We start from the raw sequence: 72089 nt of genomic DNA, 5'->3' as shown, positions 1-72089 counted from the left end.
GCAGTATCACAACGGAAGTAACACTTAAAAATCGTTTGACCGTTAACACATCAATCCAGCTCATAGGGACACGGTATCTGCCACAAACTGGCAATAAAAATGCAGCGCGAGGCAGGTTATGAAACACCTCTGCCATAACAATTCCATCAATGTTCCCCATCCAGTTACCTTGTTGTCTTGAAAGTGAAAGTGATGCTTCAGAATAACCATTGAAAACAAATGCAAACCTCAACTTGATACAGTACTGTAATGTACAGACACATATACCTTGAACATGAGCGATCCGAAACATGTCATTATAGGAAAGTGTTCATATCACAATTTTAACCATGTGATTGTGTTTGAGGATCCGTCATACGTTAAAAGCAAAGGTAATGTTCTTTCGACCGCTTATTAGCTTTAACAACTTATGAGTGGAAGCTGTTATGAGGAAATTCTACTCAAATGTCAGCTATATTTAGTCAGAATACACATACTCTAACACTGACATCACACTGAGGTGCCAAAAGTGTTGGACTCCTTTTGCCAGCATAGTGCAGCAGCTCTATGTGAGATGGAGTCAAGAAGTTGTGGAAGTCCCCTGCAGAAATATTGAGCCATGCTGCCTCTTTAACTGTCCATAATTGAGAAAGTGTTGCCAGTAAAGAATTTTGTGCATGAACGGACCTGACGACTGTTGTTGTTGTTGTGGTCTTTAGTCCTGAGACTGGTTTGATGCAGCTCTCCATGCTACTCTATCCTGTGCAAGGTTCTTCATCTCCCAGTACCTACTGCAACCTACATCCTTCTGAATCTGCTTAGCGTATTCATCTCTTGGTCTCCCTCTACCATTTTTACCCTCCACGCTGCCCTCCAATACTAAATTGGTGATCCCCTGATGCCTCAGAACATGTCCTACCAACCGATCCCTTCTTCCGGTCAAGTTGTGCCACAAACTCCTCTTCTTCCCAATCCTATTCAGTACCTCCTCATTAGTTATGTGATCTACCCATCTAATCTTCAGCATTCTCCTGTAGCACCACATTTCGAAAGCTTCTATTCTCTTCTTGTCCAAACTATTTACCGTCCATGTTTCACTTCCATACATGGCTACACTCCATACAAATACTTTCAGAAATGACTTCCTGACACTTAAATCTATACTCGATGTTAACAAATTTCTCTTCTTCAGAAACGCTTTCCTTGCCATTGCCAGTCTACATTTTATATCCTCTCTACTTCGAACATCATCAGTTATTTTGCTCCCCAAATAGCAAAACTCCTTTACTACTTTAAGTGTCTCATTTCCTAGTCTAATACCCTCAGCATCACCCGACTTAATTCGACTACATTCCATTATCCTCGTTTTGCTTTTGTTGATGTTCATCTTATATCCTCCCTTCAAGACACCATCCATTCCGTTCAACTGCTCTTCCAAGTCCTTTGCTGTCTCTGACAGAATTACAATGTCATCGGCGAACCTCAAAGTTTTTATTTCTTCTCCATGGATTTTAATACCTACTCCGAATTTTTCTTTTGTTTCCTTTACTGCTTGCTCAATATACAGATTGAATAACATCGGGGAGAGGCTACAACCCTGTCTCACTCCTTTCCCAACCACTGCTTCCCTTTCATGCCCCTCGACTCTTATAACTGCCATCTGGTTTCTGTACAAATTGTAAATAGCCTTTCGCTCCCTGTATTTTACCCCTGCCACCTTTAGAATTTGAAAGAGCGTATTCCAGTCAACATTGTCAAAAGCTTTCTCTAAGTCTACAAATGCTAGAAACGTAGGTTTGCCTTTCCTTAATCTTTCTTCTAAGATAAGTCGTAAGGTCAGTATTGCCTCACGTGTTCCACCTGACGACTATGTCCCAAAAATGTTTGACATGATCCATGTTGGGCGATCTGTGTGGCCGAATCATTAACTCGAATTGTCCAGAATGTTCCCCAAACCAATCATGAACAACTGTGGCCCGGTGACATGGTGCATTGTCATCCATCAAAAATTCCGTCTCTCTTTTGGAACATAACGTCCCTGAATGGCTAAAAATGATCTCCAGGTAACCAAACATACCCATTTTCAATCAATGACCCGTACAGTTGGACCAGAGGACCCACTCCATTCCACATGAACAGGGACTGCACCGTTAGGGAGCCACCATAAGTTTGCTCAGTGTCTTGTTGACACTTGAGTCCATGGTTTCGTGGGCTCTGCGCCACATTCACACCCAACCAACAGCTCCTACGAATTGAAATCGGATCTGTTCTGACCAGGTCATGGTTTTCCAGTCGTCCAACTGATACAGTCACGAGTGCAGGAGAGGCACTGCAGCTGATGTCGTGCAAAGGTACTAGCATTGGTCGTCTGTTGCCATACCCCATTGTCACATTTTATCGCACTATGCTACCGGATAAGTTGGTCGTAAATCCCACACTGATTTCTGCATTGTTGCTCTTTTGTTAGTACTGATAACTCTACGCAAACGCCGCCGCTCTCGGTCGCTAAGTGAAAGCCATCAGCATTGTCCCTGGTGAGAGGTAATGCCAGAAATTTGGTGTTCACGACACACTCTTGCCACTGTGGAGCATTGAATCCGCTAACGATTTCCGAAGTGGAATGCCCCATGCGTCTAGCTCCAACTAACAATTTGTGTTCTAACGTCTGTTAACTCCCGCTGTGCAGCCATAATTACATTGGGAACCTTTTCACATGAATCACTTGAGTACAATAGATAGCTCCATCAATCCACTTCCCTTTTATACATTCTGTATTTGATACTACCAAAAATGGCTCTGAGCACTATGGGACTCAACTGCTGAGGTCATTAGTCCCCTAGAACTTAGAACTAGTTAAACCTAACTAACCTAAGGACATCACAAACATCCATGCCCGAGGCAGGATTCGAACCTGCGACCGTAGCGGTCTTGCGGTTCCAGACTGCAGCGCCTTTAACCGCACGGCCACTTCGGCCGGCTGATGATACTACCACTAACTGTATATGTCCATATTGCTATCCCATGACTTATCTCACCTCTGTGTACAATACGTCACCTCTGTGTACAAAATCATGGTGTGTGGCAGTGATTTCGTACATTGTGTGAAATTATTTAATAATAAATAAAATATAAGTATGCAAGAGGATAGTTTTAAAAACCTGATATATTCTAGCTATACTATCCAGAAGAAATTAAATCAAGAAAATACCTGTCAATCTTACAGTAACAGTATGTATCAAAAGTTACTATCAAATATGATGGAAGCAGCATGGCATGAATTTCAGCTGACTAAAGAATCAACGTGTAGGCATAAAAACAGCTGTCATGTATCTATACATCATAATGTCCAAGAATCAAACGTAGACGACACTGGAACTGAATAGAAATCTTATTTAAAACACTCATTTACCTAGCTATATGTAAAAGACTTTGGAATAAACAGTAGTGAGCCGTGTGTCGGCTCTCAATATATATCGCGCTGTAGAGATTGTTCTGAGTCCTTCCATTCCATCGTTAATTGATTCTTTCATATTTATCGTTATGCTGCGTACGATCGTGTTGAGATTCCCCTCTGGCGGCGTGTCTGGTCTTATCGATCTTCGAGTCGTTGCTTCCTGTTAGCCTTGTGTAAGGGAATAAGATCTTTTGGGGGACGGCCGGTTGGTTGCCTAGCGGTGACGAGTCGTTCGGTCGGTTTTTAAAATCGGGAATTAGAGAATGTCGTACGATGAGACCGCGGCGTGGCGTGGCGGTGGAGAGTTGGCTGTTGTTCCGAGAAGCCGCGTGGTCTATCCTGGCGGTGCGAGACGAGTGGGACGAGTTGACGGGACAAGGCTGTAAGCTCTTGCTGTGAGCACCCGGGGGCCACAGCTGTGGTTCCGATTCACTTCTTGGTGGGAGCGGCAACGGATGTCTTTCAATTTTCCGTCTGGAGGCAGGAATGATGGACTAATAACTCGCCTAACCTGAGGAGTGGTATTTCGCCGACGTGGGTGCAGAGAAGACTGAGGGCTCCGGCGACAGAGCGCGTGGCTGCGTGACTATGCCCAGTTGGGTACACTGGCGACGTGTACACGGTCGGGTGTGAGGAACCTTTGCATCGGAGTTCACCTGCTGTTTCTCTGATAAACTGCAAGTTAAATTGGTTAAAGGTTTAGATGTTAATTGAAGAATTTTGGTTTGTGCAACCAGCGTCTTTTCTGCCTTGTGGCCTCCTGCGTTCGGGTTTCCTGTCCCTGTCGCCGGTGTATTTATAGACAGTGATCTTTTCCGCTTCTTATTAATACTTCCCGGTAGGAAGTGTATTTTTGAGCAGTGATTATTGTTATAGATTACATATTTTCTGCCTCGTGGCCTCCTGCGTTCGGAATTCCTGTCCCTGTCGCCGGTGTAATTATACACAGTGATCTTTTGGATTCTTATTAGTACTGCCTGGGAGGAAGTGTATTTTTGGGCAGGGATTATGGTTCCTGATTTGGTTCCTCCTCCTCCCCAGGCCTCGCGTGAGGCCGATGTGATTGCTGAATGTGAGGCGTTGTGGGTCTGTTAGTCCGCTTCTAGCCTGAGACAATTGTGGCCGCCCTTACATCCGGTCGGTTAATTATTTCTATCCCAGGACATTTTGGTGGCAGGACATGGTATTAAAGTTGTTAGTTGTTGTAAAATGTTAAATGGTTGTATTTTACTCTGTTTTTGCCCACTGTTTACAAAGGTTAAGTTTGTCTTTCATTGGTGGGTTTTTAAAATTACGTGGCTTTAAAATTGTTAGTTATTGTAAAAAGTGAATGACTGTATCTTTACCTTGATTGTTTTAATCTACTTGGCATCCTTTGAAAATGCTATTTCTGCCTCCCTGTTAGCGAGCCCTTGTAATATCTTGTTGTGCCAAAGTTTAAAAGAAGTTGGCTCCCTACATGTTCGGTTGCGAAATTGTATGCAAATTGGTGGTTTTTTGTTTCATTACTTGGAAGGTTTTTATTTTGCTATTAAATGCTTTATCAAAGTCTGTTTTAAGTAAAATGGCTTGGCTATTAACGGTAAAGTATTTAATTTCATTACTTGGAAAATTTTGATTTGTTATCAAATGTTTTATCAAAGTCGGTTTTAAGTAAAATGGCTTGGCCATTAACTGTAAAGTAAATTGTTTTGAGAAGGCACTCATGCCTACTAGCTTTTTGGATCTGTTCCTGGTCAAATGATAAAGAAATGACTTTAATGGTTGAGTAATCAATAAAGAAATACTAAATTGCAACTCGACAGTAACCAATTAACTTTGGCCCTGTTTCCCAACTGGGGGTTTTCCTTGAGGAATCGTAACACCCGTCTCAAGTAGTTTAAGCGATGTGTATTTTTTGTTCTATCTCTATAGAACCTCTTACAAAGTAATATCAGCATGGATTCTGAAAAATGTCGAAGTGGGTGAAACATCCTCTCCGTAAGGAGCTTATTATAAACTACTGGGCATGTGATCAACTAAAAAAGATGTCAAATAGATATAGTACTCTCCCACCAAGCAATATTCTTTCAGTAATTACAGACATAGAAAACAGATGATGCCTTCTTTTCTCAGAGGTTTCCCATCCTACCCTGAAGCCAACTGACATAAGCGAAGTTGTCCTCTGGATCTTGGCGCCTCCTTGAAGAAGAAGAAGAAGCAGCATTTCATATTCCCACAAGATTCTAAGAGTTGTCGCTATTTTAGAGAAGCTGATAAATAGTCTTCTGCTGAATATATTATAGATCAAATTCCCTGATACTGCTCTACAGTACCGTGCGGCTGGTCCCGGCGGAGATCCGAGTCCCCCCTCGGGCGTGGGTGTGTGTGTTTGTCCTTAGGATAATTTAGGTTAAGTAGTGTGTAAGCTTAGGGACTGATGACCTTAGCAGTTAAGTCCCAATATTTCACACACAATTGAACATTTTTTGCTCTACAGTACGTAAGAAATCTGGCTATGATTGTAACCTTACTCACCGATTTCCTTAGACGAAAACTGCATGAAAAATTATACAGAAATCGAAATAAAATTGTGGTACACCAAAGTGTTGGTTGTAATGTGAGGATAAATATTTCATAGGAATATAATTTTCAAATTAATTGACGTGCACAGAAGCACAAGGCCCTAAAGCACAGTCATCAATTCTGAGACTTTAGGATGTCTGTATGTATGCTCCTGAAGTCTGTTGATATTATGGTGAACCGTCTTGCTTTATATCTATAGCCTCACTCTGCATATACAACATTCACGAAAATCCCTCTCACCAATTTCTCGTATATTCATTTCAGTGTGGGCCCAAAGCACAAAGTATAGTTTTGTTGCTCTGCATTGTTCAATTGTTATCTAGGGTACACAAAAAAATGTAGTTCAAATGGCTCTGAGCACTATGGGACTTAACATCTGAGGTCATCAGTCCCCTAGAACTTAGAACTACTTAAACCTAAGTAACCTAAGGACATCACACTAATCCATGCCCGAAGCAGGATTCGAACCTGCGACCGTAGCAGTCACGCGGTTCCGGACTGAAGCGCCTAGAACCGCTCGGCCACCGCGGCCTTCGTAAAAATTTAGTGTCTACATCATGTTCATAATCGCAGGTGTATCGGAAGCTTTAGTTGAAGTTCAAGTCACGAAGGTGCTTAATGAAAGTTATGATAAGGAGGCCCATGAAGTGTTGGAATAGGTCACACTTGACAACACTGGCTTGTATTGCAATGTCACTAAATGTCATAAAAAAATTTAACCTCAGTGTCATTCGCTTACTTTAAACATTTACTACTAATGTTCGTTCTTTCCTAAATTATTTTAGAGTTTCGTATGGCTTTAAACTGAAGGCAACAGCTCACATTGCACTGTTTCTTCATATGACTTTATTTACCTAAAGCGACTTCTTTGTTTCTTTATAAAGTTTCAGTATGTATCCCATATTACTATGTAGTCCCAAAAATTTGTCCCTGTTCTTTTCAGATCTTCTGAGTTTAGATAGTAAAAGATCAATAAAAGAATGGCATCTAATCATACTGAGATACCAGCAAGGTTGTGTGTCGATTATGTGAAAGAACTTGTTAGTAGTAGGGCAACAAGGACACGACCCCACTCTGCATTGTTGCCAAATTTATTCAAGATGGTGGATCAAAAAGACAGCCATAGATGTGGCAACATCACACTGACATCATGGCAGGGAGTTCAAATTTTGGCAGTAAAATAGGTCATTGGGCTACCTCCACTGACTTAACCACACCACCTCGCCTCACCTCCCCCAAATGGAAATTGGAAGTAAAAGGACTCAGTCTGTACTGGGCTGCTGGGCAGGACAGATGCAAGCTTTATTTTGTATGTAGTGCAGTATATTGTTTATTTAAATAATTTGAGGTGTCATAGACAGTAGCTCCACCCAGTGTGTGCACCTTGAGGTCCGGAGTCCAACTGACCTAGTTCACAACACCACTACCAGAGGCTGCTGTTGGGCCTCCTCCCTTCTCTCCCCCTCCTACCCATGATGTAATTCAAGATGGCGACCCAAGGACAAAATCGCAGAAAATTCGCTCAGTCTGTGCTGAGCTTCCCAATAGGGAAAACGTAATTGTTTACTGTGTACTATTTGTCCAATGGGTGATAGGTCTGCTGGAGGAGGAGTTTAATGGGTATATTACCTGTAACCATGCAGCTGAGGACCGTGTCTGTAGCCACCTGCATGATACTTGGAAAGTAATGATGTTCTGTGAATGTATGAAGAAGATGAATAGGCTTCATCAAATAATGAATATACAGCAGGACTGGGGTAAGTTACACTTTTGCAGCTCATGCTGATAAATGCGTGTGCTGTAACTGTAGATCATTCGATAAAAGTCCAGTCAGTCTTACGAAGCACAAGATGCAAAAAGTTCACCCACTCAGGTGTGCGCACTCCCTGCCCCTGAGTCTCCGCACCCACTGGAAGAAGCCACGCATCGGGCTTACAGCGCCGGAACGCGGCGGCCACACGTGGCTGCGTTAAGTACTTTCTGTCACACTGGAAATACCAAAAGCCTCCCACCTCACATCTGATGCACCAACTCTAAAAAAAGATCGCGGCACACTTGTGAAACCAGCCCTGAAACACTTCACGCGCTTTTGTGGAAAATATCACATCCTTCCCTCGTCTTTGAGCACAAGCTGCTTCAGGAATTACTAAATCCACTTGAATATGTCTCTACATACTCTTTAAAAAAGATCGCTGCATTGTAGTTTGCTTTCATTTTGCGATGTATTCCGCCACTCTTGAACACACTCAAAAATGATCGCGCAACACATATGAAACCTCTATCTTCATCCCTGAGACACTTCTGTCGCTTTCGTGGGAAACAGATCCATAAACCGATATCAACTGCAATATCCTGGTTTTCATGACAAAACGATGATATCTGGAAGTTGAAAAAGTTATCTCTGTAACTCTAAACAGGGTGCTCACCACTTTTCGAGTTTTAACTGCTTGTTTGAAGGCACTGTCAGAGACAGACAAAAATATCTATGTTCTACATCTGCAGTGGTGTTCATCACTTTTCTGAAACGCTGAGTGGGTTTAGTTTATATTTGCTGCTGGAGTCAGGACATTAAGGCTCTTATTTTTTTATCTTCCTCACTTCTCGAAGCACACTAGTGTCTAAGCACACATGGGAAATCAGAACAATTAAAAGTTCATAACGTTTCGAATCCCACAACATGTTATGAAAAAAATATAAACAGAATTCGATGCACTGTCCTACAGACGACAAAAATTGGCTGGAATTTTCGGCGAATTTTCGATGTGCTACAACTGCTGCACTGTAGATGCTTTGAAGCCACAATGGTGGGTGGGGAACAGCAACCTGCCTGTCCAAAACAGAGGAGGGTGGTGTGCTTGGACTTGTCTCTGAACACTTCAACAATGAAGACATCATGTGACTCTCAGACGTCACGGAACTTTCCGTAGGTTCTTTGCCTCCTGACTTGTTTGAACCGGTCTTTAGAGGCTCCTATACACCGCAGAAAGGAAGTCTTGTGACCGTCTGATGTCATGAAATTTCTTATGAACGGAGTGTTCTGATTGGTTCTCACTGATTTTACCCGCCAAACTGCTATTGCTGCCAATGTGGGAGCACTGTCCGCCAGTTTCTGCAGGCGTACAAATTACGACACTTTAAGCAGCAAAACTATTTTTTACAGATCGAAAAACATACAGCAGTCATTATTGCACTGAAAGTTAAAACCTGAAAAAGTGCTCTGCAGGTTATGAAATACAGAAACTACCGCCAAAGACGCTTCCTCAATTACGCTGCTCTGGTACTGTCGAGGAAAGCTTAAATTTATCTCTGTGAAACTTGTCTCCGATGAAGCTATTACATCACAAACGATTCTATCACCATACCATATCGATGTAGTAAACACAATTGGTATCTTACAACATACAAAATCATCTCTTCGGCATCCTGCATATAGCTATCGACCACCAGATACTTGTACATATACCACGACAACAGACAGATCTCAGCACTAGATATTTCCCATGAGATCGGTCGGTCATCCACCATGACCAACGCTCATAAGTCAACTGCCCACCACATACGCTGGTCTGATAAGCGATCAGAGCATCCTCCACAGATAGTGGTCACTCTCCGAACTGGTGTACAGAGGCTAGGCAGGTTCCCAGGCACAAAGGCGTTACTGTTTCTGGCCCTGTCCTGATTGCTTGTTGCCATGCTTCCTAAAGCCTTCTCCAGAGTCTGGGATTACAAGAATATATGTATTTTCACAAGGTTTGCCAGAATATCATACCATGTACGTGATACTTCTCGACATCAGCCACGTAGCAGTATGATAGCTGTGGCCTGCACAGTATAATTTCGAAGATAAAGAGTGGAAATTCTATCTCTAGAACTCCAAAACTTCAGCGAGGTCATAATGTGGGATGTGCTGCAAATCACTGAGTAATAGAAACTTATCTCGTCTTTGAAGATCTTTACACGAATATAGAGGAAACTGGTAGTTCCATTCGTGTTTTTTGACGAATATCGATATCAATGACACAAAAGATTCCAAATCATCCTTGTACTTTACAAAATCAACCAAGGTGTTTCTCATGTCTATAGAACCTTCAAATGTCTCCTCCACCCATTTTTCACCACCTAGATGCACACAACACACATCGCAACAGATGTTCTCTCAATAGACGGGAACATTGGCAACCAGTCAATTTACTTGGGAAGAAATAATTGTCCAGCACAAATACACGTCCATATTGAATCTTCCCAAATTTCCACACACACCATTCCCATCACACGCGATCACGAAGGCTGTTCAACACACACTAAATGTTAGTTTGCTATTCAGCCACCTAGAGGGTGACATGGTTAACTGCATGTTGTACCCCAGCCTCTCCAGTTCGGGCGGCTCCCGCGGTAAGTCGGAAATGTTAGTTGCTCCAGCCACAGTCTAACTCCTCCACGAGCTCCCTGCACGCCAGGCAGAACTGTCCTAGGAAACTAGTCAGGAGTTTACTTACAATTAAATATTACGATTGCTACCTCAGTCTGATGACATTCAACAATAAACGAAGTATCTGAAATACGCCCTCCTGACGACTGTGGCTCTGGAAATATCAAAATCTGTGGCATTTTTATGACTCAACGTAATTTTCCACAAAAAACAATCTTTCATTCCCCTTACGGCTGTCGATGGGGTGACATCACAATTTTCCACGTGAAATCCATACCTTCCTTACGGCAGGACATAGTCATTTTCTTTGTGCATGCCGGAACAATTACCACAGAAAACACGTACTTTGTAAGTCTGCTGATCACAGTGAATCTATCCCACATTCCCTACTAAGTATAATACTTTACCAATATCTGAATGATGGTGATAACGAACAATATTGAGCGGAAATCCGCGATGATGGATATGTCTCATTTGTTTTTCTTGCAAGTGGTATCAGTGGATCTTAGGAGAGAGATGAAATGGTCTTATAAGCGACCAGGTATTAAAAAATACGATCACAACGACAATGTTACTATCACACTGTGTAAAATGCGGTCTTGGTTCTACAGGTGCACAGAATCATCGCTAACGACATCCATGTTAAAAACTATGCAAGCTTTATAAATCGAGATATGGTATTGCTTATGAATGAAGTTGTCTTCTCCACAAATACCGCGACTTTGAATATAGACCGTAATCGTTGGGGTGTGTATTAACAGACTTAAAGCGCGGGTGCACGTCGCTAGCGGTGTAAGGTCGTAATAAAATCACCATTCCCACCGAATTTGGAAAGTGATTCGGATAAGGGAAGTGGTATTATGATGATATTTACAACTTCCTCATGCCACCGCTAGATATTTCTCACGCTAACAAACAGTATTTATTATGCATTCTGTCTCCATGCTATTTCAGAGGTTCTGCAATATATCCACTGCATTATTAGGTTAGGGAGAATAATGATTGATTGAGAATCATCACATATAGTAGATGGTGTGCTATGTGACGAATCACTTAAAAAAATGCAATGCTAGATTGAAGACATAGGAAATGTAGACTGGCTTTTCAGATGTACAGTGTTGCGCTTTTTGGTAGATATGCTGTCTGCGATTTGACATTAAGTCTTTCCTTTCAACCATATACCTCTATTGGATACTATGGGGATGTCCTTTAATGATTAAAGCCACTAGTGAATCACATTTTTGACATTCTCATACCTCGAAATGAGTCACAGTCACCCTTTCTGAGCCTGTCTGCCAAGAAACCCATATTGTAAAACTCCAAAATAGTTTTACACAGTCCCTCTGTGTGTTGTAAACGTTCCTCAGACTCTGCCCCATCCACTTTGCAGCTTTGTCCATGTGATCGGCCAAATTTAAGTTGGAACAGAGCAGAAGTCGAAGAGTGTTGTATCTACCACCTTCTGCATTCTGCAGAGAAGCAGGGCGAGCTGCGTTAATGCGACAGGGCAATGTTTTATAACCACGTGGTGTAAATGATAACATGATGTCATAGTTCCGCCAACCCTGTACAATGTGTAGGGCCAGCACAAAGTGAAGTTATCTCCTGCAACGCAAGGTAGTGGAAAAGACAGTACAAGCAATCAGGGGAACAAGGATTTTGCTGCTGCATTGTAGTGTCTCTCTGCACATACATGTACTACATTCTGAAGGAGATCTGCATCCCTCATAGTGCATTCACTTCTGTCACCGAAACAGTCTCTCTATCATCATTATGTTTCACCATCCGACATAAAAAGAAATACGATCTAAACAGCTCTACTATCATCTTCTGATAGAAAACACGATAAGGTACCAGATCTGTCTCTTCCGATGCATCAGGAAACAAATACCGTCTGTGTGCTAGTATCGAGCATCTGAGGTGATCCTATTACATATTCATGTACTGATCCGTTGGAGCAGGAGGCCAGTGATCGAAGCTGCGTGCACAGTCCAGTGTAAATTTTCATTGCCTGTACTGTAGGAGGACCATATCCCACCGAGAGGGTCCCTTTGTTGTTGTTTGATACATTGCTTTTTCTGCTGTAATACACTCCTGGAAATGGAAAAAAGAACACATTGACACCGGTGTGTCAGACCCACCATACTTGCTACGGACACTGCGAGAGGGCTGTACAAGCAATGATCACACGCACGGCACAGCGGACACACCAGGAACCGCGGTGTTGGCCGTCGAATGGCGCTAGCTGCGCAGCATTTGTGCACCGCCGCCGTCAGTGTCAGCCAGTTTGCCGTGGCATACGGAGCTCCATCGCAGTCTTTAACACTGGTAGCATGCCGCGACAGCGTGGACGTGAACCGTATGTGCAGTTGACGGACTTTGAGCGAGGGCGTATAGTGGGCATGCGGGAGGCCGGGTGGACGTACCGCCGAATTGCTCAACACGTGGGGCGTGAGGTCTCCACAGTACATCGATGTTGTCGCCAGTGGTCGGCGGAAGGTGCACGTGCCCGTCGACCTGGGACCGGACCGCAGCGACGCACGGATGCACGCCAAGACCGTAGGATCCTACGCAGTGCTGTAGGGGACCGCACCGCCACTTCCCAGCAAATTAGGGACACTGTTGCTCCTGGGGTATCGGCGAGGACCATTCGCAACCGTCTCCATGAAGCTGGGCTACGGTCCCGCACACCGTTAGGCCGTCTTCCGCTCACGCCCCAACATCGTGCAGCCCGCCTCCAGTGGTGTCGCGACAGGCGTGAATGGAGGGACGAATGGAGACGTGTCGTCTTCAGCGATGAGAGTCGCTTCTGCCTTGGTGCCAATGATGGTCGTATGCGTGTTTGGCGCCGTGCAGGTGAGCGCCACAATCAGGACTGCATACGACCGAGGCACACAGGGCCAACACCCGGCATCATGGTGTGGGGAGCGATCTCCTACACTGGCCGTACACCACTGGTGATCGTCGAGGGGACACTGAATAGTGCACGGTACATCCAAACCGTCATCGAACCCATCGTTCTACCATTCCTAGACCGGCAAGGGAACTTGCTGTTCCAACAGGACAATGCACGTCCGCATGTATCCCGTGCCACCCAACGTGCTCTAGAAGGTGTAAGTCAACTACCCTGGCCAGCAAGATCTCCGGATCTGTCCCCCATTGAGCATGTTTGGGACTGTATGAAGCGTCGTCTCACGCGGTCTGCACGTCCAGCACGAACGCTGGTCCAACTGAGGCGCCAGGTGGAAATGGCATGGCAAGCCGTTCCACAGGACTACATCCAGCATCTCTACGATCGTCTCCATGGGAGAATAGCAGCCTGCATTGCTGCGAAAGGTGGATATACACTGTACTAGTGCCGACATTGTGCATGCTCTGTTGCCTGTGTCTATGTGCCTGTGGTTCTGTCAGTGTGATCGTGTGATGTATCTGACCCCAGGAATGTGTCAATAAAGTTTCCCCTTCCTGGGACAATGAATTCACGGTGTTCTTATTTCAATTTCCAGGAGTGTATATCAAAGCAGTGCTGTGAATTTTTTCCCACCAAGACTCCGGCGTTTGTGTCAGGTTCTAAACTGACATTAACACATTACAATCCATTGGCTCTCGCAGAAAAGCTGGACATTGCACGTTGTAAATTATGATTGAAATAAATGGCAGAGGTCGTGTTTATAATCACATTGTGTAAGACATCACAACACATCGAACCTGGAAGGGTTTTATGGCACTGTGGAGCACTGCCAAACAGCTGTCCGAAGGTGACTGACGACCTCTACATTTAAACTCATCTTTAGCAGTGATGGGGTAGCAGACGGCTCACTGTTCCATTTCGACTGATTCCTCGTATTGCAGTGATGTACACGATCACTATTTCGGTGCTGGCCATCACCAGAAGGTGTTGATTCCTCAAAGACTCTCTCCCCACCCCAAACAAGTGATGTCACTAAATCATTATCTGGTAATCAACAGTGTACCATTGGATGGATTGGATGGAAAAGACCCCATCGATGTACTGTAATAAGCATTACAGTTGATAGCGTGATCAATTTTGGCAATTTTACCAGTTTTTCCATAATTTAGACGCTGACCAGTGACGTGACAGCACGCTTCCCAATCTGTATCATTGGTAAACCACCCCTCCATTACCTTACGAGTGTCATATACTAGATTGCAAATGTAAATAGATGATTGTGCGGTACATACATTCATTGTTCATTCTCGAACATATATATACCATAGTATACCTGACAGTGTACTATACCAATCTACATATTTCTAGCACTTTGATCATAGTGTGTAATTTATGATTGCGATTGCCCATCTTTCCCTCTGTGGATGGGAGTCACAGAGCATTCTTGCATTCTTAGGATGAAGTTAGAGATTGAAAGATCTCCCCACATTGTCTCTGACCAACCCTCCGTGCAACAGCACCACTGATTTAATTTGCAGCTGACCAGAATTAGAGCACTCTATTACATGTCTTGTGAAGGAGCAAAGAGAGCGAATCCATGACTGCTGTTCTGCACCAATCCTACTCAAAGGACCCATGCAAGTGCACAACATCTCTCCAGATGCCTGCATTTCGAGGAGGTTAGCAGCCGTTATTGATGTGTAGTAGATATAAAGTGATGTGACAATATAACAGTTGGTTAAGAAGAAAAATGTAGTTTTATGCATGACGGAGCTCCAGACGGACGAGTTTGTACCATTTTACATAAATCAACTGCGCTATTGTTCTAAAGTATTTTTCTACTTCTGGGATCAGTACCAAGAAGGTATTGATAATAGAGAAATGATCATAGAACATAAACACTTGCATTCTAATGCAGCACATAAGTGTCCAACAGCTGACATATATTCACCTGCAAGATTTCTTTCCCACTCATTACAAATTTTAAGGTGACAAAACTACTTCCTTTTACACCAAAGAAAAAACATACAGTCTTTGTGATACATGCCCAAACTAGTTTTCCAGAGATGTTTAGTGCCCACCTTTCACATCTGACCATGGTTCAGAGATTATACTGTGCTCATATCAATTCTATAATGAGATCGTCAGCAACGGAGAATGCCTCTTACAAGGAAACAAACACATAGCAGCGGTATTTGACACGTGAACTTACACATCATGCCACCACTAACTCTATAAACACGACGTCTGTCAAGCAGATGTATATACGGGAACTGCAGTACCTCACAATCCCCTGCCAGTAACTTAGAATCAACGCAGTTATGAAACTGAAGATCCGATTTTATGCCCCAAGGTGCGACAGGGGAATGGAGTACATCGCATAAATGTTCATTTGTCTAGAGGAGGGTGCTGAAGCAGGATGGAGATGTTTCATCATCATCATCATCATCATCATCATCATCATCATCATCACCACACATGAGTTGGAAGTCCTCTGATGACTATGACGTGGAGAGGTGTGCCATTAACGATAGCAAGTAGATGGTGCTCTAAGTCACACACAGAACGACTCAGTACGAGTCGAACGCAGGCTGTACCACACAACTGATACACCCTGAGAGAGCATTGGAAAAAATGGTTAAATCCGTGATAAATGACCTGCAGAAACGGCTCCCTCTCTCTAGAATGCATCAGTCTACTGTTAAATCATACCTTGTTACAACTCTATCTCAACTGATCATTTCAGTCACTATCTGTCATCCTTTGAGGCAGACGCAAGTCAATTTAGAGACAGGTGGTTCTTTTGTTTCCAGGAAAGCGTCGAAGATAGCAGTCAACTATTATCTCAATGGACATAAAGAACGATGTTGTTAAAAAAAGCATACAGCGAGTGTTTGTGAGGTACTTGTTAGCTGACACCGCAAGGTTGTGACTGGTGTAGAGTACAGGGTAGCACATTGTAAATACTGTTTGTTAGGGTTTAAAGTGCCTAAACAGTTTTGCACATGGTCGAACAAGCGATCCATTCTGTAGTTGTGTAGTGCTGTCTCACAGCTGGAAGTACATTGCTCTGTACCTACGGACAGATAGTGTCCTGCTGTTCACCAGCCTGCAACTTGCGTCCTTTGCAGGACGCAGAGCTGGAGCAGTGAACTCGGGCTTGAGCTAATCCCTCCCTGAACAAAGCACAGTTCCTACTTCACGGGAAACACCCCAGCCTTCTTGCTTTGTGGAACACTGATAGCACCAAGTGAAGCTGGCAGCAGACTTGAAACCACACTGCCTTCCGGCCTGAACCATCTGCGACACATGCACAGACACACAGAAATACAGGGGAGAGGCAAAATAATGTGAATATCTGTACTTACTTGGGAATGGTTTATTAATAAGGGGTTGGACCCCCATTTTCCTGTAATACAGCTACGGTTCTTCTTTGAATACTGGCATGTGATGATTGTATAGTCTCCAGTGCAATGTTATGCGACTCTTCTTTCAGAACCTCTTCTAACTCATGTAGTGACGAGGGAGGCTGAAATCTGCTCCGGAGTCTGCGGTCCAGTATCGCCCACAAGGGTTCGATAATGTTCAAGTCCGGGGGCTGTGCTGGCCAGGGAAGACGTTGCAGTTCAGTTTCATGCACCTCATATCACGATTATACTGTCCTGGCTGCGTGAATGGGTGCATTATCGTCCTGAAATATGCCATCATTGTTGGGGAGCAACAGTTGAATCATGGGGTGCACCTGCTCACCTAAAATGTTCACATAATTGTTGGCTGTAACACGGCCTTTGACAGCAATGATGAGACCAGCAGAATATCATTGTACGGCTGCCCACACCATCACACTTCCACCTCCATGCTTAACCGTTGGAATCAAGTAATCAGGATTGTAGGCTTCTTTTGGCGTTCTCCAGAAATAAACCTAGCCCGATTTTGGAAATAACGAAAACGTTTTCAGACCATATGACATGCTCCCACTGATCAGCCGTCCTGCATTTATGATCCTGATACCATGTTTTAAGCTTCTTTGCATTGGTTGTCGTCACTAATGGTTTCGGTATAGCAGCTCGTCCATAAATATTCGCTTTATGGAGTTCTCGGTGGACAGTGTCGATTGTGCGGGGTCTCAAAGATGGCTATTCACCTCTGCAATCATTTTAGCCGCCGTAGTTTTGTGTTGTTTTGACACAATTCGGTTTAGCGCACACCGATCTCTGTCATTTAGTTTTGATTTGCACCCACTATTATGTTTATACGATGATGTCTTTCCATGTTTTGTGTAGGCTGTCATGACTGTTGAAACAGTTGCTCTTGAAACATTCAATAAGATGGCTGTCTTGGTTGCTGATTATCCAGGTAATGGGCGCCCACAATCTGCCCTCTTTGGAACACTGTTAGGTCTTTCATTGCACGTCGACCTTACCTCTGAACGCAAATACGAAGTGTGCACTAGTCATGAACAACCTGCATTGATGCCTAGTCCATGCTGGGCACGCACAGTTCAGGGCGACAACTCCCTTACCTGCGTTGTTGACCGCCAGACACAACCATCCAATTACTACCACTGTTCACATTATTTTGCCTATCTCCTGTACAGAAATCAGAGCAAATATACTGCAACTGTAGAATATGCGGTAGGATACATTCGAATCATCATAGACGTACTGCATTTGCGCTACGTGTTGACGATTGTACTACATTTACCAGCAATTTTAGACCACATGACGAGAAGTGGTGTCATGATCCTATGGGCAGAAGCGATATAAAATCGATAAAATTACGTAAATTGGCGGAAAACATGTATAGTTGGAAAATGGGGGGAAATTGAGGGAGTACTAGCATGTCTTCTGCTTGGTACAGGAAAATGCTTGTGTATGGGAACGAGTATGTGACAGTAAGAAGAATACGAGGAAAAGTTGACATGGATGCACTGAGAACCAGGGAAACAATCTTTTTTTTTGTTGACAGTGATAAGACCGCTGGAATAGAATGTTTAACGTAGATAAGCACCAAATGTAGAGCAATAAATTTATATATATCGGATCACAAGCTCAGGTGTGACCCAAAAGTTACTGGCAACCACCTTACACATTATTTTTTCTTAAGTGTCCGTAGCTAATGAGCCTTGTATTAACAGCTGTGAGACTGCAATATACGACTACAGGCCTGTTTGACCCTGTAAATGACTGTTTAGGTAATTTAAACCCTTACAAACAGTATTTACAGGTATCCTTATTACTCACACATTCTCGTTCCCATGTACAAGAATTGCCCTCCTCCAAGCACAAGAGACGCAAGTACTCCCTCGTTTTCCCCGCATTTTGACGTATTTTCCCTCAATTTATATGCATTTTATGTCATTTACGTATTTTTTTTTTATTTTATGTCACTTCTGCCCATACGATCATGACATCACATTTCACCAAGTATTATAAAATTGCTTGTAAATGTGGTACACTCATGAACACCTAGCGCAAACGCACTATTTGTTTGGCAGGACAATATAGTATAGTTCTATACTCGAATGCAGCCAACCACATATTCTACAGTTGCAGAGAATTTGCTCTGCTTTCTGTATGTCTGAGTGTCTGTGCATGTGTCGTGGATGGTTCAGGGAGGAAGGCAGCGTGGATTCAGGACTGCTGCTGGCTTCATACTGTGTGATCTACCAGCTGTGGGACTGTAGTATACAGCTACAGATGGATCACGTGTTTGACCCTGTGTAGGATTGTTTAAGTGTTTTAAACATTAACAAACAGTATATATAATGCGCTTCTCTGTACTCTCCATTAGTCACAACCTTGCGGTGTCAGCTAACAAATACCTCACAAACAGTTGCTGTATGGTTTTTTGTAAACATATTCTAGTGTATGTCTATTAAGGTAATAGTGCCAGATGGAAATTGACTGCTATCTTTGATGCTTTCCTGGAAAAAAAGAGGACCATCTTCTCGAAATTGAATTGACTTGCATCTGCCATATAGAATGACAGAAACTGGGTGGAGTGGTCGGGTGAGATAGGGTTGTAACGAGGTATGATTTAATGGCAGATAGATGATGCATTCTAGAGGGAGAGAGGTGTTTCTGCAGCTCATTTATCACGCATTTAACCATTTTTTCCAATGCTCTCTCAGGGTGCATCAGTTGTGTGGTACAGCCTACGTTCGACTCGTATAAAGTTCCATGTTCTGTGTATGACTTAGAGCACTATCTACTTGCTATCGTTAATGGCAAACCTCTCCATGCCATAGTCATCAGAGGACTTCCAACTCATGTGTGATGATGAAACATCTCCATCCTGCTTTGGCACGCTCCTATAGACGATTGAAGATTTATGCGATGTACTCCATTCCCCTGTCGCACCTTGGGTCATAAAATTCGATCTTCAGTTTTATAACTACGGTGATTCTAAGTTAGTGGCAGGGGTTTGTGAGGTACTACAATTCCCGTGTACACATCTGCTTGACAGATGTCGTGTTTATGGAGTTAGTGGTAGCATACTGTGTAATTTCATATGTCATACACCACTGCTATGCGTTTGTCTCTCTTTGTAAGGGGCATTCTACATTACTAACAATCACTTTATAGGACTGATAAGAGCATAATATAATTTCTGAACCATGATGAGATGTGAGCAGTGGGCACTATACACCTCTGGAAAATTAGTTTGTGCATGTATCACAAAGACTGTATGTTTTTTCTTTGGTGTAAAAGAAAGTGGTTTTGTCAGCTTAAAATTTGTAATGAGTGGGAAAGAAATCTTGCAGGTGGATATATGTCAGATGTTGGGCATTTATGTCCTGCATTAGAGTGCCAGTGTTTATGTTCTATGATCGTTTCTCTATTACCAATACCTTCTTGGTACTGAGCCCAGCACTAGAAAATACTTTAGAATGATAGCGCAGTTGATTTATGTACGAGGGCTATCCACAAAGTACATTACGTTTTGGAATTAAAAATAAATAAAGTATTGGAAAAGTTTTTTATTATATACAGATGAAAGCCAAACTTAAATACTACTTTTATACATAGTTGCCATTTAAATTAAGGCACTTATCGTAGCGATGGACGAGCTTGGAAATTCCTTCGTCGTAAAATTCGGCCGCCTGCGCCTTCAACCACGTGGTTACCTCTTCTTGAAGCTGTGCGTCGTCATCAAAACGCTGCATAGCCAACCTCTTCTTCATTGCTGGATTGGTTCAAATGGCTCTGAGCACTATGGGACTTAACTTCTGAGGTCATCAGTCCCCTAGAACTTAGAACTACTTAAACCTAACTAACCTAAGGACATCACACACATCCATGCCCAGGGCAGGATTCGCATCTGCGACCGTAGCGGTCGCGCGGTTCCAGACTGTAGCGCCTAGAACCCCTCGGCCACACCGGCCGGCTTCATTGCTGGGAATAAGTGGAAGTCGCTCGGTGCCAGGTAGGGACTGTACGGCGGATGAGGAAACAACTCTCACTTAAAAGATTCGAAAACTTCACGAGTGGCATTTGCCGTGTTGGCCCGGGTGTTGTCGTGAATCAGCAAGATCTTTGAGCCCAACTTTCCCCTGCACTTGTTTTGTATTGCTCTTCTCAGGTTGTGAAGAGTTTGGCAATGCCTTTGAGAGTTTATTGTAGTGCCTCTTTCCAGGAAATCCACAAAAATCACACCTTTTCTGTCCCAAAGACAGTCGCCATCACCTTCCTTGCCGACATTGTCTGCATGCATTTCTTGGATTTTTGGGGGGAATTTGTGTGCCCCCACTGCATTGACTGCAATTTTGTCTCGCAGTTCACATGCTTAACCCATGTTTCGTCACCAGTAACGATGCGATCGAGTAATGAGTCGCCATCTTTCTCGTAAGCGTCCAAAAACGTTAACGCTGCAGCCATTCGCTGATTTTTGCGAATCTCTGTCATGAGTTTGGGTATTCATCTTGCACAAAACTTGTGGTAACCAAGCTTTTCGGTAATGATTTCGTGCAACAAACTTCGTGAAATTTGTGGAAAACTCATAGAGAGTTCCGTTATTGTGAAATTACGGTTTTCACGGACCGCGGCATCGGCTTTTTCGACAAGTTCGGCAGTCACTATGCTGGGTCTTCCACTTCGATCTTTGTCGTAACGTTAGTTCGGCCATTTTTAAATTTTGTGACCCATTGACGCACTCCACCTTCAGTGATTATGTTGTCCCCATACACTTCACAAAGCTGCCGATAGATTTCTATCGGTGTACAGTTTTTTGCAGTCAGAAACCTTATTACAGAACGCACTTCACACTTCGCGGCATTTTCAATTAACGCTGACATTTCAAACTGTCACAGTAACTCAACGGAGCACAGCACGAACCTCTCACTAGCACGGCAGGATGCCGACTGAGCGGCGGAATGCCATGACACCAAGATGGCCGCGCTAGCCCCGCCCCTAACGGACACAAACGAAAACGTAATGTACTTTGTGGATAGCCCTCGTAAAATGGTACAAACTCTATCCGTCTGGAGTTCCGTCATGCATAAAACTACATTTTTCTTCTTAACCATCTGTTATATTGTCACAACACTTGATATCTACTATACACCAATAACGGGTGCTAACCTCCTCGACATGCAGGCATCTGGAGAGATGTTGTGCACTTGCATGGGTCCTCTGAGTAAGACTGGTGCAGAGCAGCAGTCACAGATTCGGCTCTCTCTGCTCCTTCACAAGACATGGAAAATAGTGGTCCAATTCTCATCAGCTGCAAATTAAATCAGTGGTGCTGTTGCACGGAGGGTTGGTCAAAGACAATGCAGGGAGATGTTTCAATCTCTAACTTCATCCTAAGAATGTGAGAATACTCTGTGACTCCCATTCACATAGGGAAAGATGGGCAATCGTAATCGTAAATTACACACTATGATCGAAGTGTTAGAAATATGTAGATCAGCAAAGAACACTGTCTGATATACTTTGGTATATATATATGTTTGAGAATGAACAAGGAATGGATGTACTGCACAATCATCTATCTACATTTGCAATGTAATATATTGTACTCGCAAAGTAGGGGAAGAGTGGTGTACCAATGATACAGAAATTGGGAAGAATGCTGCTGTGTCACTGGTCAGCGTCGAAATTATGGAAAAACTGGCCAAAGTGTCAAAACCGATCTCACTATCAACCTTGGTACTTATTACAGTACATAGACAGTGTCTTTTACATCCCCCATGTCCACAGGTACATTGTTAATTACGACATAATGACTGACTAATATCACTTGTTTGAGGCGGAGAGAGAGTCTTGACGGATTCAACACCTTCTGGGGATGACCAGCACCAAAATAGTGATATAGTGATCGTGAACATCACTACAATATGAGGTATCAATTGAAATGGGACAGTGGGACATCTGCTACCCCATCACTGTGAAAGATTTTAATTGTAGACATCATCAGTCACAGTCACCTTCAGACAGCTGTTTGGCAATGCAACACAATGCCACAGAACTCTTCTAGCTCCATATGCTGTGATGTCTTGAACTTTTTTTTTTTTTTTTTTGGCGATAAGTAACACCACCTCTGTTGTTTATTTTGATCATCGTGTGTGTGTATGTCGTGGGAGAAGCAGCAACATAACCATGCGATGTGCAATTTTTCTGTGAACGCAAATGGTTTGTAACGTGTTGATGTCAGTTTAGAACCTGACACAAATCACAAATCTTGAAGTTTTGGTGGAAAAAAACAAAATGTATAGGAGTGTACAAAGGTGTAGCCATACACTGCTTGGATATATTACAGCAGAAAAGAAAGTCTCAAACAACAACATAGGGACCCTTTCTTGAGACTGAGAGTCTGTGGGATATGATCCTTCTACAGTACAGGTGGTGAAACTGTACAGTGGACTGTGCAAGGACTTCGATCACTGACCACCTGCTCCAATTGATCAGTACCTGTGTATTTAACTCTGCGGTGGGTGGGTGGCAGCATACAGTATCGCCAATTCAGTTTTCTTCCTGTAATTAAGTTAGCACACCAGGCACATAACAATGGTGCTAGATGTGCTTCGATGACATCGTCAAGTGAAAAGTTTTAGTATGTTCATTTTATAAGAACCTCCATAATAGCCATGACTGATCTGTGAAATGTGCAACTACACACCGTGCATACCGCATGCACACCGTGATGTAAGTAAATGCGGCATAATCTCTGCTGGACGTTTTGAAGAGCAGAAGTTATATTTTACAAAAACACTTCGAGTGAATGATTATTTAGTTAATGAAAATTAGTATTATACTCTTTCTATTGTTTTACACATAGGAAAGGATTGACACCAGACGAAATTGAGTGCCATCTTCGAGAATCATCTGATGAAAAGGATTATGCTGATTTCGTTGACAGTGATGATGAAGCAGAAACAAGCGAGGCTGCAGATTATTCCAGCGAATCTGTACAATCTTACAATGGAGGGAATGAAGTGAATGAACTACGAAGTGGTGAGTGCCATTTTTATATTTGTAAGGACCAGGAAACTTTATGGATAAATAATCTGTTAGTGGCGTCAAAAAAATGGTTCAAATGGCTCTGAGCACTATGGGACTCAACTGCTGTGGTCATAAGTCCCCTAGAACTTAGAACTACTTAAACCTAACTAACCTAAGGACAGCACACAACACCCAGCCATCACGAGGCAGAGAAAATCCCTGACCCCGCCGGGAATCGAACCCGGGAACCCGGGCGTGGGAAGCGAGAACGCTACCGCACGACCACGAGATGCGGGCAATGTTAGTGGCGTCAGGTAAAGCAAAATACAAGAATATAATTAAAGTCTTACATGGCCCGAAACGCAATGTTACAGGAACTAAAACTAAAATTCAAAGTTTTCTCTAATTTTTTGATGCTGATATAATTGATTGTGTTGTTGCAAACACCAATAGATATATAAATATCAAGATTTCATCTGTGAATGACGCGACGGACAGAGACTGCAGAAATACTTCTGCCTTTGAAATAATCGCTCCCTTAGGAGCATTGTTTCTCATTCAATGAGGTCACACAATCATATTAGAGCTCTGGGCATCAAAGGGCACAGGAATGGTTATTCTCAGGGCAGCATTCAGTTGCAAGCGCTTTCTATTCTTGCTCCAGTCACTGAGGTTTGATGATCCTTGAACGAAAAAAGAGCGACTTGCAATTGACAAAATTCCTCCCTCCCACGTTCTCCACCCTGCATTTTTGAACAACTGAAGAAATAACTATAGCCCAGGGGAGTTTACAGCCATAGACGAAATGCTTGTTTGTTTTCGTGGACGTTGTAATTTTGTGCAGTACATGCCCAAGCATGGTTTGAAGTTGTACGCATTGTGCAATAGCAAGACATTTCACACTTGTAAGTATACTGCACCAGACAGATTCCTGGACCAAATCTTGCCTCTTACTAGCCTATGGGTATTGCGAAGAGATTAGTTGAACCAGTCAAGGGCACTCACAGGAATGTAACTAAGGACAACTATTACAGAAGTTATCCTGTAGGACAGTATCTTCTATAAAATGGGCTAACCTTCATAAGAACATTGAAAAAGAACAAGAAGGAAATTCCTCAGAAATTTTTGCCAAACGGGTCGCGAGAAACTGGAAACTGTCTTTTCAGATTTCAAAATGACTTCTGTCTTGTTTTGTGCCAAACGAATATAAACAAGGCTGTGCTTTTTCTGTCACCGGTGCATGAAACATACGAAACAGACACTTCTACGGTAAAGTCTGTTGTAAATCTGGACTACAATGCAACCAAAGGTGGTGTACGTACTGTTGATTACATGTGTACATCCTACTGCACTCAGAGGATAACAAGAAGATGGCACCTGCCCTTGTTTTCACGGTATCTAGATATAGCTGGAATTAATTTCCAAGTGCTGTTCTTCGCAAATAATCCAGATAAAAGGTTCAGAAGAAGAACTTACCTCACAAACCTTGCCTTCGCTCTAATGGAGAGCCAGTTGAAAGAAAGGGCTCAACTCTTTACTTTACCAAAGGACATCCTAGGATTCCTGACACTATATCGATCAATCACCGTAAGTAACGAAGAGCTTGTTAGAAGGTGTGGAAGGTGCTATATTCGTGGTGGTAAAAAGAAAAACCAGAATTACTGTGACTTGCGATAGCTGCAAAAGATATGTTTGCAAGTTATGCAGCCACAACATTGTAAATTGTAATGACTGCAGAGCTTCTCCTGAAGAACAAAGTGTGTGATTCTTGATATATGTTTACGACAATTTTTTTCTTAATTGGATGTCTTGCCCTTTATTATGACTATACAGTATTTCCGTTTCTCATCAATATACATTTTTGTAAAACTTGCTTTAAAGAAGTCCTATAATACCACTGAAACCTGCGTTTCTAACGATGTTATTTGTAACTCAAAGCCCCTTCTATAAATTCTACCGGAAAACTAAAGAAATTGTCAGTTAAATGGTATTTGTTGTTAGGCGGCACTGGATGCCGCACACGCCCGCTGGCATATTTATCTTCAGCGCGCCTGCTGCAGGGTCAATAGGATCGCTGCATATGCTCGATGCCAGCAAACAGACGATATTTGTTTCCTGATACATTGGAAGAGACAGATGCGGCACTATCTTATCGAGTTCTATATCGGATGGTGTTAGCGGGGCTTTTATAGTTCGTAATTCTTTCTCAGTTGGATGGTACAAAATAACGGTGACAGAGAGAATGTTTCGGTGAAAGACGTGAATGCACACTGAGGGAGCAGATCTTCTTCGGACTGTAATACTTGTATGTAGTTTGGAGATGCACTGCAATGCAGTAGCAAAATAATCGTCCTTCTTCCAGTTCCCGTACCTGCTCGTACTGTCTCTTCTACTACCTCGCGTTACAGGAGAAAACTTCGCTTGACGCTGGCCTTAGACATTGTATCATGTTGGCAGAACTACAACTTGTCCTCATTTCCACCGAGTAGTTCTAAAATATGGTCCTGTCGAATTTACTCAGCTGACCCTCTTTCTCCACGTAATCAAGAAGGTGGTAGGTACAGCGCTCTCTGACTGCTGCTCAGTTCCGACTTAAATTGGTCCGATTACATAGACAAAGTTGCAGAGATGCCGGGGCAGAGACTGAGGAACAGTTACAAGATGCAGAGGAACTGCCTAAACCCATGTTGGTGTTTTACTGTATGGGATCCTTAACAGACAGACTCGAAAAAAGTTACTCGTTTCGAGATATGAGAGTGCAACAGATATGATTCACTAGTGGTGGTAATCATTAAAAGACATATCCCCAGGATCCAACGCAGGTACATGGTTGAATTTTTTTGAAAGACTTGATTCCAGACAGCAATCAGCATATACTGGAAAGCGTAAAGCTATAGACCTGAAAAGCCACTGTACATTTCTTACGACTTCATTCCAGCGTTGCATTTTTTCAAAGTGATTTATCACATAGCACACCATCTACTGTATGTGATCATTCTCAAACAATCATTATCCTCCCTCGCCTATAACCCAGTGGATATATTGCAGAACCTCTGACATGGCATCGAGATAGAATGCGTTAGAAAAACTATTTGTTAGGGTGAGAAATATCTAGCGGTGGCACGAGGAAGTTACAAATATCGTTTTAATACCACGTTCCTTAGCCGAATCACTTTCTAAATTCCGTGGGGATGGTGATTTTATTACGAGCTTACATCGCCGGTGACGTGCATCCGCGCTTTCGGTCTATTAATACAGACCCCACCGATTACCTTCTATATTAAAAGTCACGGTATTCGTGTGGGAGGCCACTTCATTCGGAAGCAATATCATGTCTCGATTTATAAAGCTTGCACAGTTTTTAACATGGATATCGCTAGCGATACGTGTGTGCGCCTGTAGTACCAAGACCACTTTTTATTCAGGGTGACAGTAACATTGTCGTTGCGACCGTGTTTTTTAATAGTTGGTCGCTTACAAGACGATTACATCTCTCTCCTAAGACCCAATGGTACCACTCGCAAGAAAAACAAATGAGACATGGCCATCCATCGCTGATTTTCGCTCAACATTGGTCGGTATATTGTTCGGTATTACCAGCATTCAGTTGAAAGTATGTGTTTACCTTGGTCATTGTTCTCGAATGTGCAAAGAAAATGACACTCTACTGTCGTAAGGAAAGTATGGACTTCACGTGGAAAACTGTGATTTCAGCGCATCGATAGCCAGAAGAGTAATGAAAGATGTTTTTTACCTGGGTAATTGTTTCAGTCACACGAATGGTACAGTTTATGATATTTCGAGAACCACAGGTGTCAACAGGGGATGTTTCCGATACTTCGCTCACTATTGAATGTCATCAGACTGAGGCTGAAATCTTAATATTTAATGTTAAGTACACTGATAAATATGTGGCTGGTATCCTAGGACGATTCTGTCAGGCGTGAGAGAAGCGAATGTGGGAGGTAGCCTGCAGCTGGAATAATTGATATTTCCCACTTACCGCGGCGCCGGCCGGTGTGACCGAGCGGTTCTCGGCACTTCAGTCTGGAACTGCGCGACCGCTACGGTCGCAGCCTTAGGTTAGTTAGGTTTAAGTAGTTCTAAGTTCTAGGGGACTGATGACCTCAGAAGTTAAGTCCCATAGTGCTCAGAGCCATTTGAACCATTTGAACTTACCGCGGCGGCCGCCCGAACTCGAGATGATGAGGTACAACAAACATGCAGGGAACAAAGTCGCCCTTTAGGCAGCTGAATAGCAAACTAATACTCAGTATATTTTGGACAGCCTTCGTGATCGAGTATGATGGGAATTGGTTGTGATGTACGTTGTGTGCATCTAGACGGCGAAAAACAGATGGAAGAAACATTTTCAGTTTCTCTATACATGAAAAATACCTTGGTTGACTTAGTAAAGTACAAGGATGGTTTGAAATCTATCATATCATTGACATTGGTATGCGTTAAAAAATATAAATGGAACTACCAGTTTCCTCCATTTTTCAGTATCCGCGTAAATATCTTCAAAGATGAGATAAGTTTCTAGTTACTCAGTGGTTTGCAGCACGCCCTACACAATGACCTCGCTGAAGTTTCCAGAGACATAATTTCCATTCTTTATCTTCTTAATTGTACTGTGCAAGCGATCGGCATCATACTGCTACGTGGGTGGTATCGAGAACTATCGCCTAAATAGTATGATATCATGGAAAACCATGTGAAAATACATACGTTCTTGTAATCTCAGAGTCTTTGATTCTAACTGTTGGCCACTGTGGATGAGCGATCGACCTCGTGCAAATATCTCGTGCTGCGACTATATACTGTGCATGTGCTTGTCGTTTTTGGGATGTGTCTGTCGTCGCGGTATATGGTCAAGTGTGTGGTGGTCGATAGCTATATGCTTGATGCAGATTTGATGATTTTAAGTGGTGCAGGATACGTGCTGTCTTTACTACGTTGATATGATGTGAAGGTAAAATCGTTTGTGATGATATAGCCTGTTTGAATATCGGTTTCACCCAGAAAAATTCAAGCTTTCCTCGACAATAGCAGAGCAATGTAATAATTGAGTAAGTGTCTTTGGCTGTAGTTTCTGTATTTCATAATATGTAGACTACTTTTTCAGGGTTTAACTGTCAGTGTAATGTGGCTGCTGTATGTTTTTCGATCTGTAGAAAACAGTTTAGCCACTGAAAGTCCCGTAATTGTCCACCTGCAGAAACTGGCACATGTGCTCCCACACCGGAAGCAACAGCAGTTTGGCGTGTACATTCCGTGAGAACTAATCAGAACAGTCCATTTACAAGGAGTTCTATGACATCAGAGAGTCACAAGATATCATTTGTGTGGAGCGCTGGAGCTTCTACAGACTGGTTTGAACAAGTTAGCGGCAAAGGTATCTATCGAAAGTTCCGTGATTGTTTGTTTTGTTTTGTTTTAGGACGCAAAAAACAACTGGGGTCATACGCGCCCAAGTCAAAAGTATAGAACACAAACACAGAGAGGAGGGAAACGACTATACGTCAGTCCCAATGGACAGAATAGGAGACAGCTAAAAACAGGCACGTGGAAAAAGGGCTAAGAAAACACCATACAAAAATGGAGGTCCAAAACTAAAAATTAAATGGCCTTCGCCATATTGCTTCGGCGGATAAAAAGTAAAACGCGGTCGACAGCCCGCGCGTCATTTGCTAAAACGGCTGATAAAACAGAAGGCAAACCCAAGCTGGAACGTAAATTGTTAAAAAAAGGCCATTCCAGCAGGAAGTGGCGGACTGTTAAAATTTGGGCGCAGTGCGTACAAACTGGCGGGGTAGCGCCACTGAGAAAATGACGATGGCTAAAAAGGCAGTGCACAATACACAGCAGAGTTAAATTAGTATCCTCCCCGCAGTAGGGCCGAGAGGAGATCGTCCGAGGCACCGGGAGAGGCTTAATAAGACGAAGCTTATTCCCGTGAAGGGAGGACCATTGGCGATGCCAAAGGGACAGATGGCAACGCAGAGGTCATCGGAGGGAATATAGGTACTCGCGGGCTGAAGTACGAAGACTGCAGCCTTGGCAGCAGCGTCAGCAGCCTCGTTTCCTGGCAGACCGACGAGACCAGGGACCCACAGAAACATGTCATTGGTTCCACCAAGAGTGGACAAGTGACAGAGATTCACGTGATGCCTTCTTTGTTCAAGTCGAAGCATACCATTCTCCTCTGTTTCGGACAGGTGGGATGATATGCCTCACCCACCATTGTGGCCTTAAAGCTTCTCCAGGACAGCAGTTGTAACACGTCGACAATTCACTGAAAATTTCACCCATTTTCCTCGTCTGTAGGACAGTGCATCGAATTCTGTTTATTTTTATTTTTTTCATGATCTGATGTGGGATTCGAAACGTCATGAACTTTTAATTGTCCTGATTTGCCATGTGTGCTTAGATACAGTGTGCTTCGAGAAGTGAGAAAGATAAAAAATAAGAGCCTTAACGTCCTGACTCTAAGCAGCAAATATAAACTAAGACGACTCAGCGTTTCAGAAAAGTGATGAACACCACTGCAGATGTGTTGTTGTTGTGGTCTTCAGTCCTGAGACTGGTTTGATGCAGCTCTCCATGCTACTCTATCCTGTGCAAGCTTCTTCATCTCCCAGTACCTACTGCAACCTACATCCTTCTGAATCTGCTTAGTGTATTGATCTCTTGGTCTCCCTCTACGATTTTTACCCTCCACGCTGCCCTCCAATGCTAAAGTTGTGATCCCTTGATGCCTCAAAACATGTCCTACCAACCGATCCCTTCTTTTAGTCAAGTTGTGCCACAAACTTCTCTTCTCCCCAATCCTATTCAATACCTCCTCATTAGTTACGTGATCTACCCACCTTATCTTCAGCATTCTTCTGTAGCACCACATTTCGAAAGCTTCTATTCTCTTCTTGTCCAAACTAGTTATCGTCCATGTCTCACTTCCATACATGGCTACACTCCATACAAATACTTTCAGAAACGACTTCCTGACACCTAAATCTATACTCGATGTTAACAAATTTCTCTTCTTGAGAAACGCTTTCCTTGCCATTGCCAGTCTACATTTTATATCCTCTCTACTTCGACCATCATCGGTTATTTTACTCCCTAAATAGCAAAACTCCTTTACTACTTTAAGTGTCTCATTTCCTAATCTAATTCCCTCAGCATCACCCGACTTAATTTGACTACATTCCATTATCCTCGTTTTGCTTTTGTTGATGTTCATCTTATATCCTCCTTTCAAGACACTGTCCATTCCGTTCAACTGCTCTTCCAAGTCCTTTGCTGTCTCTGACAGAATTACAATGTCATCGGCGAACCTCAAAGTTTTTACTTCTTCTCCATGAATTTTAATACCTACTCCGAACTTTTCTTTTGTTTCCTTTACTGCTTGCTCAATATACAGATTGAATAACATCGGGGAGAGGCTACAACCCTGTCTCACTCCTTTCCCAACCACCGCTTCCCTTTCATGCCCCTCGACTCTTATAACTGCCATCTGGTTTCTGTACAAATTGTAAATAGCCTTTCGCTCCCTGTATTTTACCCCTGCCACCTTCAGAATTTGAAAGAGAGTATTCCATTCAACATTGTCAAAAGCTTTCTCTAAGTCTACAAATGCTAGAAACGTAGGTTTGCCTTTTCTTAATCTTTCTTCCAAGATAAGTCGTAAGGTCAGTATTGCCTCACGTGTTCCAACATTTCTACGGAATCCAAACTGATCTTCCCCGAGGTCGGCTTCTACCAGTTTTTCCATTCGTCTGTAAAGAATTCGCGTTAGTATTTTGCAGCTGTGACTTATTAAACTGATAGTTCGGTAATTTTCACATCTGTCAACACCTGCTTTCTTTGGGATTGGAATTATTATATTCTTCTTGAAGTCTGAGGGTATTTCACCTGTCTCATACATCGTGCTCACTAGATGGTAGAGTTTTGTCATGACTGGCTCTCCCGAGGCCATCAGTAGTTCTAGTGGAATGTTGTCTACTCCCGGGGCCTTGTTTCGACTCAGGTCTTTCAGTGCTCTGTCAAACTCTTCACGCAGTATCTTATCTCCCATTTCGTCTTCATCTACATCCTCTTCCATTTCCATAATATTGTCCTCGAGTACATCTCCCTTGTATAAACCCTCTATATACTCCTTCCACCTTTCTGCCTTCCCTTCTTTGCTTAGAACTGGGTTTCCATCTGAGCTCTTGATATTCATACAAGTGGTTCTCTTCTCTCCAAAGGTCTCTTTAATTTTCCTGTAGGCAGTATCTATCTTACCCCTAGTGAGACAAGCCTCTACATCCTTACATTTGTCCTCTAGCCATCCCTGCTTAGCCATTTTGCACTTCCTGTCGATTTCATTTTTGAGACGTTTGTATTCCTTTTTGCCTGCTTCATTTACTGCATTTTTATATTTTCTCCTTTCATCAATTAAATTCAATATTTCTTCTGTTACCCAAGGATTTCTATTAGCCCTCGTCTTTTTACCTACTTGATCGTCTGCTGCCTTCACCACTTCATCCCTCAGAGCTACCCATTCTTCTTCTACTGTATTTCTTTCCCCCATTCCTGTCAATTGTCCCCTTATGCTCTCCCTGAAACTCTCTACAACCTCTGGTTCTTTCAGTTTATCCAGGTCCCATCTCCTTAAATTCCCACCTTTTTGCAGTTTCTTCAGTTTCAATCTGCAGTTCATAACCAATAGATTGTGGTCAGAATCCACATCTGCCCCAGGAAATGTCTTACAATTTAAAACCTGGTTCCTAAATCTCTGTCTTACCATTATATAATCTATCTGAAACCTGTCAGTATCACCTGGCTTCTTCCATGTATACAGCCTCCTTTCATGATTCTTGAACCAAGTGTTAGCTATGATTAAGTTATGCTCTGTGCAAAATTCTACAAGGCGGCTTCCTCTTTCATTCCTTCCCCCCAATCCATATTCACCTACTATGTTTCCTTCTCTCCCTTTTCCTACTGACGAATTCCAGTCACCCATGACTATTAAATTTTCGCCTCCCTTCACTACCTGAATAATTTCTTTTATCTCGTCATACATTTCATCTATTTCTTCATCATCTGCAGAGCTAGTTGGCATATAAACTTGTACTACTGTAGTAGGCATGGGCTTTGTGTCTATCTTGGCCACAATAATGCGTTCACTATGCTGTTTGTAGTAGCTAACCCGCACTCCTATTTTTTTATTCATTATTAAACCTACTCCTGCATTACCCCTATTTGATTTTGTATTTATAAGCCTGTAATCACCTGACCAAAAGTCTTGTTCCTCCTGCCACCGAACTTCACTAATTCCCACTATATCTAACTTTAACCTATCCATTTCCCTTTTCAAATTTTCTAACCTACCTGCCCGATTAAGTGATCTGACATTCCACGCTCCGATCCGTAGAACGCCAGTTTTCTTTCTCCTGATAACGACGTCCTCTTGAGTAGTCCCCGCCCGGAGATCCGAATGGGGGACTATTTTACCTCCGGAATATTTTACCCAAGAGGACGCCATCATCATTTAATCATACAGTAGAGCTGCATGTCCTCGGGAAAAATTACGGCTGTAGTTTCCCCTTGCTTTCAGCCGTTCGCAGTACCAGCACAGCAAGGCCGTTTTGGTTAATGTTACAAGGCCAGATCAGTCAAACTGCAGATGTAGGACATAGAAATTTTTCTCTGTCTCTGGCAGTGCCTTCGAACAAGGAGCTAATACTCGAAAAATGGTGAGCACCCTTTTTAGAGTTACAGAGATAACTTTTCCAACCTCCAGATATCGTCGTTTTGACATGTAAAATCGGATATTGGAGCTGATATCGGTTGCTGGATCTATTTCCCACGAAAGAGAGTCAAGTATCTCAAGTCTACCGCATCGTTTTTAGAGTCTGTGTTCATGTGTGGCGGCATACAACGCAAAATTAAAGCTAACAACGATGCAACGATCTTTTTGAAACTGTATTTAGAGACATATTCAATTGGATTTAGTAACTCCTGAAACATCTTGTGCTCAAAGACAAGGGAAGAATATGGTGTTTCCCACAAAAGTGAGTGAAGTGCCTTAGTGATGGTATCATAATTGTGCCGCCATCTTTTTTTAGAGTTCATGTTCAAGTGTAGTGGTGGTGGTATTCCTCGGAATAAAACATTTATTTGCATCACAAATTGTCTAAATATTCTTGCGTCATCTGCAAAGCTTTCTTCCTCACTGTTTGTGCAGCAGTATATTTACTTTCTGTGACATCTTCAATATATGTATGTGACAATATTCCGCACATTGCTTCAACTCCAGATGTAATAACTCCTGAGGCAGTTCATATTCAATGACAAGGGTTATCAACAGCGCCCTCTGGTGGGTGTTGTTGTTGTGAACTAGGTCAGTTGGATTCTGAACCTCAAGGTGAACAGACTGGATGGAGCTACTGTCTATGACAACTCAAATTATTTAAATTAACAATATACCACAATGCATACAAAATAAAGACTAAGGTTCATCCCATCCAGTAGCCTAGCACAGATTGAGCCCTTTTCCTGCCAATATCAATTTGGCAGAGGTCAGCGGAGGGGGTGCGAGGGGAGGGGGGAGATGGTAGGGGGGAGAGGAGAGAGGGAGGGGGGAAGGGAGTGGAGAAGGGTGGAGTTAGGCTAGTGAAGGTAGCCCAAATGACCTATTTTCCTGCCAGAATTTGAAATTCCCACCATGACATCAGTGCAAAACTGCCACATCTATGGCCGCCATCTTGAATAAATTTGGCAACAGTGCAGAGTGGGGCAGTGTCCTTGTTGCCCTATTACTCTTGTTCACCTCCTAGCAGCAGTTTATCATAGGTCGCTGGAGCAGCGGAGCATTCCAAGCGTTTGGGAAAAGACGCACGTTATTCCGATTTTGTATTAACGGTTGGCACACTTGCACGTAATTGCAATACTTTACCTCTGCTGTAAATCTGTTGTAAATTCGCGGAAAACTTTTCATGATCTTCGGGCAGAATGAAAATGTGCCTTTTTAGAATCAACCTGGAGTCCGCAAACAGAGATTTTCCGAAACTCGGTTGGTTTTGAGCATCCTTGAAAACCAGTGGATCGTACACAACAGCGACCAGATTGATGTCATGTTCCCTGATTTCTGCGAGGCGTTCAGGATAGTTACACACTGCTGTTTAGTGAAAGAAATATAAGGTTAAGGGATGTCGGCAGACAAAATAGTGATATATGAGCTTCAGGTGTAACCTAGGGGAGCTTATGGCGCCTTTGCTCTTCATGATATACAGGATGTGCAACCTAACTCTGTCACCTCACATATTATTTAAACATCACGAAATGAGAAAAACACTGTTGACCAAGGGTGCACCTGTGGCGGGGGCTCACTCGATGGGCAGGATGGATAATCCATAAAGGTCAACGAACATCACTTTCAACACAAAGTTTTTTTTAATGGTACGTGAACGATTTTTTCTACGGAAATGAGAAGTAATAGTACAATTAGAAATGACAGACATTCTAAAACATCAGACTTTAAAGAATGGCAACGGCGTCGTTGTTTCTGCCGTAAGTTGCAGGGCAAGGGTTGCCTGCAGTGTTCTGCAGCCTGATGTCAGCAATGCACAACTCATAAAATTAAACAAACATCACTTTCAACATGAATTTAAGTTTAGTTAAGTGTCACATGTATGATTTTTGACTTAAAAGGAACAATTTAGTGATAAGAGGTGGTTCTCATGTTCTGAACGTAATTGCTACTGGAATTTGGGTCACAGAAGCTTTAGAATGCAAAAGGCATTCACATATAACTAGTTACATCACTTCCGATGAACCCATATCACCTCAATGGATGTTCTAAGTGTCCACTGTTCGCATCAGTACATTTGCGGAGACAATGAAAACGTGAGCGTTGCACAGATTGTACTTTTTGCAAAGATACTGCCGCACTCGCAACGGTAATACATTGTTGCATATCCTCTGGTGTCGTTGGGTGTTCATGGTGCACGCACTCTTTCACTGCGCCCAAGAGAAAGAAGTCTAATGGCATCGCGTCGGGGGATCGTGTTGGCCAGCTCACAGGATCTATTCATCCTATCCACCTAATGGCAAACGTTGCATCCGAAACTTCCCTGGAAAAAAGTGCTTAGTGTACGAAGTATCCATCATTCTGGAAACACATTGATAGAAGCATTTCCAATCCCACATCCTCCATGAGAAGGGGCACAGTGTTGTGCAGGAATGATGAATATACCCATCCGGTTAAAGTTTCCTGACCTAAAATACGGGCACCAGTGATGCCGCATCAAACATTGGCATCCCACTGCCGTTGACGAGCAACCACGCGAAGCCAGTGGAGATATTGCAGGGGCCACTAGTGCGTGTCCTCCTGATTCACAAGACCATGATTTTTGAATGAAGCTTCATCTGTAAACAATGTACAACGTAGGAAGTCAGGATGACCTCGCAACCACTGAATTGCAAAACGACAGAATTCAATGTGGGATTCACAGTCATTGCCGTATAGTTCTTCGAGGAGTGAGATGTGATAGGGATGAAAAGTACGGCTATGCAAAATTCTCCATATAGTACCACAGCTTACTCCAGAACCATGCCGGCCGCGGTGGCCGTGCGGTTCTAGGCACTTCAGTCCGGAATCGCGTGACTGCTACGGTCGCAGGTTCGAATCCTGCCTCGGGCATGGATGTGTGTGATGTCCTTAGGTTAGTTAGGTTTAAGTAGTTCTAAGTTCTAGGGGACTGAAGACCTCAGATGTTGAGTCCCATAGTGCTCAGAGCCATTTGAACCATTTTAACTAGAACCATGTGCAATCTGTCTTAGTCACCTCAGGACTGTGCACTACAGTAGAGACAACAGAGTTTCGTTACTCTTTTTACTTGCTGTGTTTGTAAGTTCACACTCTATAGATGTCCAGTCGCCTGGTTCCATGAGACTTGAGCAGATGTTAATAATGTAACTGTCGTGGAACTAGGGCCTCCCATCGGGTAGACCGTTCGCCGGGTGCAAGTCTTTCGATTTGACTCTCTTAGGCGACTTGCGCGTCGATGGGAATGAAATGATGATGCCCGCATCTCGTGGTCGTGCGGTAGCGTTCTCGCTTCGCACGCCCGGGTTCCCGGGTTCGATTCCCGGCGGGGTCAGGGATTTTCTCTGCCTCGTGATGGCTGGGTGTTGTGTGATGTCCTTAGGTTAGTTAGGTTTAAGTAGTTCTAAGTTCTAGGGGACTAATGACCATAGATGTTAAGTCCCTTAGTGCTCAGAGCCAAATGATGATGAGTAAAACAACACAACCCCCAGTCCCTGAGCGGAGAAAATGTCCGACCTAGCCGGAAATCAGACCAGGGCCCTTATGATTGACATTCTGTCACGCTGACCACTCAGCTACCGGGGAGAGCGGATGTTGAAATGTTATGACGTGAAGGACGCCATCGATCTGCGTATAGTTCAGCATACCCCGCTACAGATGTGGACGCATTTCTGTGACATTCGCCGTAAATTAACATCATATCTACTTTTAATTCATTGCCGAAAATCGGCATATCGACGAGGCGACCGCAAATGTCACAAGCCACATCAAAACAGGGAAAGCACTGTCCGAAACATATGTGAGATGCGACGCACTGTATTTTCCTGTTTGACTCCGACAGCAATACAGCAGGCCCGAGCAGGAGACACAACACTGGGCTGACGAGAGTAATGGGATACTTCCTAACATCGTATCGGACCTTCCTTTGCCGGGCGAAGTGCAGCAGCTCGACATGGCATGAACTCAATAAATGGTTCAAATGGCTCTGAGCACTATGGGACTTAACATCTGAAGTCATCAGTCCCCTAGAAGATAGAACTACTTAAACCTAACTAACCTAAGGACATCACACACATCCATGCCCGAGGCAGGATTGGAACCTGCGACCGTAACAGTCGCGCGGTTCGGGACTGAAGTGCCTAGAACCGCTCGGTCACAACGGCCGGCGGAACTCAGTAAGTCGCTGGAAGTCGCCTGCACAAATACTGAGTCACGCTGCTTCCACACAAGTCCACAGCAGCGAAAGTGTTGCCAGAGCAGGATTTTGTTCAGGAAGTGACTTCTCGAATATGTCGCACGAATGTTCGATGGGATTCATGTCAAGCGATCTGGCTGGCCAAATCATTCTCCCGAATGTTCTTCAAACCAGTCGCGACCATTTGTGGTCCAGTGATATGGCGCAGTGTCATCCATAAAATATCCATCATTGTTTGGGAACATGAAGTCCATGAATGGCAGCAGGTGGTCTCCAATTAGCCGAACATCACCATTTCTAGTCAATGATCGGTTCTGTTGGGACAAAGGACCCAGTTCATGCCGTGTACACACAGCCCACACCATCATGTAGCTACTACCAACTTCCACAGTGGGTCCGTGACTTCGTGGGGTCTGCGCCAACTGAAATCGGGATTTATTTGCCCAGTGCACGGTTTTCCAGTTGTCTCAGGTCCAACCGACATGGTCACGAGCCCAGCAGAGGCGCTGCAAGCGATGTCTTGCTGTTAGCAAAGGCACTCGCGTCGGTCGTCTGCTGCACACTCCATTAACGCCAAATTTCGCCGCTCTGTCCTGACAGATACGCTCGTCTTACTCCCACACTGATTTATTTCAAGCAGTATATTAGAACAAACAAGCCCTCGGCCACAAATATTAAGTCAAAAATTGACCAGGTTTCGACGCTACTATGAGCGTCGTCTTCAGAATTAAACTAACTGTTCCAAAACATAATAGGTATATAAGACATTAATAAACTAAAGTGAGTACTGACTGGAAAGAGATGCAGTACTTACAAGTCACATTCTAAAAAAAAATCTAAGCCGGAAAGGCGACGTCATGAAAAGTTGTAAATAAGATAAGATGGCGAGCCGCTAAGGGCTGCTCGTACCTGAGTGAAGACGGGTTGCAACAGAAATTGGGTGCCCACGTTAGAAAGTGTGGGCAAGTAAACATGGTGTTGCTACGAGTTCCATCTGTAAGTAGGTTGTTTAGGTTTTCTTATCGGTAACGCCACGTAGCGCTCTGTATGAAAATCACTGGCTGTGCTGTGTGCAGTCTGTGGCTGGTTGGCATTGTTGGAATACTCGCCATTGTAGTGTTGGGCAGCTGGATGTTAACCGCGTAGCGTTGCGCAGTTGGAGGTGAGCCGCCAGCAGTGGTGGATGTGGGGAGAGAGATGGCGGAGTTTGGAAATTTGTAAGACTGGATGTCATGAACTGCTATGTATATTATGATTTTTCAACACTATGAAGGTAAATACATTGTTTGTTCTCTATTAAAATCTTTCATTTGCTAACTATGCCTATCAGTAGTTAGTGCCTTCCGTAGTTTGAATCTTTTATTTAGCTGGCAGTAGTGGCGCTCGCTGTATTGCAGTAGTTCGAGTAACCAAGATTTTTGTGAGGTAAGTGATTTGTGAAAGGTGTAGGTTAATGTTAGTCAGGGCCATTCTTTCGTAGGGATTTTTGAAAGTCAGATTGCGTTGCGCCAAAAAATATTGTGTGTCAGTAATTTTTCAAAGGGGACGTTTCACATCTAGTAGCCGCAGAAACAACTAGGCTACTGTACATTCAAAATTAGACACATGAAATTTTAATGAAGCTGATTCAGGCATAACGTAAGCACTAATAATAATAGGATGAAGTTACATATATATATCTGCTTTAAACAGAGATACATTTTGTAACGTAAAAAAACGTCAGTTATGACATACACGAAAACAGCAAAGACGTAACAGGAAAATAACATTTCGGCAAACTGCATGAGGAAATCTGAATCAAAGATCAAGCAACGGCTTTATACAGTCGAAAAAGTTTTTATTTCGCAGCTGCAGCTGTTCGTTGAGAATGAGGCCATCATGACGAGATAGATGTTTGAAAATCTCCAATTCCTCTAAAACATCTAACCTACTCCCCTTCTTTTCGATATGCAGAATATTGCTATCGCCAATGGCTTTAGGCACGTGTCCAGTAATTAAGAGATGATCGGCAAAGGATGAATTTAGGGGACTGGTGCCGTTTTCCTCAAAAGATGTTCTTTATATCTGATGGTGAAAGCACGTCCAGTTTGCCCTATATAATAGGAGGAGCAGGTATCACAGATGATCTTATAAACGCCAGAACTTTCTGTAGGGGAGCGAATGGATTTCAAATTATGAATGAAGTTTCTCTTCAGATTGTTATTAGTAGAGAAGGCAACATTGCAGTTGTATTTGTTGCGAAGCATGCGCTGAATCTGATAGGAAATGGGTCCTACGAAAGGAATAAAAAAACGTTTTTTTGGGTTAACTTCAGCGCGTGAGGTGTTGAGCGTAGTAGTTCTTGCAGTGTTCTTTTTGAGGATATCGTCCACTATGTTAGGCGTATATTCATTATTGACTGCTATGGTTTTAAGTAAATCAATCACCTCATTAAATTTTTCTGTTGAAAGTGGTATAGAGGTGGCACGGTGGACGGCATAGTGAAAAAAGGCCATTTTTTGAGACTGTGGATGAAAAGAGGAAGCAGGCACGATTAGGTCAGTATACGTTTCTTTCGAAAAATATTGAAAGTGATGTTATTGTCTTCTTTTCTAAAGGTCAAGTCTAAATAATGTAATTGGCGGTTTTCGTTTTCGACTTCAATAGTGAAAGAAATTCTTCCATGGAGGTCGTTAAAAAGTTTAAATATACGATCAATGCTATCGGCGGGTCAGTTATAGATGATTAGAATATCATCAATGTATATTGTGTAAGAAAGGATACCTAGTTAAGCGGCTGAGAAACGGTTAAACAGCTTTTTTTTCCAAGGAATTGATAAAGATGTCGGCAAGGATGCCGGCTAAAGGGTTGCCCATAGCGAGCCTATCAGATTGCTGGTACAGTTGTCCGTTGAATTCTAAGTAGTTGTACTTGACAGCCGGCCCGAGTGGCCGTGCGGTTCTAGGCGCTACAGTCTGGAACCGCGTGACCGCTACGGTCGCAGGTTCGAATCCTGCCTAGGGCATGGATGTGTGTGATGTCCTTAGGTTAGTTAGGTTTAAGTAGTTCTAAGTTCTGGGGGACTGATGACCACAGCAGTTAAGTCCCATAGTGCTCAGAGCCATTTGAACCATTTTTTTGTACTTTATAACGACATTAATGACATTCATAAAATCGGTAATCTGTTCATCTGATAGATCATTTCTAAATTGACACGACATTTACATTTATTGTTAGCACTGACAATTCCACGCAGACGCCACTGCGTAGTCCATGGTGAGAGGTAATACATGAAGTTTGGTGTCTTGGTATATTCTTAATGACGTGGGTCTCGGAATATTGAATACCCTAACGATTTCCAAAATGGAATGTCCCTTGCGTCTAGGTCCAAATAACATACTGCGTTCAAAGCCTGTTAATCCCCATCGTGCAGCCATTTCACGGCGGAAACCCCTTCACATGAATCACCTGAGTGCAAATGCCAGCTCCGCCAATGAACTGCCCTGTTACATCTTGTGTACGCGATACTACCGCTGTCTGTATCTGTGCGTATCATTATCCCCTGACTTTTGTCACCTCAGTGTAGTAGACTGAACAGAGTAGGCAGAAGGTTCGTACCGATAGTGGTCTGTTTACTGCAGGCTGAAGGACAGTGCAGGGCGACTCTTGTCTTGTGGATTACGGTATAAACCACGGCGCCGTTGTCATCCTGTAAAGTCTAATATCTCAGAAGTTATGAGGTTTGGAACAGTGAAACTAACGCTGCCATCACTAACTGTACCTGTATTTTTCGTTTCTGTAGAAAAACACATACATGTGTCATTTAAAGAAATCTAACAATTTCTTCAAATTGGTGTTCGTTGACCTTTATGGATTAAGCATTCCTGCCAATTGAGTTTACCCCTGATATAGATTCATCCCTGGTCAACTGCATTTCTCATATTTTCTTTCTTTCGGATATACAGGGTGAGTCAAATCCATGATAAGAAGATTGCAGCACTGCGTTGATACCTATGATCAACACTTCGAACACCTTCTGTAAATGGACGTTCATGCCACCTTTGTGACCTTCGTTGACCTTCAAAGACCTTACTATTACTTGTCATTGGATTCGTCTCGATAGCCATTACCAGAAAACAAGTACCAAACTATAGCATCCCATTTAAAAAAACAAACTTGACTTCATATCTCTGAAGCGATTCCGCCCAGCAACAAAAGCTAACGTCATATTATGGCCCCCATTGTCCCATGCAACATTTGTCCCACAAACATTTCAGCTACTATCATACTTTCGGAGTTATTCTACGTAGCAATAGTTAGTGACTCACCCTGTATATGAGATGGCAGAATTACGTGGGACACCCTGTATATATAAATGAACTGGTGATGACGCTGTTGCACCCTGTCTGATCAAAAGTCACAGGAAACGTATTAGTGGACGTTAATACGGCGTCTATGCACCCTTTACGACTGGTCGAACTCACCTGGAGACACTTTCAATGAGGTATCTGAATGTCTGCGGAACATTGGCAGACCATTCTTCGTCAAGGACCGAAACCGGAGAAGGTAGTGAGGTTGAATACTGCTGTCTCGAGCGAAGTCGATGCTTTAACACATCCCGGAGGTGTTCATTGGATCCCGTGGGCAGCCCAATCCATTTCAGGAATGTTATTGTCCAGAAACCATTGCCTCAGAAACGGTGCTTTATGACAGGGTGCACTCTCAAGCTGTTACAAACAATAACAGTCTCCAAACTGACTCTATATTGTACAATGCTGAAAATGTATGCATATCCCTCCGCATTCAGCGCTTTTCTAACCGCACTAATGGGACCTTACCCTAACCACAAGAAACACCTCCATACCATAACTCCACCTCCTCCATATTTCACTGATGGCACTAAACACGATAACAGGTAAGGTTCTCCAGGTATTCTCCAAACCCAGACTAGTCCATCGGATTGCCACAAGATATAGCACGATATACATCACTCAGAATCACTCAGTCTCAGTCATCCACTGTCCATATACACCACTTCAGGTATCACTCAGCATGACTATAGAAGTGTGTGGCTTATGAGGAGCTACTCAACCGTTGTACCAAATTCTTTTTAACTCTTTACGTACAGTCATCGTGCTACGTGACCTGTTGCTAGCACTTTGGAACTCACTACTGCCCGCATCTCGTGGTCGTGCGGTAGCGTTCTCGCTTCCCACGCCCGGGTTCCCGGGTTCGATTCCCGGCGGGGTCAGGGATTTTCTCTGCCTCGTGATGGCTGGGTGTTGTGTGCTGTCCTTAGGTTAGTTTGGTTTAAGTAGTTCTAAGTTCTAGGGGACTGATGACCATAGATGTTAAGTCCCATAGTGCTCAGCGCCATTTGAACCATTTGAATTTGAACTCACTACTGATTCCTTCCCCTGATTTCACGCTGCTGTGTACAACCACCATTCGCAATGTTCAGCTGTCGCTGTCGATCAGTATATGATGCCTGACTGGTCTTGCTTTAGCTGTGATTGTTCCTTCTCGTTTTCACTTCACAATCACATTGCCAACAGTCGGCTTAGGAAGCTTTAGAAGAGCGAAATGTCCCTGATGAACTTGTTACTCAGGTGACATCCAATCATAGCGACATCTCTGCGCGATAGCAATGTTAATCCTGTCGACGACACTGCTGTTGAAGCTGAGTTATTAAACACAGCCTTCCGAAATTCCTTCACCAAAGAAGACGAAGTAAACAACCCAGAATTCGAATCAAGAACAGGTGCCGACATGAGAAACTTAGAAGTAGACATCCTCGGAGTAGTTAAGCAACTCAAATCACTTAATAAAATCAAGTTTTCGATTCAGACTGTATGCCAGTTCGGTTACTTTCAAAGTATACTGATGAAATAGCTCTGCACTTAACAATCATATACAACCGTCCGCTCAACGAAAGATCTGTACCAAAAGACAGGAAAGCTGCACAGGTCACACCAGTATTCAAGAATGCTAGTAGGAGCAATCCATGAAATTACAGGCCCATATCATTAACGTCGATATGCAGCAAGATTTTGGAACATATATTGTCTTCGAAGATTATGAATTGTCTCAAAGAGAACGGTCTATTGACATATAGTCAACAAGGATTAAGAAAACATCGTTCTTGTGAAACACAACTAGCTCTTTACTCACACGAAGTGCTATCGCCAAGGGATTTCAAACTGATTAAGTATTTCTAGATTCCCAGAAGGCTTCTGACGTCGTATCTCACAAGCGGCTTTTGATCAAATTGCGCGCTCACGGAAATCGTCTCAGTTATGCGACAGGATTCGTGATTTCCTGTCCGCTCAACGAAAGATCTGTACCAAAAGACAGGAAAGCTGCACAGGTCAAACCAGTATTCAAGAATGCTAGTAGGAGCAATCCATGAAATTACAGGCCCATATCATTAACGTCGATATGCAGCAAGATTTTGGAACATATATTGTCTTCGAAGATTATGAAATGTCTCAAAGAGAACGGTCTATTGACATATAGTCAACAAGGATTAAGAAAACATCGTTCTTATGAAACACAACTAGCTCTTTACTCACACGAAGTGCTATCGTCAAGGGATTTCAAACTGATTACGTATTTCTAGATTCCCAGAAGGCTTTTGACGTCGTATCTCACAAGCGGCTTTTAATCAAATTGCGCGCTCACGGAAATCGTCTCAGTTATGCGACAGGATTCGTGATTTCCTGTCAGAGAGGTCACAGTTCGTGGTAACTGATGTAAAGTCATCGAGTAAAACAGTGCTGATTTCTGGTGTCACCCATAGAAGGTTATATGCCCTCCGCTGTTCCATGTCTATATAAACCTTATTCACCTGGTCGTAAACTAGTTCTTCGCCTCAAAACCACGTGATTTCTGCAGTCGTGGAATCGAGAAGTTACTCCATCGTTGGCAGACTGGTGTAAATTGTGAAGGACAGTATATTATTGACGACCAAAGTCTCCATTATATGTACGTGAATGTCTCTGTTCAAATGTTCATATGTGTGTAAAATCCTTAGGGACCAAACTACTGAGGTCATCGGTCCCTAGACTTACACACTACTTAAACTAACTTATGCCAAGAACAACACACACACACACACACACACACACACACACACACACACACACACACACAAACCCATGCCCCAAAGAGGACTCGAACCTCCGGCGGAAGGGCCATGCAATCCGTGACATGGTGCCTCAAACCGCGCGGCCACTCCGCACGGTTGTCTCCGTGTGTGTTGTGTATTAACCTATGGCAAACGCTACAAACTTATGCAGCAACCCAACAGATGTCTCATTCTCGGTACGTTTTGGAAAGTTATCACGCATATGCGGCGATGAGATAGTTAGTATGTTTCGGGGATCAGTAGTCTGGTGATTTTTTTACAGAGGGCACAACATTGTGACGAGATCAGAAGGCTATGGAAAGATGTAGCACATGTTTATGGACACTGCTGAGAATACTCCGCACATCTACCTTCTGGTGATGGCTAATTACCTGTATAGCTCATAAAGATGGTAAACACCATCAAAAGAAACTTCGACGCCACTGTCCACAAACACTGAAGCTCAAGAAGACTCAATCCGAGTATTTACGGGCAGAGGATACAGTCTTGAAAAATTGTCAGTTGGCGTCCCGTAGAACATAATAAGGGCTGTTTATGCCGCTGTCCTGCTGGTGACAGCTGATAGGGTAGGGCAGCTGGTTGAGCCCTGCAGCATCGCTGTTGTACCTGTCACTCGCGTGGCGGCTCATCGGAGCTTGTTGGCGTGCCCTGCCTGACACGTGACGTCAGTAGCGGCCATCTACCGCCATGTTGACTGTCACTGCGACCGCCTCGCAATCCCCATTAAACAGAATACATACAGGGACAACAATGCGATCAGGGGCGCCAGCTGGTTTTCATGTCGGTAAGGGCAAAATATTTTCCTCATACATAGGATTCAGAAATTTTGAGGACACTGTTACCTGCTTAAGTGCAATTATAGTAAAACCTGTTCTTACATTCCAAGATTTTACGTATTCCCAACATTTTACGTTATTTTCTATTGGTCCCGTTTGAAGCCCTGCTTGCCCATTTAATTGTTTTCCTGACATTAAAAATTTCATATGGGTGACAATTCCCAAAATCGTGCTTATGAACCACTACCACAAGCTTCAACATAGATTTTCAAATCGATTTATATGGAAAATACATCATGTTCTCTGTTACACACAACTAATGGGATATTGCTTAACCTAAAACTGCACAATGTGTTTCAGAGTCTAAATCTTTTTGGGTTCTATGTGAACCTTCGGTGGCGTTTTTAGGGCACTTCCAAAGTGTTGTCGCCATGTTGAAACATCTGACTCCACTCTAAACTGCAATAAATAATCAAAAACAGAATCTGAATTTGTTTTTCCTTAAAAGCACGAAAACTATGTGCAGGAAACAACTGATTTCAACTTAGAGCAATTAGTTCGTACAATTTCGCAAACTTCTTGTTGACGAACTGTTCTACGCTCTTGGTTTTGTTTGCCATAACAACCAAAATATTACTTGACTTTTCTGCTGTATCTTTACGAGGTGCAACAGCAGGTAAAACTCGGGATTCCCGTTCTGAAGTATGACGGTTCAAATCCCCATCTGGCCCTCCCGATTTAGATTCTTCGTGGTTTCTCTGAGCCGCTTAAGGCAAATGCCAAGAAGGCTTTTCACACTGTACCACTCAAGTGGCTTGTAATGAAATTGCATGCTTATGGAATATCGTCTCAGTTATGTGACTGGATTCGTGATTTCCTGTCATAGATGTCGCAGTACGTAGTAACAGACGGAAAGTCATCGAGTAAAACAGAAGGGATTTCTGGAGTTCCCCAGATAGTGGTCGACCGCTGTGGTCGAGTGGCTCTAGGCGCTTCAGTCCGGAACCACACGGCTGCTACGGTCGCAGGTTCGAATCCTGCCTCGGACATGGATGTGTGTGATGTCCTTAGGTTAGTTAGGTTTAGGTAGTTCTAAGTCTAGAGGACTGATGACATCAGGTGTTAAGTCCCATAGTGCTTAGAGCCATTTGAACCATTTGAACCAGATAGTGTTATAGGTCCTCTGCTGTTCCTTATCTGTATAAACGACCTAGGAGACAAACTGAGCAGCCGTCTTAGGTTGTTTGTAGGTGATGCTGTCGTTTAGCGTCTAGTAAAGTCATCAAAAGATTAAAAAAATTGCAAAACGACTTAGAAAAGATATCTGTATGGTGCGAAAATTGGAAATTGACACTAGATATTGAAAAGTGTGAGGTTATCCACATGAGTGCTAAAAGGATACCGTTCAACTTCGGTTATACGATAAATCAATGATACAGCATTTGGTATGGATATCATTACAACAAAGGCATTTCTCATTGCAGAGGGATCTTGTCATGAAATTTCAGTTATCAGCTTTCTCTTCTGAGTGCGAAAATACGTAGGGAAAAACGTTCATCATAATAAAATAAGGGGAATCAGGGCTCGCACGGACAGATGTAGGCGTTCGTTTTTACAGCGCGCTGTTCGAGAGTGGAATAGTAGAGAACCGTTGTGAAGGTGGTTCGATGAACCCTCTGCCAGGCACTTATTCACAGAGAAGCCATGTACATGTAGATGGGACTGGTGGGACCGCCTCTCGGACATCTGGTGGCTAGACAGGGACGTCCGGATATTGTTGCTCATGTAGTGTATGTAGAAAAGTCACAACCGCAATGCAGAAAGACCTGCAGTGAATCGGCAGTTGGCTCGTGGACTGTTCGTTGATACTGAGTGTGACGTATTGCGTATAAGTAGGCGGGAAAACCCATTATACACTCCTGGAAATGGAAAAAAGAACACATTGACACCGGTGTGTCAGACCCACCATACTTGCTCCGGACACTGCGAGAGGGCTGTACAAGCAATGATCACATGCACGGCACAGCGGACACACCAGGAACCGCGGTGTTGGCCGTCGAATGGCGCTAGCTGCGCAGCATTTGTGCACCGCCGCCGTCAGTGTCAGCCAGTTTGCCGTGGCATACGGAGCTCCATCGCAGTCTTTAACACTGGTAGCATGCCGCGACAGCGTGGACGTGACCCGTATGTGCAGTTGACGGACTTTGAGCGAGGGCGTATAGTGGGCATGCGGGAGGCCGGGTGGACGTACCGCCGAATTGCTCAACACGTGGGGCGTGAGGTCTCCACAGTACATCGATGTTGTCGCCAGTGGTCGGCAGAAGGTGCACGTGCCCGTCGACCTGGGACCGGACCGCAGCGACGCACGGATGCACGCCAAGACCGTAGGATCCTACGCAGTGCCGTAGGGGACCGCACCGCCACTTCCCAGCAAATTAGGGACACTGTTGCTCCTGGGGTATCGGCGAGGACCATTCGCAACCGTCTCCATGAAGCTGGGCTACGGTCCCGCACACCGTTAGGCCGTCTTCCGCTCACGCCCCAACATCGTGCAGCCCGCCTCCAGTGGTGTCGCGACAGGCGTGAATGGAGGGACGAATGGAGACGTGTCGTCTTCAGCGATGAGAGTCGCTTCTGCCTTGGTGCCAATGATGGTCGTATGCGTGTTTGGCGCCGTGCAGGTGAGCGCCACAATCAGGACTGCATACGACCGAGGCACACAGGGCCAACACCCGGCATCATGGTGTGGGGAGCGATCTCCTACACTGGCCGTACACCACTGGTGATCGTCGAGGGGACACTGAATAGTGCACGGTACATCCAAACCGTCTTCGAACCCATCGTTCTACCATTCCTAGACCGGCAAGGGAACTTGCTGTTCCAACAGGACAATGCACGTCCGCATGTATCCCGTGCCACCCAACGTGCTCTAGAAGGTGTAAGTCAACTACCCTGGCCAGCAAGATCTCCGGATCTGTCCCCCATTGAGCATGTTTGGGACTGGATGAAGCGTCGTCTCACGCGGTCTGCACGTCCAGCACGAACGCTGGTCCAACTGAGGCGCCAGGTGGAAATGGCATGGCAAGCCGTTCCACAGGACTACATCCAGCATCTCTACGATCGTCTCCATGGGAGAATAGCAGCCTGCATTGCTGCGAAAGGTGGATATACACTGTACTAGTGCCGACATTGTGCATGCTCTGTTGCCTGTGTCTATGTGCCTGTGGTTCTGTCAGTGTGATCATGTGATGTATCTGACCCCAGGAATGTGTCAATAAAGTTTCCCCTTCCTGGGACAATGAATTCACGGTGTTCTTATTTCAATTTCCAGGAGTGTAGGAAAGGTAGATGCCAGACTGAGATTCATATGAAGAGTGATAAAGAAATTAATTCACCCCCGAAAGAAGTGACTTACACAAACCCTCGTTCAGCAGATTCCAATTGTCGTCTTGGAATTCTTACCAGACAGGGCTAATAGAGGGGAAAGATGTAGACGTAGGACAATCGAAGCAAATGTGTCTTTGTATAAGCATACTATTATTTAGGCACTGTCTCTGTGTTCTGTATTGTGGCCGAGCGGTTCTAAGCGCTACAGTCTGGAACCGCGCGACTGCTACGGTCGCAGGTTCGAATCCTGCCTCGGGCATGGATGTGTGTGAAGTCCTTAGGTTAGTTTGGTTTAAGTAGTTCTAAGTTCTAGGGGACTGATGACCACAGAAGTCCCATAGTGCTCAGAGCCATTTGAACCATTTGTGTTCTGTATTGACCATTATAAAATGAAGTGCCGAAGGCTTTGTGTGGAATGTTATCTATTTCTTCTTCTTTTTTTTCATGAAGTTTGTAGGTGCGAGAGGCGTTTCGTAATTGTGTCGCTATGTAACATTCACATAAATCACTTCCCTGTAATCTATGTGGCTCTGTCGTTTAATACATACCGTGTTTTCCTATAATCAACGTTTGAAGCCGACACATATTGTTCCTGTATGTTGCGAATAACCTCGTGATTATTAGCAACGTTCCACAAATTAGACAGGATCGCTGCAAACGCCGGCTGGCTGATCGGCAATCGTTTTTTTTATAAAAAATGGATTTACCACAGACACAGGTAATGTTTCATTTATTCACGTGTATGCTAACAATTGCGCAGCAAGTAGATATTAAAATATGTATCCAGTTTAATTTGCACGTCACTCATCCTTGTCAGCGTGTTATATAAATTAAACGAATTTAATTAGTGCTGTCATGGTCAACATAATGAGTTGTCTGCATGACGTCACGCACCGGGCACGGCTAAAACCACGCATCACGAGACGCAGCTCCAGGCGTGTTTTTTGGAGCTGTACTCCTAACAACCACGGGGAAATGTTTGTCTGGTGGGTAATTCAAACCAAATAAATTTCATTTCGGCGCTTCACACTACTCCAAATATACAGGGCGATTATAGAATATATGACCGTTTCATAAAGCTGTAGTTTACCGGAAGCTGAACACAAATCCACACCCTTACAAACGTATAGCCGGCCGGGGTGACCGAGCGGTTCTAGGCGCTACAGTCTGGAACCGTGCGACCGCTACGGTCGCAGGTTAAATACTGCCTCGGGCATGTATGTGTGTGATGTCCTTAGGTTAGTTAGGTTTAAGTAGTTATAAATTCTAGGGGACTGATGATCTCAGAAGTTGAGTCCTATAGTGCTCAGAACCATTTGAATCATAATACAACCGTATAACGTAGAGTTCCTCCCGTATCTTCCCTGTTCCACTCGCAGATGGTACACGGGAAGAATGAATGTCGATTCTACTCTGTGTATGTCTCAGATTGTCTAATTTTAATGTAAGATGTAAGTTGAAGGAAGAAGAAATACGTTTCTTGACTCGTTTGGGAACGTGAGCATTCAAAATTTTGTGAGTAATGCTCTCCGCGATAAATAACGTCGTCCTATTTTTTCACTGGTCTCACAATAATTAGAATTTCTGTGATAGTTTTCCATGGACTGAACGAATGACCGTCTTCGAAAGTATTTTATCTCTTCCGTTAATCAAAATTGCTAAACTTCCTCATACCGATGAACAGCGCTTAAGGAGGATAGGACGTCAAACGGGCTGACTTGGAGCAGGAGAGGCACCGCAGGACATTTTAATTTCCACTGTCTATACTTTTACAAAGAAATTTATAAAACTTTGTCAGTACGACTGGGAAGGATTCAGGATTCACAGTCATAGGAGTGGAAGTTCAAAAACATAACAAAATAATTTTTTTACATGTGAAATTTCATCATTTTTTCACTTACTGTTGGCTGCATTTGTTGCTATAGGTGCACTTCTCTTCGAAAGTAAGAGAGATTCTTCGATGAATTTTGCACAGCATACAAACCATACTTACAGATGTATGAAATTATAGAATTTCCTAATCTATTACAAACAGCGGTAAAAACTCAGATAATTAACTATAAAATGTGAGTTTTTTTCTAAACATAAATTTTAAAATCTAGGAGCTCATTCATTTTTTATAAATTCTAGAGTGTCATACACCTTTAAGTATGGTTTGTATGCTATGCAAAATCCATCGAAGAATCTCTCTTACCTATGAAGAAAAGTGTACCTGTAGCAACAAATGCAGCCAATAGTAAGTGAAAAAAATGATGAAATTTCACATGTAAAAAAAATTATTTTGTTGCGTTTTTGAACTTCCACTGCTATAAGTGAGAATTCTGAATCCTTCCTGGTAATGCTGACAAAGTTTTAAGAAATTAACTGTAAAAGTGTAGACTGTGGAAATTAAAATTTCCTGTGGTACCTCTCCTGTTCAAAGTCGGCACATTTGACGTCCTACCCCCCTTAAGAAATAGCCAAAAAAATGTTTGGTAAGCGACCTCTATTGTGCGTCAGTTACAGATCCCTAGTAACCTTCCAATAACTCTTTCTGACAGCCGCCCTTTCCTCTAACAGATTTACGCATTCGTTTCACCTTAACAGAAACTGCTCTAGATACTTGAAGCTTGTGGCTTGATTCCATAGCCTTATCGCCGAACGCAAAGTCAGGTGATATCGGATCTTTCATCTTTTTACGCACGGTGTATCACAAGGCATTTCAGAATGATTCATCCTGATTTCACAAGAATGGCCATTGGAACTTGCGGTGAATTTGAAATTACGCAAAGGTCTACAACGTATTTATTTCCAAAAGAATCATATGTCTTTACAATGGTATATTTTGTACAAAGAGAAATTAGCGTTATTCGTGCAATAGTCCGATTGCACGGTACAGTAATGAAGCTTAAAATAGAAGCACAAATAACGGAGTCGGTCGAGCAAAATGGGTTTAGAGCGAGACCCTTATGTACAGATGGCATATGCGTTCCCAGACATCTCTTCGAAAAGAGGTTTGAAAGGGAAATGACAGTTCAGTTTACATTTATTGACCTGAAAAGGGGTACGTTATCGGGAACAATACAGAATTATGGAATCGGTAATAACTATTAGCGGTAATGAAAAAGTTTCGGTTCGAAAGCCGCACTAACCCTTTGCCTACACGTCGTCGCTTACATTGAAAGGTGGCTACACTGAGCCACAGCGCCAGAGATCGCGCTAGAGAGTATTGTTCCGCCGCCTCCACTGGCAGTGATTATTGAGAACTCGTAGTGGGCAGTGGTTGTTGAGAGCTCGTGGTAGTCAGTGCTTAGGGAGAGCTCGTGGTAGTCAGTGCTTGTTAAGAACTCGTAGCAGAGAGTGTTTGTTGAGATGTGCTAGTAGGGAGTGCTTGCTGAGATGTGATACTGAAAAGTTCTTGTTGAGATGTGGTAATAGCGAGTCGGTGTGGAGATATATTGTAATGATTAGAGTGATTTTGGTCAATATATGAAGCTAACGAAACTTGATTTATTTTTCATTGTTTAATGTCGTAAGTAATGCTTCATTACAGGTTCAGTCAACAAAGCATCTGGCTTGTGTTCTTGGATTAGAGTGTAATTCTGGTTCTCTTGAGTAATTATGGTATTTTTATTTTCTTTAATTAATTCAGTATAAATGATATTTAAAATTTCTTGTGTTATTGAAGAAGAACCGTGCCAGATGCGTACGTTGAATCACACTTCCACACACAGAACAGTTACACTTGTGCTTTGGTTTCGTAGGTTTTATAGTTGCTGGGGACTTAATTAATTAATTGTGTTAATGAAAATTTCCATTTCATTCTTTGTTATTGTTCTATGCAGTCAGATTGCATAATAATACTAGTCAGGGCCAACCGTTTACGAGACTGCGTAAACGGACAGACAGCTACGAAATCAAAAAATTAAATTTATTTTCATTGCATTTAATTAAGCCCCCATGCACGTGGCGACCGCTGCTTCGGATCGTCCCTTGGAATTCTTCTGATTGTAGAAATAGTAGACAGTAGGATTGTTGTAGTAATTTGTAGTTTAGTAATTGTAGTCTATATTGCATGTGTAGATTTGGTAATTGTCATTCTTCTAATGGTATTTTTTTTTGCAAAATTTCATTTCTGTTGTCTTGTCTACGGGTTTGACAATTAGTGCAATTATTTCAATTGTTCGATGATCGTGATTGAGGGAAGCATTTCGTGTGAATGATATTGTTGGAGATATAGTGTCATTGTGTGTAATTTTTTATAGTGACGAGTTTTGTATATTTTGTAAATGATCACGCGATCAATGAAAAAGGCAAAAATGATGGATAGTGAGAATGACGAGATTGTTAACATGGCGAACTCGCCAACAGAGGAAAACAGTGTGATGAATAATGAAGTGGAAAACAATGTAATAAGTCGGGAAAATAGTCCGGAACTATTTCAAAATTTTTCTCAATCAGAAAATTCACAGAATACGAGATTAACGATAGAAGATTCTGGAATAGTATCGAACACAGATAGCTTTACAGCCATGACGAAAGAAACTGGTTTTGCGGGAAATGTTAGGGGCGAAAGGAATTTCGAACAAGTTAATACGGAGCAGTTGATGGGTGTAATATTAAATTTGGCATCTGAATTTAAAACACAGATGGGAACAATAGAAACACGGTTTGACTCACTGGGATCACAAATAGGAACAATTAAAACAGAGATGGGAACTTTGCGATCTGAAATTAAAACTGATATAGGAACAATTAAAACTGATATGGGAACAATGGAAACACGTTTTGACTCACTGGGATCACAGTTAGGATCTGAATTAAAAACAATGGAAACACGGTTAGATTCGCGAATAGGGACATGTTTCAAAAATATGAAAGATGAATTAAAGAAAGAAATCAGAGAATAAGTACAACCGATTTTGAATGCTCACAATAATAGATTAATTGCAGTAGAGATTAGACAAAGGGAACAGGATAGAGAACAGGAAGAAAGAGATCGCGTGATAGTACAGAAACTTTCAGAGTTAAATTTACAACGTGCACACGATAAGAAAGAAATATTTGAGAGAATCGAGGAATCAGTACCAAATGACAGAATAAATAATCTAACACAACAATATGAACAGTTAACTACCAAATGTGTCAACACTGAAACCCGAGTCGCGACACTTACGGAAGACATAAGTAAACAGAAAGAAAAAATAGGTGACTTATCGGAAAGAGTTGAGAAGATTTCTGATAAATTGACAAATCTTAGTTTACATGGGGACAGAGATTCGGATGATACAGCTCCATTACCATTTGCAGAAACCGAAGAGTACCAGAACATAAATAAGCATGTTGAAAATCAGGGAAAATTTAATGAACGAGTGAAAAGGGAATTTGAGGCATTAAAAAAGCAAGTCAAACAAATTGAAGGCGAAATCGTAGGAAAAGACGGCAAAAGAAATTTAGAATCACAGATACCAGAGGGGTTTGAAGAAAATAATTTGTTTCATTTACGGGATGCAACAAGAGAGCGCCAGGCGCGCGAACTTGACAATAATCGACATTCAAACTGGGACAGACGCGGTAGGTCTTTGTCGCCACGAGGCGAAAACTTTGACTATAAACACTTTTTGACTGTTCGGAAATTTAAGATCTTCCGCAATTCTAAGAATGACATACATCCATGTGCATGGTTAGATCAATTTATGTATGCACTCCCACCAAATTGGCCACTAAGTCACAAACTGGAATTTATGTGTGGATATTTAGAAAACGAACCGGCGACGCGGATGCGCACACTCATTAGAGATTGTAATAATCTGAATGATTTTTATCATGCATTTCTATCGGCATATTGGTCCGAAAACACACAAGACAGAGTCAAACATAGTCTGATTATGCAGCGTAATTTTAAACAGTCTGAGTTCCGCACGCCGGCAGAATACTTTGAAGACATGATTCGAAAGAATCAGTTCCTGTCCAACCCTTATAGCCCGACTGAATTAATTCGCATTTGTTTAACTAAGCTGCCACAATCCATAAGACAAATTGCTTTAGCTGGAAGATGTAAAGACGACATTGAGACTTTTAAGACTTTGTTACAAGAACTTGAGTATGACAACGACGACGGGACTTCTTGTAACTTTTTCAGTAACAGTAATTACGATAGATTTTCAGAGAAAAGGGATAGTGATCGGAACGGGCGTTATATGGGTAATTTTGAGAATGACAGACGTAACAGACAGGACAGTAGATACCAGCCTTATGACAATAACAGACGTTCTAACAGAAATTACACAGACAATTATAATAACGGTAATTCTTACCGGAATGATCTATCATACGGAAACAGTAATCGGTATCATCAAGACAGAAATTATTCATACAATAATAGAAACTCTTACTACAGAAATAACCAGGGTAGTAGGTCTAACAATAATTTCAGAAGTGACAGTCGAAATTATACAAGAAGTAGTTATGCAGACAGACAGGAAAACAGAAATTTTAATAACAGACACAACCAAGAATTTGCATCTAACAGACAGGAAGGACCTAATTGGCATCCTCCACGTGACAGAAATTCAGAGAGACAAGTGGAAATAGTAGAAATTGATCCGCGAAATGTCGGGAATAATCAAAGACGTGACGCAAACAATCGACAATGACTAGCAGCTTCGGCTTCTGGCAGCAATATAGACGGTTCAGAAAGTAATGACACTACAACTTTACACTACGTACGCCTGGAAGATATGAGAGACATTTTGCTAGGCGAAACGGAAAATAATGTAGACGCATTTTTACATCCTGTTATTGAAGTATGTGTGGGTAAGAATAAGTTCACTGCAGTTTTAGTTTCTGGGAGCCCATTGAACGTCATTAGTGAATCAGTTTTTCGTATATGTGAAAGAACTATTGCCTGTCCTGTGTTACCTATTTCTAAAACTACAATTCGAGGAGCGATTTCTGGAAAAGGTGTGGAAGTTAAACAACAGACCAACCTAAATTTCATTTGTCAAGGATACGAATTTTCTGCTAATTTTATTATTGTTCCATTACTCGGTACACAGATTATATTAGGTATGGAGTTTCTTAACACACATAAGGCAATTTTGAACTTTAAAGAAGGAAGTGTGAATTTGACTGTTGCCGGAATGCCGAAATGTCTGAAATTTTTCGAGTGTTTAGCAAGATCTGAATCAGATACAAAATGTTTAAGGTTTCTTACTTCTGATGTTTTCGTTGAGCATTATGACGACAGTGTGTTTATTCATGACAATGACAATAGATACAGAGACGCGATGGAGGATATAATCAATAGCGAAGAATTAATTAATGAAAAGGTTAAGAAAGCTGAAGTGCCAGATGACGTTGCAAGAGAAGAGTTGCACCACATTTTGACTTCACATTCTACAGTGTTTAGTCATCACACAGGAACTATACAAGGCTTACAATATTTATTTAAAGTTAAAGAACACACACCATTTCGCGGGAAAACGTACGCTATTCCTTTGGCTTACAGAGACAAGGTTAAGAATGAACTTCAATACATGTTAGATCAGGGCATTATTGAGCCAGCAGTCAGCCCTTATACCAGCCCATTACATGTCGTTCTTAAAAAGGATGGGTCAATTCGTTTGGTTCTGGATTCCAGACAGATAAATAATATTATTATTCCTGAAACTGACCGTCCACAAAATTTAGATGACCTTTTTCAACATTTCCATGGAATTAAAGTTTTATCCACGATTGATATGCGCGCAAGTTTTTGGCAAATAGATCTCCACCCTGATTGTAGAAAATACACTGCCTTTTTAGCCTTTGGTAACTGTTGCCAGTTTCGGAAATTACCGTTTGGACTTACTGTATCTTCTGCAGCATTCATTCGTAGTTTAAATGAAATTTTACCTGTTTATCTTCGTGACAATATTACTTCATATGTTGACGATATTCTTATTGCTAAACGTTCTTGGAGTGAGCATAACAAAATTTTGGATTCATTATTACGTATTTTTGCACGAGTTGGCATGACAGTGAACTTGGAAAAATCTGAATTTGGTCGTTCTCAGGTGAAATTTCTCGGTCACATTATTTCTACAGAAGGTATTCTCCCTGATCCAGAGAAACTAGACGCTATTCGTAATTATGCTGTTCCTACCACAAAACGTGATGTTCGTAGTTTCCTTGGTGTCTGTAATTTTCTTAGACGCTCTGTTAGATTGGACCATTTGGCCACACCTCGTTTATGTGAACTATCTGGAAAAATTCTAATTGGTGTTGGGATGAGGAAGCTCAGTCAGAATTTGAACAACTTCGTGATGCTTTAGTTGCTGCTCCACTTCTTTCACATCCGGATTTATCCAAAGATTTTTGTTTGGCGACGGACTCATCATACAAAGGCCTAGGTGCACATTTATTTCAAGAGATAGAAGAAAACGGCGTTGTAGTGCAGAAGACTATTGCATTTGGAAGTCGTGTTCTCTCTAAATCCGAAAAGAATTATTCGATTACGGAACTTGAAGCTTTGGCTGTTGTTTGGGCTTTCACAAAATTTCGCACATTTTTGTTCGGTAGACATACTAAGGTTTACACTGATCATCGAGCTTTGGAATTTCTTATGTCGACAAAATTAACTCATGGCAGATTGTCACGATGGGCGTTGTACCTACAGGAATTTGATTTTAGTATTGTTTACATACAGGGATCTTCAAATATTGTTGCTGATGCTTTATCACGTGCACCTATGGGTTTGAAACAAAGTGCTGAAGAGGACTGCAAAGAAAACCATTATTGTTTGATGTACATTCAAGGTGTTGCGTTTGAGAACTTTATTTCGTCTTCGCTCCAGGACATCGCTAAGGAGCAAAATAAGGATCCAATCTGGAAGGACATTAAGGAGAAGTGGAGGAGAAAGGAAAGCGTAGCGATTAGACAGCATTATTTAGTTCGCAATGACATTCTTTTCAAACGAAAATCGGTCGACAACTGTTTGGTTAGTTCGTATTCCTGATGAGTGGGTCAATAAATTGATTTGGTACACACATTTCAGTTATGCGCACTTTGGTCCCAGAAAATACTTTCATAAATTACGAGAAAATTGCTACTTCAGTAATATGGAAAAACGTATTCGATTTGTTCTTGCCAAATGCAAATTATGTCAACAGGCTAAGCCGCCAACTGTTTCTCACAGAGCACCGTTGTTTCCTATCATTCCAGCGAAATTAAAGGACATGGCTGCAGTTGATTTGTTCGCTCCAGTGGTTCGTTCTACTAATGGTTTTGCGTACATTTTCGTAGCAGTGCAATTGACATCAAAATATGTGTGTTTTACACCTTTACGCAAAGCAACAGCTCGTTCAGTATCTAATGCTTTCATCAAACATTTTCTTAAAGAAGTTGGTCATGTTGATAAGGTTATATCAGATAATGGATCACAGTTTCGCTCTAAAATTTGGCTTCGTACTCTACGGCGTCGTCAGATTAAACCAATTTTCATTTCACTTTTTCACCCTCAATCTAACGCTTCAGAGAGATGGATGAAGGAAATCAATAAATTGTGCCGTCTTTATTGTCATCAGAATCACAGAACTTGGGATCAGTATCTTCATATTTTTCAAAACATTTTGAATGAACTTCCTAATGACTCAACTTCTTTACCGCCTCTATTGATATTAAAAAATAAAGTACCAACAAATCGCATTTCTGAAAGTGTTCCTTTTCCGCCTTCACGGAAACTGCGGCGTTCTGAAGTTGTCAACCTGGCTCTACGAAATATTGCATCTGCGGCTGCTAGAAGAGAAAAATCAGCGAAGCGTCCTGGTCGTTTAAAAACTTTGTCAGTTGGTCAGAAGGTATTAATTAAGTCCCACCGTTTGTCTCACAAAGGAAAGGGATTGTGTCGCAAATTTTTTCTGCTTTATAACGGTCCATATAGAATTCGCAAAATTATACATGATAATACTGTTGAAGTAGAAACTCTTAAATCTCGGCGCTCTAAGGGAATACATCATATATCAAACGTTAAAATTTTTGTGGAATGACATACTTTAGAGAAACTAACAGCTACATGTAAACATGCGGAGAGTACAAGGATACCGCGCTGTGTTTTGGCGGCGGCACATATTCAAAGCAACAGTCAGTCTGCGCGCCGCACAAAGCTGTCGTTGACCGCAAACAATCACCTTCTACGTCACGCGCCTACAGCTGATCGAGCGCTCAGTGCGAATGCACTGACAGACGTAAACAAATACACAGTCTAATTTCTCGGATTAAATTCAGTATAAAGCTATGGTGACTTTATAAATTATGTTATTAACGTTCAGTATTTTTCAGGATACGGTTGTGTAAAATGTTTAAGACCTTCAGGTAAATTCTGTGTGTGTCCGACGTTAAGAGGACTTACTATCGAGAAAATTTCAGGAAGAATGTAATTTCGAAGATGAAACTAATAAACTAAAAAGGTAATGATTAATTGATTTTATTTTTCAGGTAGCATATTTCCACTTAGGTACGTACTTTAGACGTAATTTGCTGCTTGCGATTACGTGATTCATACCTTGTGCTAATTTCATGTTCTATGAATTTACTTGTGAAGCGACGTGCTTGTGTACATTTGCTGATTTTGACAATTATTGATTAATGAACAATGTTATTACTTATGTATATTATGCATCGCTTGGCTGCTATGCTTTTTCACTGATGTCACATTTTTTTTATTATGTGCCTGCTGTGCTTATTTATTTAAATTATAATTGTCACCTGATTAATTGTGCTGACTGTGGTTATGTATGTAAGTTATACTTTGTGATTTATCTGCTTGCGCCTTCATGTTTACTTATTAAGATTACATATGAACATTTATTTGCTTATGCCGAATGATGCTAATGACTTGTTTATTACGTAAGATATATGTTTGCTGCTGTGCGTATGGATTGCATATTTACACACTTCTGTTTTGTTGTCATAACTATAAGTTGGTATATAGAAATGCTGATATACTGTGTACAAACATAGAGTTTAGGTCACACTATGGTATTAATTATAGATTGTTCGCTTGGCAGAGCCTCGTTGTAGGGATTGTGCTGCATCCACTTGTTGACATTCTGTTCTCTACTGGTATATTTACGCGCTATTGCATGTTTTGCTTACGCTCAGTGCCTTATATTTTTAAGATAAGAAAATGAACTGCTATAATTCTACGAACGACATTGGTACAAGAAACTGCATAGAAGTCACATGAGCTGGAGGTTTTTAGGAAGCTGTATAAATTTATGCTAATAGGAAGGAAGCTAACGACGTGACATACCAACATTAGGTTTAGACCATTGACAGTTATTACACTGCATTCTTCGTGAGCAATTGAAATAGGAAGTGACACTTGACACAAGAAATACTCCACATGTTTGCTTCTGCCATGATTCTTGAAGTGGTGTACACACTGTGAAATATTATGATCACTCACACTCCGTAATCGTAATTAATTACTGAGAGTTATTCGAACTAAGTCTGTTAGAGGTCATGTATGCATTTATTTTATTTAATGATGGACAAGGAACCAAAATGTATCTTATAATTTATAATGAGTAGCAAATTTGGGTCAGATGGATTACACAGAGGTTGTGTGTGGACACTGTGTCTTCGGATTGTATGGGATGATGAATTGAAGTTGCACTGTACTTGCACTGTACTTGTTCGAGGAGACTGACTAGAGGAAAGAGTTGTTATGGAAGTGAAATGATATTGGTGCTGAGGTTTATATGTATCAACGTATTGAAGAGGTATTATAGAGGTATTGAGATTATGTGAAGTTGATGATTATTGGAGTTTTCGTGGACAAGTGGCAAGGTAAATGATATTGATGATAAGGTTTATATGTATCGACGTATTAAAGATGTATTATAGAAGTATTGAGATTATGTGATGCTGATGATTATTGGAGTTTTGGTGGATAAGAGGTAAAGTAAGTGAGGAGCATATTTTTTTGTTGGTCTATATGGGACAAGGAGGATGAAGATGGCAGACTAGAACACTCAGGTAGAAAGAAGATTGCCTACACACACACTTTGTTAAATCAATAAGCAGTATATACTTTTTTTTGGAGAGAGGAAGTAATTGCATATCTTGGCTCACTGACAGTTGTTCAGCAACCGTACATTTTGATATGGCTTGGCAAACATTGGTCTTGACATGATGACTATGACGTTGACTAACTATTATTGACTGTTATACATTGCTGCCACTACTACTTGATACACATGATGAACATAAAATTTTGACAGAATTGCATTTACACAGTTAACACTATTCAACTACACAGTAGCACTAAATGTGGATGAAAGATGAGTGAGTGTGTTTTGTGTGTTTTCATTTTATAATCCCAGAGAAGTGATCCCAACCTATCTCCTAAATATTATTTTACTTGTTGTTGTGGCTTGCACTGACACCCATAAATATTATAGGTTTACTGATATTTGTGTATTGTAATAGTTAATAGGACAATTATCTGATATCATTTGTGTGTTTGTTATGATTTGTATGTTTAGTGTAAAAGCATTGTATGTTTATTCAAACTATTGTTCATGCCTGAACTGTCTGATTAGTGATGGTGCTGCACTTTTCAACATGGTGGATGCCACCTGGACATGTTTAATTTCTGCTGATGAACTGTGTGATTAGTGATAGGGAATATTATGAACTGTTATTTGCACTTTTTCTACATGATTGGTGCCACTAGGACATGTTTAATTTCTGCTGATGAACAGTGTGATTAGTGATAGTGAATTTTATGGACTGCGGTCAGCACCTGGTCAACATTACTGGGTGCCACTGATGGACTGCTTCTACCGAAATGGTGTTACTTGTTGATGTCTGCACCTGCTCAACATTGCTGGGTGCCACTGATGGACTGCTTCTACTGAAAAGATGTCACCTGTTGCTGTGTGCACCTGCTCAACATTGCTGGTGCCACTAATGGAACTGCTTATACTGAAATGGTGTTACTTGTTGATGTCTGCACCTGCTCAACATTGCTGGGTGCCACTGATGGACTGCTTCTACTGAAAAGATGTCACCTGTTGATGTCTGCACCTGCTCAACATTGCTGGGTGCCACTAATGGAACTGCTTATACTGAAATGGTGTTACTCGTTGGTGTCTGCACCTATTTAACATTGCTGGGTGCCACTGATGGACTGCTTCTACTGAAAAGATGTCACCTGTTGATATCTGCACCTGTTCAACATTGCTGGTGCCACTGATGGAACTGCTTATACTGAAATGGTGTTACTTGTTGGTGTCGGCACCTGCTCAACATTGCTGGTGCCACTAATGGACCTGCTTATACTGAAATGGTGTTACTTGTTGGTGTCTGCACCTATTCAACATTACTGGGTGCCACTGATGGACTGTCTCTACTGAAAAAATGTCACTTGTTGGTATTGGCACCTGTTGACCATTGCTGGGTGCTACTGCCGGAACTGTCAACTACTTGTTTCTTGGGCTATGGAAAGCGTTTATGTGAATATTTGTATAAACTGATTTTTTGTGTATTACTGTTTGTGAAAAGTTATGAGACTCTTACCTGCACATATTCGTCATTGCTGACGCCATTGATTGAACTGTTTAACCACATAATACTTGTGTAATCTATTATGTAAAGTCACATGTATGAAAGAATTTGTATTGCTTACTGTATTTTATATATTAGGTTATTGAAGGGTCAGTGCAAAGCCAAAAATTTTATCTAGTTATATGATATTTACGCATTAATATTATCTTTTATTTTTGTCTGTATTTTTTTTGACGAATTTGGTGGTATTTTCACCACCACTGCTGGCAAAAATACCATCTAGCCTGTGGAGGAAGGGCATATGAAAGGTGGCTACACTGAGCCACAGCGCCAGAGATCGCGCTAGAGAGTATTGTTCCGCCGCCTCCACTGGCAGTGATTATTGAGAACTCGTAGTGGGCAGTGGTTGTTGAGAGCTCGTGGTAGTCAGTGCTTGGGGAGAGCTCGTGGTAGTCAGTGCTTGTTAAGAACTCGTAGCAGAGAGTGTTTGTTGAGATGTGCTAGTAGGGAGTGCTTGCTGAGATGTGATACTGAAAAGTTCTTGTTGAGATGTGGTAATAGCGAGTCGGTGTGGAGATATATTGTAATGATTAGAGTGATTTTGGTCAATATATGAAGCTAACGAAACTTGATTTATTTTTCATTGTTTAATGTCGTAAGTAATGCTTCATTACAGGTTCAGTCAACAAAGCATCTGGCTTGTGTTCTTGGATTAGAGTGTAATTCTGGTTCTCTTGAGTAATTATGGTATTTTTATTTTCTTTAATTAATTCAGTATAAATGATATTTAAAATTTCTTGTGTTATTGAAGAAGAACCGTGCCAGATGCGTACGTTGAATCACACTTCCACACACAGAACAGTTATACTTGTGCTTTGGTTTCGTAGGTTTTATAGTTGCTGGGGACTTAATTAATTAATTGTGTTAATGAAAATTTCCATTTCATTCTTTGTTATTGTTCTATGCAGTCAGATTGCGTAATAATACTAGTCAGGGCCAACCGTTTACGAGACTGCGTAAACGGACAGACAGCTACTATATCAAAAAATTAAAATTATTTTCATTGCATTTAATTAAGCCCCCATGCAACATACGTGCGTCGGAGTCGCCCTCGGTTGTATATACGCTGCAGCAACGTCCTCAAACGGAAACTTTTTGATCGCCCCTTATACATCCAGGCAATAAGAAAAGCAGCATAGCAACAGTACGGTTAAAGTAGGTACCAAAATTTCTAAAGAATTTTCTCTAAATAAAGGACTAAGATTTGCATGGTCTTAGCATTGACTTTTTTAAAAATATACACTACTGGACATTAAAATTGCTACACCACGAAGATGACGTGCTACAGACGCGAAATTTAATCGACAGGAAGAAGATGCTGTGATATGAAAATGATTAGCTTTTCAGAGCATTCACACAAGGTTGCCGACGGTGGCAACACCTACAACGTGCTGACATCAGGAACTTTTCCAACCGATTTCTCGTACACAAACAGCAGTTGACCGGCGTTGCCTGGTGAACCGTTGTTGTGATGCCTCGTGTAACTAGGAGAAATGCGTACCATCAAGTTTCCGATTTTGATAAAGGTCGGATTGTAGCTTACCGCGATTGCGGTTTATCTTATCGCGACATTGCTGCTCGCGTTGGTCGAGATCCAATGACTGTTAGCAGAATAAGGAACCGCTGGGTTCAGGAGGGTAATATGGAAAGCCGTGCTGGATCCCAACGGCCTCGTATCACTAGCAGTCGAAATGACAGGCATATTATCCGCATGGCTGTAACGGATCGTGCAGCCACGTCTCGATCCCTGAGTCAACAGATGGGGACGTTTGCAAGACAACAACCATCTGCACTAACAGTTCGACGACGTTTGCAGCAGCATCGACTATCAGCTCGGAGACCACGGCTGCGGTTACCCTTGACGCTGCATCACAGGCAGGAGCACCTGCGATGGTGTACTCAACGACGAACCTGGTGCACGAATGGCAATACGACATTTATTCGGATGAATCCAGGTTCTGTTTACAGCATCATGATGGTCACATCCGTGTTTGGCGACATTGCGCTGAACGCACATTGGAAACGTGTATTCGTCATCGCCATACTGGCATATCACCCAACGTGACGGTATGGGATTCCATTGGTTACACGTCTCGGTTACCTCTTGTTCGCATTTACGGCACTTTGAACAGTGGACGTTACATTTAAGATGTGTTGCGACCCGTGGCTCAACCCTTCATTCGATCCCTGCGAAAACCTACATTTCAACAGGATAATGCACGACCGCATGTTGCAGGTCCTGTACGGGCCTTTCTGGATACAGAAAATGTTCGACTGCTGCCCTGGCCAGCACATTCTCCAGATCTCTCACCAATTGAAAATGTCTGGTCAATGGTGGCCGAGCAACTGGCTCGTCACAACACGCCAGTCACTACTCTTGATGAACTGTGGTATCGTGTGGAAGCTGCATGGGCAGCTGTGCCTGTACACGATATCCAGGCTATGTTTGACTCAATGCCCAGGCGTATCAAGACCGTTATTACGGCCAGAGGTGGTTGTTCTGGGTACTGATTTCTTAGGATCTATGCACCCAAATTGCGTGAAAATGTAATCACATGTCAGTTCTAGTATAATATATTTGTCCAATGAATATCCGTTTATGATCTGCATTTAGTCTTGGTGTAGGAATTTTAATGGCCAGTAGTGTACTTTGAAGAAGTTTTACAAAATTAGAAGTGGAAATGTCGTGGAATAGGAGTGATTGTAGGACAAGAAAAACTGTATACTTTATTTTCCGCTGATGACCAGGTCCTGACGGCGGTAGAGAAAGACGACCCCAGTTACAAGTTCATGAAACTATACCAAGAATACTCAGATTAGCCCTGCCAATAAATACAAAATAGACTAAATACAAGGTAGTGGGTGAAGATGAACGTTAAGACTTGGATGTACGATTCTGCACAGTAAAAATATTTCTGTACATTTCAATACTTGGGCGTCATTTTTACAAGTTTAAGAAGCACACAAAACATCACAGATAAAACGGCTAAACGTAACTTGTTATTTGTAATTTTTGGCTATCTGACCTACCTTCTGTGCCAGCCAATGATCTGAGATCTTCCACCTGTGCTAACCCGCTCTCAGACGACCTGCCAGGAAAGGGGGAAACAAGAGTAGCAACAGCTAGATCCGTTTGTAGAGTCTGTGACTTTAACAACTCTCTCTCCTCGTTTTTCTCCGGTAGTTTATTATCCGAAATCAGTTTATACAACATTAACTGAGCTACCTGATTCAGCAATGACTATTCAGGGTGGTCCATTGATCGTGACCGGGCCAAATAACTCACGAAATAAGAGTCAAACGAAAAAACTACAAAGAACGAAACTTGTCTAGCTTGAAGGGGGAAACCAGATGGCGCTATGCTTGGCCCGCTAGATGGCGCTGCCATAGGTCAAACGGATATCAACTACGTTTTTTTAAAACAGGAACCCCCATTTTTATTACATATTCGTGTACTACGTAAAGAAATATGAATGTTTTAGTTGGACCACTTTTTTCGCTTTGTGGTAGATGGCGCTGTAATAGTCACAAACGCATGGCTCACAATTTTAGACGAACAGGTAGGTTTTTTACCTTAAAATACAGAACGTAGGTACGTTTGAACATTTTATTTCGGTTGTTCCAATGTGATGCATGTACGTTTGTGAACTTATCATTTCAGAGAACGCATGCTGTTACAGCGTGATTACCTGTAAATACCACATTAATGCAATAAATGCTCAAAGTGATGTCCGTCAACCTCAATGCATATGTGTAACGACATTCCTCTCAACAGCGAGTTGTTCGCCTTCCGTAATGTTCGCAGATGCACTGACAATGCGCTGACGCATGTTGTTAGGCGTTGTCGGTGGATCACGATAGCAAATACCCTTCAACTTTCCCCACAGAAAGAAATCCGGGGACCTCAGACCCGGTGAACGTGTGGGCCGTGGTATGGTGCTTCGACGACCAATCCTCCTGACATGAAATATGCTATTCAATACCGCTTCAACCGCACGCGAGCTATGTGCCGGACATCCATCATGTTGGAAGTACATCGCCATACTGTCATGCAGCGAAACATCTTGTAGTAACATCGGTAGAACATTACGTAGGAATTTAGCATACATTGCACCATTTAGACTGCATCGATAAAATGAGGGCCAATTATCCTTCCTCCCATAATTCCGCACCATACATTAACCCGTCGAGGTCGTTGATGTTCAACTTGTCGCAGCCATCGTGGATTTTCCGTCGCCCAGTAGTGCATATTATGCCGCTTTACGTTACCGCTGTTGGTGAATGACCCTTCATCGCTAAATAGAACGCGTGCAAAAAATCTGTCATCCTCCCGTAATTTCTCTTGTACCCAGTGACAGAATTGTACACGACGTTTTTGAGATTCCCGATCCTCGCGCAATTTGTCTGCTACTGATGTGCGGATTAGCCGCGACAGCAGCTAAAACACCTACTTGGGCATCATCATTTGTTGCAGGTCGTGGTTGACTTTTCACATGTGGCTGTAAACTTCCTGTTTCCTTAAATAACGTAACTATCCGGCGAACGGTCCGGACACTCGGATGATGTCGTCCAGGATACCGACCAGCATAGATATCATACGTCCGTTGGGCATTTTGATCACAATAGCCATACATCAATACGATATCGACCTTTTCCGCAATTGGTAAACGGTCCATCTTTACACGGGTAATGTATCACGAAGCAAACACCGTCCGCAATGGCGGAATGTTACCTGATACCACGTACTTATACGTTTGTGGCTATTACAGCACCTTGTATCACAAACCGAAAAAAGTGCTCCAACTAAAACATTCATATTTCTTTACGTACTACACGAATATGTAATAAAAAATGGGGGTTCCTATTTTTAAAAAAAACGCAGTTGATATCTGTTTGATCTATGGCAGCGCCATCTAGCGAGCCGACCATAGCGCCATCTGGTTTCCCCCTTCAAGCTAGACGAGTTTCGTCTTTGTAGTTTTTTCGTTTGATGCTAATTTCGTGAGATATTTGGCCCGGTCACTATCAATGGACCACCCTGTATAGCCTGCTTTAGTGATACCTTGGGCCTCTGACTTTGCCATTTCCTCGCTGTTACTCATTTCCACGACTCGGAACTAATAATCCAACCACAAAACACAGGTAATAATCCAACAATAACACAAATAAGACACTCTGTTGCTACCTGTACTATCAACATTCTCTTTTGCCTAATCATGAACCACCTGGACTCTCTTAACTGTCTATCCTTGTACTCAGAACGATTACATGTAAAGCAAACGCTGCTACAGACTCAGCACTAAGTTCCTCACAGGATTTAGTGCCACCCGCACTGTATTCCCATTGGACTCAGTACCTGAGTGTCAGCCACTGTCTGTCTCCTGCCAGAAGGAAGTAGGTTCGATCCTGCACACAGCAGTCTCCACAAGTCACTGCAGTGAACTGGTGCAGGGCAAGGAGCCACTCCAGGTGCCATCGCTGATGGAATAGTAGCACTTCGCTGACGTCATGGGGTTGGCCTAAGGGGCCATCGGCCATCCACGAGTCTGCTGTCAGCAATGCAGTGTGCCTACACAGTGGCTGAGTGGAGGTAGTGATGAAAGGCTGAAGGACCCAATGGGGGAAACATGGCTGACAGTAAAGAATGCTTCCTTCAACTTCAGAACATGGCGCATCATGGCTCAGCAAGGCAAAACACATCTAACTCTGTCGACCACAGCAAGCGTTGATGTACAGACTTCGGCTTCTGCCCTGGTGAGAGGATGCTGTGTAGGCACACTGCATTGCTGACAGCAGACTCATGAATGGCCGATGGCCCCTTAGGCCAACCCCATGACGTCAGTGGGGAGATACTTTTCCATCAGTAATGGCGCCTGGAGTGGCTCCTTGCCCTGCACCAGTTCCCTGCAGTGACATGTGGAGACTGCTGTGTGCAGGATCGAACCTATTTCCTTCCTGGCAGGAGACAGACAGTGCCTGCACCAGTTCACTGTAGTGACATGTGGAGACTGCTGTGTGCAGGATCGAACCTATTTCCTTCCTGGCAGGAGATGGTTCAAATGGCTCTGAGCACTATGGGACTCAACTGCTGTGGTCATAAGTCCCCTAGAACTTAGAACTACTTAAACCTAACTAACCTAAGGACAGCACACAACACCCAGCCATCACGAGGCAGAGAAAATCCCTGACCCCGCCGGGAATCGAACCCGGGAACCCGGGCGTGGGAAGCGAGAACGCTACCGCACGACCACGAGATGCGGGCCTGGCAGGAGACAGACAGTGGCTGACACTCAGGTACTGAGTCCAATGGGAATACAGTGTTGGTGGCACTAAGTCCTGTGAGGAACGTAGTGCTGATAGTGGCACGTGGAGCTTGTTCTTGAACCCATGGCTGCTTTTGGTGATGCCCATTAATCTCAGTGTATGGCGTGGGCCTGGTGTTGTAGTGGCATTGCTGGACTCTGGCAAAAGGAAGTGCCTCTGCCTCAAAATTCAAACATGTTTATATCACTCCATGGCACATTTGTTTTACTGAGGCTGGGCACCTGGTGATGTCACCCATAACAATAGACTTCCTCTGGTGTGGTAACATTGATTGATCCATCTGCTACAGTTATTGTCACTGCATGGTGCAATTTTCTGCTGAATGCAGCTAGCTTCATCTCGCAATCACCTTATGTGCCTTCAATCCTCAACCACATGTCGCCACACTGGGCCAGCAGCATGAAGTTGCTAAAGCAATACTTCATGGCAGCGTTGTCGCCACTTCTCATTACTTTTGTTAAAAGACTGGGTAGCAATACTATATTACACTACTGATGATGTCATAGATAAAAAAAATATTAGCATGGTGTGGTCACCTGCAATGAATGGATAATAAACCAATGGTCAAAGTATCAGTGAATGGAAACGAGCTCATTGAAGAAATGGATGCAAGATGCTAATGATGGATTGAATTGAAGGGGCCTTCAGGAAGAAGATTGGATATATAGCAACGATGGAAGTTGAGAAGTGGAAGATAGCGACCATCACAAAAAAGCCACGCACCCCCCCCCACCCACCCACCCACCCACCCACCCACCCACCCACCACACACACACACACACACACACACACACACACACACACACACACACACACACACACATATATATATATATATATATATATATATATATATATATATATATATATACATTCTTGCTCATAAATTAAGAATAATTACAGAATGTGGTGCCACACAATGTGGCACTACACAAGACTGGCGCTAATAGCATAGGCACATAGGGAACACACACGACACAGATCTGTAAGTCCATGGTATTGCTGATAAGTTGAGAAAACCGACCTGAAACACATGTGCTACAAAACTCCACTGTTTCGTGCACATGTACCCTGACATCAATTTGGGATATGATCATTAAGCACACGTACACAGGCCGCACAATGAGTTGGAATACTCTGGATCAGGTGGTCGAGCAGCTACTGGGGTATAGCCTCCCATTCTTACACCCGTGCCTGCCAGAGCTCCTGAAGTGTCGTAAGGATCTGAAGACGTGCAGCGATACGTCAACCAAGAGCATCCCAGACGTGAGCCATGGGGTTAAGGTCTGGAGAACAGGCAGGCCACCCCATTTGCCAGATATCTTATGTTTCAAGGTACTCCTCCATGATGGCAGCTCGGTGGGACCATGCGTTATCATCCATCAGGAGAAAGGTGTGACCCATTGCACCACTGAAAAGGTGGACATACTGGTACCAAATGACATCCCGATACACCTGACCTGTTACAGTTCTTCTGTCAAACACATGCACGGATGTACATGCACCAATCACAATCCCATCACACACCATCAAACCACAACCTCCATACAGGTCCCTTTCAAGGACATTAAGGAGTTGGTATCTGGTTCCTGGTGCACGCCAGATGAAAACCCAGCTAGAATCACTGTTCAGACTCGTCTGTGAACATAACCTGGGACCACTGTTCCAATGACGATGTACTCTGTTCTTGACACCAGGCTTTAGGGGCTCTCCTGTGACCAGGCGTCAGTGGAATGCACATTGCAGGTCTCCAGGCGAATAAACCATGTCTTTTCAGTTGTCTGTAGACTGTCTGTCTGGAGACAACTGTTCCAGTGGCTGTGGTGAGGTACTGAGCAAGACTACCTGCAGTACTCCGTGGCTATCTGCAGGCGCTGATGGTGAGATGTTGGTCTTCTTGTGGTGTTGTAAACTGTAGACATCCTGTACTGTAGCACATGGACACGTTTCCTGTCTGCTGGAATCGCTGCCATAACCTTGAGATCACACTTTGTGGCACATGGAGTGCCCATGCTCCTACCTGCTTTGTTTGACTAGCCTCCAGTCGCCCTAGTATTCTGCCCCTCATAACGTCATAAATATGTGTTCTTTGAGCCATTTTAAACACACAGTCACCATTAGCACATCTGAAAACGTCTGCACACTTACTCGCTGCACCGTACTCTGACCTGCACCAACACACCTCTGCGTATGTGGACTGCTGCCAGTGTCTCCGTCCGACGACTGCAGGTCAAATGCACCGCATGGTCATACTCCGAGGTGATTTAAACCTACAAACCGCCCACCAGAGTGTTGTTTCACCATGCATCAGCATTATACTTATGAGGATGAGCATATATATATATATATATATATATATATATATATATATATATATATATATATATATATACTCCTGGAAATTGAAATAAGAACACCGTGAATTCATTGTCCCAGGAAGGGGAAACTTTATTGACACATTCCTGGGGTCAGATACATCACATGATCACACTGACAGAACCACAGGCACATAGACACAGGCAACAGAGCATGCACAATGTCGGCACTAGTACAGTGTATATCCACCTTTCGCAGCAATGCAGGCTGCTATTCTCCCATGGAGACGATCGTAGAGATGCTGGATGTAGTCCTGTGGAACGGCTTGCCATGCCATTTCCACCTGGCGCCTCAGTTGGACCAGCGTTCGTGCTGGACGTGCAGACCGTGTGAGACGACGCTTCATCCAGTCCCAAACATGCTCAATGGGGGACAGATCCGGAGATCTTGCTGGCCAGGGTAGTTGACTTACACCTTCTAGAGCACGTTGGGTGGCACGGGATACATGCGGACGTGCATTGTCCTGTTGGAACAGCAAGTTCCCTTGCCGGTCTAGGAATGGTAGAACGATGGGTTCGATGACGGTTTGGATGTACCGTGCACTATTCAGTGTCCCCTCGACGATCACCAGTGGTGTACGGCCGGTGTAGGAGATCGCTCCCCACACCATGATGCCGGGTGTTGGCCCTGTGTGCCTCGGACGTATGCAGTCCTGATTGTGGCGCTCACCTGCACGGCGCCAAACACGCATACGACCATCATTGGCACCAAG

Source organism: Schistocerca nitens, chromosome 5 (assembly GCF_023898315.1).
Source record: "Schistocerca nitens isolate TAMUIC-IGC-003100 chromosome 5, iqSchNite1.1, whole genome shotgun sequence".
NCBI lineage: Eukaryota > Metazoa > Arthropoda > Insecta > Orthoptera > Acrididae > Schistocerca > Schistocerca nitens.
Note: the sequence above shows the minus strand (reverse complement) of the source record.